This window comes from Miniopterus natalensis, chromosome 9, assembly GCF_054644295.1.
Source record: "Miniopterus natalensis isolate mMinNat1 chromosome 9, mMinNat1.hap1, whole genome shotgun sequence".
NCBI classification, from domain to species: Eukaryota; Metazoa; Chordata; class Mammalia; order Chiroptera; family Miniopteridae; genus Miniopterus; species Miniopterus natalensis.
The window spans coordinates 57,770,239-57,842,327 of NC_142089.1; the positions used below are offsets into that span (position 1 = coordinate 57,770,239).

The window sequence follows — 72,089 nt, forward strand, 5'->3', positions numbered from 1 at the left end:
GAGCGCCCAATGTCTCGTTTGACCACAGCGTGTCGGGATGTATTAAAACTGCAGCACCTGAGGCTTTTCTGTTCCTGAATTATCTTCTTTCCTGAAAATTGTGTAGGGTGGTTAATTTTATGGCTCACTTGGTTTTTTATTAAAGGATGATTCCCGGGTTTTGTTTCTGTAACCGCTTTCGGCCAGCCAAGGCCTCCGCAATGTAACCCAACCCCTTTGCGCAAGCGCCCGGCTGCGAAATTCGCCGCGCCCAGGGCTTCACATTGCGCATGAGCAACCAGAGGCGCCGAGGCAGGAAGTACTGCGCAGGCGCGTTTGGCAGACTCGCTAGGTGGTGCGCTCTGGGAGGCGGCGACCCAGGCATCTGGGGAGCCACGGAAGTCGCGTTCCCTTAAACTGTGAGTTTCCGACCGTTTGTTCCATGACGCGGGATTGTGAGGGATTACAAGCGAGTTCTGGATCGTCACTTCGGTCTTGTCGCAGCGCAGTACCCCCGACCCGTCCTGGGGTCCGGCTGGCCTGCGGCGGGAAGTCGTGCGCCTGCGCACTAAGCATCCCGTTCCGTCTCGGGGCCGCGGGAGGACGGTCCTTCCCGGCTGAGCTCGCGGTCCGCTCTCCGGGAGGGATCCCATTCATTCCCCTTCCCTTCCTCCTTCCGGCGCTCGTGCCCCGTGTGGTGTCAGCTCGCCACCAGCTTGCATGGGGCCTTGGACGAACTTCCTGGCGCTCCCTTTCAGTAGTCAAACGATTTCCTCCTCCTGTCCTCTTCCTCCTCCCGTCCTCTTCCTCCGGTGAAACCGCTCTACCCAGTAAGGCCTTCCCCCCACCCCGACCCCACCCCCACTCCCACCCTCTCCCCCGACCCCACCCCCACTCCCACCCTCTCCCCCGACCCCACCCCCACCCCCACCCCCACCCGCCCGAGGCCTGGTGCGGGGCGAGGGTGGTCCCGGGCCCGTGGCCTCAGCTTGCCCGCCACCCTACTAGAAACTTGTCTTTGGCTGGCCCCCTGCCGATTTTACTGAAAGGCGAAAGTGAAGCAAACGGAATCCTTAGAAATAGCCCACAGCTTTCTTCCTTTGGGGATTTTAACATATGGTTCATTTTTAAATGTTTGCCCCTTTGGGGCAGTGGTATTTTTTTAGTGCTTGGTTCAGCGAGTGATGTAAACTTGTCTTCTCCGGGATTCTAATTTTCACAGCTGCTTTGCTCCCCCTGTGGACATGATCCCTTAGCTGGCATTTTGCATCCCAGTTTTGTGATGGAGGCGCCTTTGGGGATTCAGGTGGATGAACCTATGGCTTTTTCTCCCCTGTGTGACCGGTTACAGGCGGATGGCTCCTTAAAAAAATATGAGCAGAATTTTAAACTACCAGGTATGTGTGTAATTTCAAAGATGTACAGGCAACAGTTTCTGTAATTTCAATTCTTTAAACACACAACTTCCTGAATCGTAAGGTGAGTTGTATGTATAAATAAAAACATTCTTACAGATCGGTAAAGCTTCCTAAGATCTAGATTTAGGACTGCAGTGCATATTAGAAGAAGGATTGTAGTCCAACGGTGTCATTTTGCACATGAAGTTGCATCTAAATATTAGTGATTGTCTAAGAACACAAAGCTTGTTCATACCCAAACTAGAAATTCTCTTCTCCTAGACCTATGTTCTTATTGTCTACACTCCATATTACATTAAGCTTGGATTTCAGAATTGACATAGAGGGATTTTCAGTAAAGTATTCAAAAGCAGTATTCAGTGACAACAAGAAATGAAATGTTTGTAGCAGTAATAAAGCACTATATCTCAGTGTATGTCATGAAACGTTATTTGACCCTAACCCAGACCTTGAAGTGAGGAGGAGTAACAATTCGTGATCTTATACAAATGTGGACCTCCATTCCAGCTCTAGTACAGTGCCTGGGCACAGTACATACTCTATTAATTAATATTTGTTAAATAGAGGAGTTCCAGTTAACTATTTTTTCCCCTAAATAGTAGCTAAATTTTCCTTTCCATCTTTGTCTTAAGCATATTTAGTGCTTGTCCAAAAGATAGTTTTGACTATTCATCCATGACATATACACTACAAAGTAGACTTTAACCCCATCCTAGAAAAGTATGACATCACATGCTTTAAAAAAAAAAAAAAAATCAAGAGATTTTGAAATAGGGCTATTAAAAATATTTTTGTTTATTGATTTTGAGAGAAGAGAGAGAGAAACATCGATTTGTTGTTTCACTTATTTATGCATTCACTGGTTGCTGCTTGTATGTGTCCTGACCAGAGGTCGAACCCACAATCTGGGCGTTTGGGACGACGCTCTAACCAACTAAGCTATTCTGCCAGGGCTGACATCACATGCTTTTGATTTCTGACCCAAACTAAATTACCCTGTCAAAATCAGTACCTTTCCTAATGTCCCTATTTTTGGTGATAAACGCCACTATTACCCTATTTATTCTTAAAACTTTAGAGTTGTCTTCAACTTATGCTTTATATTTGCTTCCCATATCCAGTCTCCCAACTTTATCTTACTTTTTTTTAATGTGTGACATTACCTCTTCTTCCCATGCCCACTTCCAACACATTAATTCATTCCCTTATATTTTACTTTTGGATTATGACAGTTTCTTACCTAAACTGCTTGCTTTTACTTTTTTCTATCCTCCAGTGTATCTTATACACTGCTAATAAAATAATCTTAAAATGCCACTTTTATCTAGTTCTATGGATGCTGTCCCTCTTTTTTTTCTTTTTCTTTTTCTTTTTTTTGTAATTACCTGTTTTTCATGGTCCAACTTTCCTTGATGTCATTGGACACATAATACAGTAATACAATCATTGTATTATTTTTCTTGTATTGTTTAGCACTCTGTGTATTTTGTCTCTTCAATTATACTATGAGCTCCTTGAAGGCAGTATCTCATATAGCTCCTAATATGTTGTACATCAGGCGGAATGTATAAATAAGTGAATCTGACTTGATTCTAGCATTATGTTCAGGTGAAAGCTACTATTTTAATATTCTTCTGAAAATCTGGGAAATAAAGAGGGGAACAAATTTTATTCTAAATTTCTAAAGTTTTGTGGCTTTTCTGTAACAGAACATTGAATATTATAAACAGTACCTTTGATAATTTATAGGACATGTTGAAATGTTTTTCATATGGTTCTTTTTTATATGACCCTGAATAAAAGCTAAGGTTATTTCAAAAACATAACTTCAGTAAGGAGAGTAAAGCTGATGGGGTCCAGGCACATAACTGTCTCATGATCTAATGTGATTTACTTTCCCTTGATGGAATTACTTTTGAATGATGGGACATTCTTTGTATGTTTATATTCCCAGAACCTAACAGTGTCCAGAACATAGTAGATGCTTGGAAATATTGAATAAATGGTTTAATGCAAGGATATAAAGTAAAATACTTAGTGTAATGGGTCAATAGCATGGTCCTTTATTTGGGGATATTTATCAGCTTATTTTTCAATTATAGTTGACGTACAATATTATCTTCGGTTCATCGTATAACAGTGATTAGATGTTTATGTAACTTATGAAGTGAATATCCCGGTGAGTCTAGTACCCATCTAATACCTTAATTCTGTATGCTGTACTTTACATTCCCGTGACTGTTTTCATAACTAGCAATTTGTACTTCTTAATCCCTTCGCCTTTTTCACCCAACCTCCAATGCCCCTCCCATCTGGCAACCATCAATTTGTTCTCTGGAGATACATTAAAAAAACAAAAAACTAAATTGGGATCATAGCAAACTTATTTTTAATCTCCATTTTTTACTTAGCAATGTATCTTGAACATTTTGTGTGTAACTAAATATTCTACAGCTTGATTTAAGATGATTGCGTAATGTTTCACTGCATGGTATGTTATAATTTATTTAATTGCGTTGTCTTATTGAACCACTGGATTTTTTTTCTAATTAGAAAAATGCTGCAATGAATAAAGTACCTGGCATAGTATTGGGCCAGTGTTTATTCTTTCTTTCTTTCAGCAAGCCTTAAAAAAATTTATTTTCCAAATTTAGCAAGTGATAAAGATCTATTCAGTGAAAGAATGAACTATAACATATATATATAGGGTGGGGCAAAAGGAGGTATACAGTTGTGAGTACACAAAACACAATTTATTCTTGTATTATTATTTACTAATTATTGTATTATTTTCTATACGAACAACTGTAAACCTACTTTCGCCCCACCGTGTGTGCGTGTGTGTGTGTGTGTGTGTGTGTATGTAATGTCTCCTTCATACTTTTGAACTGTACTGGAAGGCTTGCTTATATGGATGCTCTTAGCCTACAATTCTAAAATGGGTTATAGGTACCATCTAGGTTTGCCTGGGACAGATTTAGTTTATGCTGCTTGTTACAGTATTATTATCAGTTCCCGTCTTACTCTCAAGAGTGTCTCAGTTTGGTCTAAATTATATGATCTCCCTAGTTATAGAAAGTGTAAACCAGGCAGTACAGGAAGCCCCAGAATAAGCATGATAAAGATTCTTGGAGTGTCAATTTTTTCCATTTTAAGTAATTGAAAGCATTTCATTTATATGATGAATAATTATTAAATATCTGTTATGTGCAGGTACTTTTCTGGATACTAGGGATAAATTATGCATAAAACACAAAAACCAGTGCACTCAATCCAGTAGAAAGAGGTAGAAAATAAACAAAAGAAATAGAATGTTCAAAAGTGATTAGTGTTATGAAGAAAATATGGAAGGGAAGGGGAAATAGGAAGTATTGGGGAAAGAGATTGTGATTTTAATCAGTATGATAAGGCTTCAGTGGGGACATTTGAACTAAGACTTGAAGTTGGTGAAGGAGAGAGCTTTACAGTTATCTGGGGAAGAGCATTTCTGGCAGAGGAAGCAGCAAGCTGGAAGGCCCTCAGGTGGGAGTGTGCCTAGCATTTAGGAATAGCAAGGAGGTTATTGTGGCGAAGTGGGAGGGTGATTCGAAGTATGAGGAGGTAGTTCTTTGGGTTTTGTGTGGAGCAAGTATAGGCCAACAAGGGTGAAAGCAGGGAAAATAGTTAAGGAGGCTATTGCTATATTAAAGCCAACTTGACTATATTGTGAGGCAGAAAAACCAGAAGCCTAGACCTTCATTATAAAATATGGACGTTTAAATAATTTTTTTAGCTTGTGCACTTTTCAGGATCTTCCCCCAATCCTCAAAGTATATATATAATAAGGTCTCTGCCTTTATTAGTATTTTCTAGCATGACATGAATGTTTTCTTCTGCTGTCTGCTCTCATCTCCTTCAGAATTTGAGGATTTTGCATTCACTTTGGTTGTTGGAAAGTTTTACCGTTATTGAAAAATGTCAAAGTTGTTCTGTAGTGACAGGAAACCTTAATATAAACATATTTAGCATTTTGTAAAGGTAGGTAAGTACATAGTGAGCAGTGGTATGGAAGTACATTAAGCTTACATAGTCATTTACATGGCTTGTGCATTACAGTGTTTTCTTATTACATCTATTTTCTTTCTGGTGATTTCTAACTGCTGACCAACATTGCTACTACTAATTGCCAGCTCATGCTTATACAAGGGAAAATTCCAAAATGTGGAACTCATGGGAAACTGTAGACTATTATAGCTAGAAAGTAAAGTTCATCTAATCCAAACCCTTTGTTTCACAGGTTAAGTACTGAGCACTATGTGGTTTAATGACAGGAGTTAAATCCAGATCTTTAGATTCCAGACTTTCTTCTATATCAGCACTGCCCAATGGAACTTTCTGTGATAATGGAAATGTTTCTGTGTTGTCACATGCGGCTAGTGTGACTGAGGAAATTAATCTTTTAAATTAAACTAATTTAATAGCCACATGAAACTAATTAGTGGACAGTGGCAACTCTGTCATCCTACTACAAAGCTTTTGGTACTATTAATCATGTACACAATAACAAAACATGCACATAAGCACTTCAATACATTTAATAAAATGAATATTTCATCGTATCTAAACATTGAGTGTAAGATATACCATTTTATGCACTACTCAAATGCTGCCAGTTACACTATGATGCAATACTTTCTTATCACGTAGAATTTTTTCTTTTATACTTAGTGAAAGAGGTTTTTTAGATCTAATTAGACAAATAATTGTATATCTCTGGTATGTACTCAAAAAGGAAAATAAAGTTTTCAGATCTGTCTCTTGAGTCACTTTTTGTATACAGAGTTATTGATCCTCTATTTTCCCCCTCACCGTATTGTTCTCTATACATTACTGATACAGAATTTTTTTTGATGAATCCATTTTTTTAAAGCCATTGTTAAAATGGACCTTTAAGAGCCCAGTTATGTGGAGCTTGCCTACATTTGCTTTACCACCACCTCTCCTGCTCCTCCCTACCACCCACCATTTGGCACTCAAGGGTTAAAGATGAGTGCTTCTCTATGGTTTCTTGGATTTTCTTGGAGTCACTGACACTTATTTTGTTAGTTTTGATGCTAGCTGACAATTTAAGTTGCATCCCAGTTTCAGAGTTAAAATGTCTTAGAATCAAAGAAATGTCCTATCTAATGTCCTATCAAATTGAAAGACACCCATATGGTGCCTTTCCTGTGACACCAGTTTGGAACTGACACTCATTAGGAAAGATTCTAATGGACTGTGGCAACTATGACTGTTAAAAAACCCACTCCCCCTCCTCCCACCTTGGTTTGGTTTCTAGAGTCAAGTAGTGTAGTAGCTGACAGTGAGGTAGCTGCTACTGTCTTTGGTTTCGCTCTTGCAACTTCTAAACTTTAGTTTGTTTGTTTTTTACAACTACCTTTGAATGGCCTTAATGATGGTAATAATTCATTCACTGAACAAAAGTGCCAGGCACTGTGCTAAGAGCTGAGTGTGCTGTAGTTCCCTACAGACAGGGAGCTTGTATTGATGGAACTTATATTCTAGTGGGAGGAGGGAGACAGTGAACAAATAATAAACAGGATAATTTTATAGTAGATAGGTATTTCGAAGACTATAAATAGGATGGTGTGAATAATGGGAGGGGTGCTAATTTAAATAGGATGATAGCGGAGACTGTGGCAGTTGAGCCAGTCAGGGAGTTGTAAGAGAAGAGGATTTCAAGCAGAGGGAATAGAATAAGAGCAGAAGCCCTAAAGACATAATAACAATTGCAACAATAAGAATTACCACTGTCATCATTTAGTATTTCCTGTGTGCCAGGCAGTGTGTTAAAAGCTTCTCTTACATTATGTATGTTATTTTACTTAATCCTCACAGTATCTCAGTGACATGGGTACTGTTACTATCCCTTTTTTTATAGATGGGGAAACTAAGGCTCACAGAGATAAGCTGTGTGCTCAAGGAGGGTCATACCAGCTGGTAAATAGTGGGGCCAGGATTTTAACTTAGGCCTCCCATCTCCAAACTGGTATTCTTAATTACCGCCTCTTATATTGAACTGATGAAGCTTCTCCAGTCTACCCGTGAAGTAGATGGGAAGGTGATTTCCTTAAATGGGCTGATAGAGTGGGAAGAATACTGAACTAACCTCTTACTTATTCTCCAGCTCTTAATGTTCTTCCTCCCCCTCAAATTACCTACGTGTCAGCTTCCTCCTTAAAAACTGTGTGGCTTTCATTTGCATTCTCTGCCTTTCCCTTCACATTGAGTTTCGTTATGTCCCCCATCCTGCTCTCCCGCACAATAATCTATGCCTTTTTCCTTCTCCATGTCTTTGCATACATAGTTCCTTCTTCCACTCTTTCTACTTGATGAGTGCTTCAAAATACAGCTTAAACTTCCTGCCACCTTCAGAAGTATTCATTCCCCTCCTCCCTTCTACTTAGTAATATATACTCCTCTGTTGTTACAGTTATCGTCTTTTATTAAGATTGAGCTTTTAACATCTGTCTCTTCTACTAGATTAAGCTCTTAGAGAATGGGCTGCACCAAATTTGTTCGTTTTTTAAAATAAGGCTGTTGCTGAGCATTTTTAAAAATACCATGTTGAATGAGTCTAGAGACTTACCGGCAACACCTCTGTGAAACTGGGCATATGATTTAACTTCTCTGAATAGGGTTTCTTTATCTGAAAAATCAGGGTAATAATTCCTGTTCTGCCAATATCACAGTGCTTTTGTGAAGATCTGAAAAGATAATACATGTGAAATTGCTTTGACAGTGTCTTAAACTGTTACACACTATGTGGAGTATTATAACTTAAAAAGCAGCTGATGCTTGGCTAGGAATATTGGAATAAAATCTGATGACTCAAATATGTAGTTCTCTTTTGTATCCAGTAGTTTATCTCATTTTGTATTATTATTTTAACCATGTATATTTTTGTAAAGAGCTTGTTTTTTTGTGTGTTTTTTTAAGTAGCAATTTATCTGCTGTCAAGAGTAGAGGATACCTTTGGTAATGGGACTATTTAAAAAATACATTTTTTAACATTCCCAAGAGCCTTAGTAGACTTTCTCTCTGAGAAAATACTGTGAATATACACAATACACAAAACTTTCCCCAGCCTGTAAGATTTTATATCTTTAGGGGGAGGAAATAATTTTCAAGAAGATTGCACTGTGTCCTTGTCATGCCATCTAGTGATCATAGCACAAAGTATTTTTTAAATTTAGCTTCTTCGTTGTGTTGTACTGTAGGCAAAGCCAATGTGTCTGTTAGTATATAGTAATTCCAGAGTAGTAGAAATTCTGTGTGTGATTTTGGGACTTAACAGTTTCATCTGTTCAAGAGGTGTATGTGAGTTCAACCACTTGATAGGGTTTCAGTTATTCTTACCATGATTTAAGGCTTGTTATACTTACGTATTTGCAACTTAATTAATGGTTTAGAATTTGAGTTTTTTAACTTAAGATAGTGTAAAATATACTCTTAGTAATTGTAACTATAAATTGTTTTTTCCTTGATAGGTGTTAAAAGAGATATTGAGAAGCTTTATGAAGCTGTACCACAGCTCCGTAATGTGTTTAAGATAAAGGACAAAATTGGAGAAGGTAATTTGGGGATATATTTACTATCTTTTTAAGGTTTTTTATTTCTCCTTCTATTTTCCTTGTTTAATCTTGATGTTCATTATTATTATTGAAAAATATACTCTTTTTAAAATATTAAGACTATGTTTATATTACTATATTAGTAGTAGTAATATAATGGTAACAGCCTTTCTTTTTTCCCTGGAAAGAATGACAGAGTAAATATTTACAGTAAAATGAATATTCCTAGTTTAATCTTTATAAAACATTTATGCTATTAAAAGTATTGATATTTTAATAATATTAATGATAATTAATTACTAAAAATGCAAATTTAAGAGCAAATGGAGAGATTTGATAAAAGGAAGCCAAATCTTTATCCTCGTTCTCTACTGTAGTTAGGTAGAATTGTACATTGAGACATACGTGAAACCTAAGATGGCAAAGTGGAGAAAATACAGTGGCGCGGTATTCATAGGATGGTCAGTATTAACATAAATACCATTGAAAGACTGACCATTGCCCTGGCCAGTGTGGCCTGGTTGGTTGGAGCGTCAGCCTGCGCACCAAAGTGTTGAGAGCTCGATTTCCAGTCGGGGCACGAACCCAGGCTGTGGGTTTGACCCCCATTCGGGGCGTGTACAGGAGCCAGCCGACTGGTGTTTCTCACACATCAGTGTTCCCCTCTCTCTTTCTCCTTCCCTCCCTCCCTCTCTCTAGAATCAGTGAAAAACATCCTCAGGTGAAGATTAAATTAAAAAAAAGAAAGAAGGATGCCAATCATTTTGATTTAATGAAGGGCGAGTTGGCAGACAGGTGTGAAGGAAATGAGAAAATAAGAGATAGTGGAGTATGTAGAGAAATGCTTGATATTAAAAAAAACTTCTTATACTTCGTTGCTTTTCACAAGGAAGAATGTCGGGAGAGAAAAGCCAGTCAGTAGGGGCAGAGAAATTAGAAGATGAGATGAGTTGGGATGTAAGATCTTCACATCTTTTCCTTGTCTGTTTTGAACACTGGCTTAGTGTACAAAACTCTTTTCTGGAAAACCATGCTGTCCTTACAGATTAGACTGATAGCTTTCTACTAAATAAGTTTGGGAAATATAGTGTGTGTAGTTCCCTTTTGGTTATTCATGAAGAACACATTAAAGGCTCTGGAAAATTTTTTAGTAAAAAAAAAAAAAAATCTATTTGTTTTAACTCAGTGTTTCTCAAGTTTAACTGACCGATTTTTTCCCTCTCTAGTTTAATGCTAAATTTAAAAGCCGAGGTGTTTTTGTATTTTTTTCTCCCCAAGACTTATCATTTCGATTTCTAACAGACCAGTGTCCAAGTCTTAATAAACTAATTTCAAATGACAATATTATAGAAAAATACTTACCAGAATGGGTCATGGCATTATGCTAAACCAGTCAAACAGATTTACTATAGAGCTTTGGTTAAATTAATATAGTATCCTCTAAAAAACTGAGGACAGTTAAAAATTTATTAAAAATTGAAAATAAGTTGTATTCACAGATGTATTTGCTCTTTGTGTTCATTGGGACTAAAATATTAATGATTATTATAATTTTATGGGTTCTCAACAGTTTTGTGATCTATTTTAGCATTGTTTTATTAACATTTTTAAAAACCAGATATTGAAAAATCTAAAAAATTGTTTTACAGGCACTTTCAGCTCTGTTTATTTGGCCACAGCACAGTTACAAGTAGGACCGGAAGAGAAAATTGCTCTAAAACACTTAATTCCAACAAGTCATCCTATAAGAATTGCAGCTGAACTTCAATGCTTAACAGTGGCTGGGTAGGCAGTTTAAAGACATTTTAATTGAACTGGCTGTATAAATTTTTAAGATTTTTAAGTAGCTATCGAATGGGGATGGTGAGATTTTCCATTAATTAAACATATTCCTCAGTCAAGTGTTTGCAATTTGCTAGTACTTTTCCTCTAACCTTGAAATGGTTAGTTAAATTTATTCTAATTTTTGCAGTGGATTTCCCTTGAGGCTAAGCTTGACTTCAAGTTCTTTTACCACTTTTTTTCTCGTCTTCTTGCCAAATCATAAACCTTGGCATCCATGGTCTAGATATTTTTTTAAATGTGCGGAACTTACATTTTGTATTTCCCCTCCTATAGACAGCCTCATCTCATATTTTATTTTGAGCAACAGAATCAACTGGCATGTCTCTCATTGGCCTGTCTTTGCTAAGTCATTCTTATCAACATATGGAAATGATCTAGTATCTCTTATCCTCCCTGTACTGCCATCTTACTTCTAGCTGCTCCATCATTTCTTTGCTTCCCTTCACAGTCATACTTCTCAAAAATTATCTACATGTGCTGTTTTCACTTCTACACCTTCTTTCACTACACATAAAGTGTGGCAGCTCTTCTCTATGCTAAACTGAAACTCCTTTAGGTGGAATCACCCATGACTTCATTTTGCCAGTCCCTGATGCTTTTCACATGAACTCTAGGCAGTGTTTAACATAATTGATTTGAACCTATCTTCTGATTTCTATACTGCCACGTACTTCTTTTTTTCTTCCTGCTTTGTTTGGCCTTTCATTTTTAATATCCATTGCCAGCTCTTCCTCTTCTACCTGCCGCTAAATGTTGGAGTTACTCAGTGCTTGATTCTGGGCTTTATTTCTCTAGACTGTTCCTAGACTCTAGGATCATGTTCACATGACTAAATACATAGTAATGATTCTGATAAGTATATATCTAGCCTCAGACCTCTTAACTGCAGATTTATATATATTCACCTGCCTATTTGTCATTTTCTACTTGGGTACCTAATAAACATCTCAGGTGTAATATGCCAAAAACTAAATTTTAATCCATCTTTGCCTACCAAAAAAAAAAATCATATTGCCACAACTGGTTTTCATCTGCCCATCTCAGTGAATGGCACCACTTTCTCTATCCAGTTGGTTAAGCTGGAAACCTAGTACTCATCCTCGGTTTCTCCATTTTTGTTCTAAACCACATTCATCACCAAGTCTTGGCTATTTTACTTCCAAAATATATCTGAAAACTCATCCACGTCTTTCTATTTTCTCAACCAGCTCTTCAGTCCAAGCCTAGGTTACTGTAGTAGCCTGTTTTTCCTTCCCCCCCATAATCCCATGATTTCAAAACAGCCAGAGTGATTTTTAAAATATAAAAATAGGTATGTATATAATATAAATTGGATACTGTTACTTCAACCACTTAAAATCCTTCAGTGGTTTCCCAGGGTACATTGAAGAAGATCTATCCTTGTTTCATGCCTTGTTTCTTCCTACTTCCCTCACCGTGCTCCAGTTTTTTTAGTTCCTCAAATTTGTCTCAAGAGCTTTCTTACCTCAGGACCACTACCCATACTGTTTCTTCATTCAGGAAGAACCCCCACAGTGCTGACTCCTCATCTCAGCAAGAGTGACACCACTCCACCTGGCCAGCGTGGCTCAGGGGTTGAGTGTCGACCCATGAACAAGGAGTTCAAGGTTCGATTCCCAGTCAGGGCACATGTCTGGGTTGCGGCTCCGTCCCCAGCAGGGGGCGTGTAGGAGGCAGCTGGTCAATGACTCTCATCATTGATGTTTCTCTCCTGCTCTGAAATCAATAAAACATATTTAAAAAAAAGAGTAGGCCCGGCCAGGCGTGGCTCAGTGGTTGAGCAGCGACCTAGGATCCAGGCGATCAGGGTTTTGTTCCCGGTCAGGGCACATGCCCGAGTTTCCGGCTGCAGCCGATCAGTGACTCTCTCAACATTGATGTTTCTATCTCTCTCTCTTCCTCTCTCTGAAATCAATAAAGCTATATTTAAAAATAAATAAAAATAAATAAAATAAAATAAAATAAAATAAAATAAAATAAAATAAAATAAAATGAGTGGGACCACTTCAAAGAGGTCTACCCTGAGTTAAATTAGATTCTTCTATTTTTTATTGTCACAGCACTTTTGATCTCTAAAAACTCTTATAATCTGTCGTTATTTGTTAACCTTGTTTATTATCTGATAGTAAACTCCATGGCAGAAGTGGTGTTAATTTTAATTCATCATTTCATCCCTGATGTCTAACATAGTGTCTAGCAAGTACGAGTGCCCACTAAATATTTATAGAATGAATGAACAAACTTATTTTTTTGCTTTACCCTTCTATTATAGAAGACAAGTGGATGAGATGGCCTCTCTAAGGCATGTTACATACATTCTTGTCCCTTGAATGAGATCATTTCTTTTCCCACACTTTAAATATCTCTCTCTACCACTTTTTCTTTCCCTGTATGTCAAAACTGCACATTAAAAAAGTATGTGATCTTGCTTCCCATCTAGATTCCACATGGTTTTTCTTCTTTTCTTTGCCAGATATTTCAGGCAAATTGTCTTGATATTCTAATTCCACCTATTTTCCCTCCTTAAATCCTGTTTTACCTCTTCCTTTCCACTTAAATTGCTCTCTGAAAAATTACCAGTTAATTCCTTGTTGCCAAACTAAAAGCCTTCCCTCTGTTCTTATTCTCTCAGACCTCCATGCTGATCACTTCTTCTTTCAAAACTCCTCACTTTGGTGACATTTCTCTCTGGGCTTTCTGCCCCTTCCTCCTTATTTTGCCCTCCAACCTGAGACTTTCCCGAAGTTTAGTTTTTTCTGCTCTCTAATCATTTTCACTGCAGTACGAATCACTTCTTTGCAAATACTATCACTGACTTTTCACTTCAAATGTAGTCCTGTATCTAGGTATCTTTATCAACATGATGAGGTCTTGGTTTTGAAGCTTCTTTTCCTGATTTCTCTACGTATTTTATTGGTATCCATGTTGTTTAACTTACTTAGGCTCAAAGCCATGGAAATCAACTTTACCCTATTTTCCTCATCTTTTATGAGATGCAGTGTAGCATAGTGGTTAAGAGCATAGATCAGGAGCAGACTGGCTCCACGACATAGTTTAATGAGGACGTTCCTTAACCTCTCTGTGCCTTAACTTCCTTACCTGTAGAAAGGGGGAGGAAATATCACCGTTCTCAGAGGGTTGTGAACATTAAGTGAATTTGTTAATAGATGTGAAGTGTTTAGATCAGAGCTTGGCATATAGTGAATAAATATTGGCTATTTTTAAATTTATTTTTTTTAAGTAACTTATTTTTAATTTTACTATTACCATCTTACCTGCTACTAATCTTGTTAATTCATTCTTACTCATCTTTTCTCATTCTGTCACTTCTCCAATTAAAGCTATAATTATCTCGTATTTGAATTATTATTGTAACTTTATAACTGGTGCTATTTTTGTGTTTTTAAAAAACTTTATATTGTACAAGTCAGTTAAATGTGTATAGTGTCCTATATAATGATAGTTTTAAATTAGTCTTCTAGCATTATTTATGCATTGCTAAAATTGCATTTAAAAAAAATAGGCATAAAGTTGCAGTTTATTTGACCTTTCCTCTAAAGTTCACTGTGCATTTTTCCACTAGGGGGCAAGACAATGTCATGGGAGTTAAATACTGCTTTAGGAAAAATGATCATGTGGTTATTGCTATGCCATATCTGGAGCATGAGTCCTTTTTGGTAGGTTTTGATATTTCTTAAATTTTTATTAACTAAATATTTAATTTTTAAAAATTTATGACCTTATGTATAACTTTATTTTAGGATATCTTGAATTCTCTTTCCTTTCAAGAAGTACGGGAATATATGTTTAATCTTTTCAAAGCTTTGAAACGCATTCATCAGTTTGGTATTGTTCACCGTGATGTTAAGCCCAGCAATTTTTTATATAATAGGTGCCTGAAAAAGTAAGTATGGAAAGTTACCAGAAAATATTTACACTTGAATGAATTTGTGCTATGAGATCTATCTCCTAGACATAGAACAACCATGCACACAGATTTTGCCTGTTTCAGACTTTCATTGTGATCAGGGAACGGAAATACAGTGAAGAAGAAAAAATTACATTAATAAAGCAGTGTACATCATTAGATGTTCCATGGCTCTCAGCTCAAAAAAACTTAGAAAGGGTCTAGTCCTTTTTGACCTTACACATTTCTCTTTTATCTCTGGGCTTTATTTTTCTTTTCTAGTAAATGAAGGGATTGGACCACATGATAGCCAATTTCCTGCTTCAGCACTAAGTTTTGTGTTTGTTTATATTTTTATGCTGATTATATGTATATATAGAGGCATTGAAAACTTAAATATTGCTGTTCATTCAATGGATCATATTAAGTGTGATAATGAGAATAGAACTATAAATTTTTTCCTTGGGCCTTTCAACTGAGTTTTCTCTTTAATTTTCTGTAATTAAATCAGATTTTAAAACTCTGATTTTAATCTTTCTTTTAAACTTGTTTATTTAAAAATTACTTGCTATGTGACATCTCTGGCACCATCCGAGAAGAAAGGATTGTGTTATATCCTTCATTCCTTGTCAAGCCACTGGAAAAGGGGGATAAAGGGGTGTGTGTGTGTGAGAGTTATCTTTCCTTACTTTTCAATCCTAGTTAGCTATTAAATCCTTGTCTGTAAAACTTATTTTTCTTTTTTTCAAGAATGTTATAAATTCTTAATTGGTCACCAAAAAAATTAGTTTCTGTATGAATATAGTTTGAGCACACTATGATGTTACTAAGCTTTAATTGTTACAGAGAACTAAAAACTTAACTTTGTTTCTTAGGTACGCCTTGGTAGACTTTGGTTTGGCCCAAGGAACCCATGATACGAAAATAGAGCTTCTCAAATTTGTCCAGTCTGAAAATCAGCAGGAAAGTCGTTCACAAAATAAATCCCATGTAATGACTGGAAACAAGATTTCATTGAGTGGCCCAGCAGCACCTAGGGAGCTGGATCAGCAGCCCACCACAAAAACTTCTGTTAAAAGGCCCTACACACATACTCAAATTCAGATTAAAGAAGGAAAAGTTGGAAAGGTTCTACCTCTTTTATTTCTTTACTTGTTTAAAAATATGTGGTTTTTTTAAAAATTGATTTTAGAGAGGAGATGGGCAGGGTAGAGAGAGGAACTTCGATTGGCTGCCTCCTGCACACCCCTGCGGAACCCGCAACCATGGCAGGTGCCCTGACTGGGAATTGAACCAGCAACCTCTCAGTGCATGGGACGATGCTCAGTCAACTGAGCCACACTGGCCAGGGCTACCTCTTTTATTTCTTAAGTAATAACATGGTTTTAGAAATGTACTCCTTCATCCAACAGAGGGAAATATAATAGTAGGATAATACTTGTAATTTAAAATAATTTTTTGCATTTGTTACATATCCAATTGGTTAGATTTTTACTAAGATTTGTAATGGCTTGTTTTCCTATTTTAAAACTGAAGTTTACATGGTAGATTTATAATGTCGTTGCCATTACAATTACATTATATAACAAATAAAAAATAATAAGTTTTTCCTGCATGTTTTAAAATTCAGATTATTTTTTTTATAAGAAAGCTTAGTTACAGGGGGAAAATTCAGAAGTGTCTATCTCCATTTTAGCTGCACTGCCAAATGTAACATCCATGCAGGTGGTTTTGAATTTTTTTAGTTATATATATTTGTGTACTATGATAACATTGTACGGGTGTTAAGAGTTCTGTCTAGACTATTTTCTCCTTTCACAGAAGTGTTTTGGTGCCTGAGAATGACTTGGATGCAGCTGTTTTTATTTCATGTCACTTAAGTCTTTCAAAACTATGGCAGAGTACAGCTGGCAGAAAGTGTTACAGATATGATCCTTATTTTCCTTGTTTTTGTTGGTATTGTAGGATGGATCTGTAGGCCTTTCTGTCCAGCGCTCTGTTTTTGGAGAAAGAAATTTCAATATACACAGCTCCATTTCACATGAGAGCCCTGCAGTGAAAGTAAGTAATGTAGCTTATTAGTGCAATCAGATAGTCGTACACTGAAGATAATTTAGAGAATGGCTACATCAGCATTAATTATCAGGAAGTTTTTAAAAGTAGAGTTTTACTTTGGCAGAAGGTATTACTTGCTTTGTGTATCTAGTCAACACTTTTATTTTCTTCAGTTTTTTTCTGAACTTTCCTGGTGGAATTTTTCATTTGCTGACTGTTGCTCTTTCTCTAAAGCAACATGTGGATTATTAAGGCCTTTCCTTCACTGACTAGAATGTGAGCTCCCAACAGCTAACACATTTCTGACACAGTTGGTAGCATAAAGATGTTTGTAAAATTGTCACAAATGTTAAATGGTTTTAAATTGACTTAAGATATTCTGTCACAGCTAGCATGAGCAACAAATTAAAACTCTGAGTTTAGCCAGTATAATGGTGCAGTTTACAGTTCTGAAATGGAGTTAGACACTGGAACATACCTTTTATATTTTTGTAACATATCAGGAGAAGTTCAAATAAAGTAGAAGTCAGATATTTACCAAACTAGTACTAATCAGTAAATTTTAATAAGTTTATTCAACAGAAAAACCTAAAAGACCTTAAATGTTTTAATAGACAACTATTTGTGTATAATCCAATAGCACATTCAGCAGTTTGAAAAGTTACCCATTTTACCCATTGAAGGCATCAAGTTAAATATCATGAAAATAGAAAATGCAACTTTTCTTTTACAGCTTATGAAGCAGTCAAAGACTGTGGATGTACTTTGCAGAAAGTTAGCAACAAAAAAGAAGGCTGTTTCTACAAAAGTTCCAAATAGTGGTGTGATGAAGAAAATTCCCAGTTCTTGCCCAGCCAGCCTGACCTGTGACTGTTATGCAACAGATAAAGTTTGCAGTATTTGCCTTTCAAGGTAACGTGTTCTGACAGTGCTGTAAAATCACCAACATGGTGCTAGACAGGATTAGAAATTGCATCGTTTTTGTTAGACATTTGATTCAGTGAGTGAAAGAGAGCAGCGCAGATCTGTGAACTACGTGGGCACTGATGGAGAACAGTACCTTGAAGAGCAAATGATAACGATTGTCATGTGTTTCCTTCCTTCATTCCTGCTGATGTAGAATAACCAGAAACAAATACAAGAGCTCTTCCCTCACTCCCATCCCCAGCTCTTTGTCGCGTAAATTTTCCTTTTCCTTTGGGACTCGGCTTTTTTGAGCCTTCCCTGATTAACTGAATAAATGAATTAAGTGTATGAGTGAATAAGTGTATTACTCCAAGCAGAAATAAATATTCATACCTCTGAATTCCTTATTGAATTCTATTTTTTCTATTGTAGCTCTTACCGTCTACCTCTTTTTACCCTAAAACCTTTCTGCAGTAAGGCCTGGGAACTAGTAGAGATGGTGAAGGATCCATGGCAGCAAAATTTAGGATTTTCATCACATTAAATTATCATTTGCTTTATAACTTTTATTTATATAGATGTCAGTGTAGAATATACTTTGAGCTAAATTAATAAATGTTATTTTTTGGTCTTAAATAACTAAACTTTAACATAACTAGAAAACTCTTATTTCATTATCATAAGGCGGCAGCAGGTTGCACCTAGGGCAGGTACACCGGGATTCAGAGCACCAGAGGTCTTGACAAAGTGCCCCAATCAAACTACAGGTATGTTGCACTAAAAATACAGAACCTAATTAAAATCGGTTGCCCCAGGTATATTTTATTTTATGATCTTACGTATTTATGACTAATATTTGAGCTCTTCTGTTTTTAATTGAATTACATAAGTGGTTATAGCAGTTCGTTATTCCCATTTTTAAAGATATGACTATAATATCAGTTCTCCACCTTTTGGCTAAGATCAAGTTTAGTATCTGTTTTTATCAGTTTAAAGATAATACAATTTTTAAAAATTTATTTTTGTTATTAACACTCACCCTAGGATATTTTTTCCATTGGTTTTTAGAGAGGGAGGGGGAGGGAGGGAGAGAGAGAGAAAGAAAAACAGATGTTAGAGAGACACATCAATTGGTTGCTTCCCGCATGAGCCCCAACCGGGACCAGGGATCAAACCTGCAACCCGGGCACATTCCCTTGATGAAGAATCAAACCTGTGACCCTTCAGTGTGCGGGCTGATGCTCTAACCCTGTGCCACAACTCCCCAGGGCAAGATAATATTTACGAAGGTTTCTAATCTTAGTGTGTTTTTTTTTGTTGTTTTTTTTTTTAATATATCTTTATTGATTTCAGAGAGAGGAAAGGAGAGGGAGAGAGCGAGAGATAGAAACACCAATGATGAGTCATTGATCAAGCCCATAACTGGGGCATGTGCCCTGACCGGGAATCGAACCCTGATCCCCTGGATCCTAGGTCGACGCTCAGCTGCGGAGCCACCCACGCCTGGCTGGGCACTGTGTATTTTTTTTTTAAAAACTAATTTTTTAATAGCTCACATTTTGCTTATTTATTTACAAGATAATTTTACCAGGAGTTTTGTTACCGTCTTTGTGGGGAACTAAATTGTGTTTAGTAGCCTTTACTAACTTAGGACTTGCAGAATTTTACCTATTTGCCTGATATCTCGAAAGTTTTCTGTGATGCACATATGATTGTGTAGTTCATTAAAATTATATTTTATTGTGAAAACAATGAAATAGCATTAAAAAGATTTTTGACAAATAAGAAAGTTGTCATTGAACTGGAACCCAGAAACAGCTTATTGAACAGATGAATCCTACCATTTGCTTGGATTATGGACGTTAAAGAAAAGCGTCCATTCATTGTGTGTATTCTGTGCTTGCTAATGATATAAAAAAAGAATGAAACTATCTGCTTATGCTCTAGTCAGGACACACTCTCAAATAATTATAAAATAACCCAGTGAGTATGGTTATAAAACTTGATATAAGATATTTTAGGGATACCTGACTATCCTACCTGAAGGGATTTTGGAAGAAAGTTTATGAAGAGAGAACCCCTGAGGAGACATTGTAAATTGGGATGGGGGTTGGCCCTGAGGCATGAACAGAGGAACTCAACAAACAGCATGGTGTAGTCATACAGGAAACAAAAGTTTAGTGTAGTTAGAATGTAAGATGGAAGTTGAGGAATGGTGAGAAACCTGTGAAGAGGTAGACAAGGTCAGATCACACTTGTTAAATGGCTTGGACTGCATCCTTTAGGTGTTAGAAAGTTATGAAGGGAATGAGATGGTAATAATTTTTTTAGGTGGATTTTCTGTCATGTGTGCAGAGAGGATAGATTTTGGAGAGTGGGGGCCTGCCGTGGTCCAGGTGAGAGACTGAAAGCCTGAATGAGGGCATTAGTAATAGGAATGAAAAGAAAAGTGCAGGAGGGGAGAGGCAGAGCTTGGTGAACAAATGGATGTGGGATTTGGGTGTGGGAGGTGCGGGGAAAGGCATTCAGGATGTTTATCATTCCTAGCCTGGGAGACTTGGAATAGTGCTAGTAACCGAGTGACGAATAAAGAGGAAGTGGCTGATTTACACGGGAAAATAAGGTTGGGGTGTTAATTGGTTTGAGATATTTTTAGGACATTCAGATAGAGATGTCCAACAGAATAAAAGTAAGTATTAAGCTCAGGAAGCCTGGTTTGGAAATTCCGTTGAATGTCATCGTTGTATAAATGGTAGTTGAAGCCATGAAATGGATGGGCCAATAAGGGAAAGTGGAAGGGGGAAGAGGCTGGAGCTCTGGGGAACCTCAGTACTTAAGGCTTGGAGAAAACTCTGACGGAGCAGGCAGAGGTACCAAGGGAACCAAGAAAAGCAGATAGTACAGCAGCCAAGGGAACAGAGAGCTAATTTGGTGATACTTGGAGGTCAACAATTAGGAGAGAAGATGTCCCTAAAAGATGTTTCTGAACATGAGGCTGAGCAGTTCTTAATTTTAACTGCCAGAATTCTGGAGAATCAAGTTTCTGTAGTGAAAGTTAGGGTTAGCACCTGGCTGAAGAAGAGCTACTACTGTTCAGTACTTTTCACTAAAATGAACCACTTTTACTACTATGGTGTATAATTTTTGAGGAGCATCTAGATTTCCCCCCACATACCTATTTTTGGATTTCTTTTGGCCTTCTAAAATGTGCATTTACTTAGTGTTTTCTAATGATGAAATTCCTTTTAAATTTACCAAGAATGTTGCTAAAGAAAAACACACACATTATATTGTGCATTAAAGATATTAGATGAGAGATTCTCAATCTTGAAATTACATTAAAAGCATCTGGAGAACTTTTAAAAAATATATTGATGCCTGAGCCCTATTCCAGAACAGTTAAATCAGAGTCTCAGAGGGATTGGGCCTGGGCATCAGAATTTTTAAAGCTCTCAAGATGATTTGAATGTATTTGGTTGAGAACTGATGTAGATGATAAAATTATAGATTTGGAAATTTTTTAAAAGTTTGTTTTCTGTTACAGCAATTGACATGTGGTCTGCAGGTGTCATATTTCTTTCTTTGCTCAGTGGACGATACCCATTTTATAAAGCAAGTGATGATTTAACTGCCTTGGCTCAAATTATGACAATTCGTGGATCCAGAGAAACTATCCAGGCTGCTAAAACTTTTGGTAAGCAGTTTTATATTATTGAACAAAACATATGCCTTTGATTTTCTTCTACAAATTACTTAATAAGTTATTATGAAATTCCCATTAAAAATAAACATTTTGTATTCATAAAGTTCTTGTTAGATAGAAAATTTCTCAGGTGCTTAAAAATTATTGCATTGTGTAGGAAAATTTTTCATCTCTTCTAATATTTAATCTTATTAAGCACAAAGTGCTACACTTTTCCAATATTTAAAGTTTAACTCTATCAACTTAAATAAAAGAATAAGGGAAATCTTAAGTCCCTGTAGTTGTGGTTTGACTTTATTACATAAATATTTTTAATAATATTTTTAAAGTGTGTTTATTGTGCATTTATTAAGCAGGTGCTTTGGGACCTGCCTTAAATGATCTATACTAATGATCTAGACTAAATGGTCTATACTAATAAGTAAAAGTTAATTATAATAGTGTAATAAGGACAACAGAAAGGACAATAGTAGAATGTGTGTTAGTTGTCAGGTGTCTTAAGGTTAGTGTAGCAGAGAAGAAAATGAACACAACACCTTTACTGATGTATTATTGTAAGCACATATTGGACATGGGATATCATTCGTTAGCTACACAAAGTTCTTGGAGTTTCAGACTGGGAGATACAGTGTACATCACAGGGCACCTGAGAATTATCTCAGCCTTGCTCTAGGCAAACATTTGAACTCTGATGCCCACCTTGTGTTTACTCTCCACACACATTATGTTAATACTTTCCAAAGTGAATGGGTGTGATTAAGTCAGCATGTTACCATACAATATAAAACACCCCTTCGGGACAATTTCAGTCAACCCACTTCAAGAGTCAGTTGGCTGCCCTGTGCCCAGCCTGAGGATCAATGGGTCTTTTGTGTGTGTGTTTTTGGGGGGGGGCGGCATTTTTGGACATTCAAATTCATTCAGCTTTATTAAGGAAAATAATAGTTCAGACATAGCCTAAATGAAGCATGATAAACCCACTGTGTGAACATTTGTCAAAATACACATGACACATTCAAGAAGTGTTCCTGTTCCTCTCCCTTGCACTCTCTGAAAAGCAATGGAAAAAATTTCCTCAGCTGAGGATTAAAATTATATATATATTGCTATGTAGCACTTGTCACAGTTTTGTTAGTATGCCTTCTATAGTTATATCAAATGTAGTCAAATCTTACTGTAACTTTTGAATACAGAACTCAAAACTTTAGCCTCCACAACTGTGTTATTCTTTATGATTCAAAGAAATGACTTGCCTAAGATTAGCAGTGAGAATCCTTCTAATTCTCTTGTGTGTAACCTGCCCCACTGTCCTCAGCCATTAGACTGGGCCCCATGATAGATTGTCATTTAAGTGCCTGTTGAGTTGTGTCGAATAAATTCAAAAGACAAAATATTTTTTATTGACTGGCTGTATCAGTTTAAATTGTTTTCCCTGATTAATAAGTCATCTCTTTGCATATATATATAAAAATAATTTAGGCATATTGTATAACTTGGGGAGGTGCTGTAACACACAGCATTATTTCATGACTTCAGAGTAGCCTATAAATTAAGGAATAAAACTATATGACTATTCTCCTCTGGCTATACTTTTCTAGAGAGAACAGGAATGATAAAATAGAATTAAAAGTAAAACAGGCTCTGCCGGCATGGCTCAGCAGTTGAGCATCGGCCTAGGGTCCAGGAGATCGAGGTTCGATTCCCGGTCAGGGCACATGCCCAGGTTGCGGGCTCAGTCCCCAGTAAGGGGCATGCAGGAGGCAGCCAGTCAATGATGACTCTTTCATCATTGGTGTTTTTCTATCTCTCTCCCTCTCCTTTCCTCTCTGAAATCAATAAAGATATATATATATTTTTAAAAGTAAAAAAGGATTGGCATGTTGTATCCTCAACCAACTTAGTTTTTGGTAATTTGTTTCCTTTGTCTCCTCTCTGCCTGCCATGCCACCCCTCCTTTTTTCCCTACCTTAGTACACCAGTCCTGTAGTTAGAATGTGTAAAAATAATTTTGTATTATCCAGAGCTAGGTTAATTAATTGCTTTAACAATCCACATTGTTAACAAATACCACAGAAAGGAATCCATATGCTATGCTACTCATTTTTTAGAGCCACATTTCTGTTTAATAAGGAAATATAAGGCCAAAAAAACCCACACCATTTTGTATTCATTCATTCAGAAACATTTATTGGGACTTTATGTATGCCAGCTATTATTGTTGGATCTCTGTTCTCATAGAGTTTAAATTCTAGAGGGGGAGGACAAAATAAATATGCACTGTCATATAGATCAGTAGTATTAAGAAAGATAAAAGGGGAAAGGGAGTGAAGGGGGCTCGGCTATTTTGGATAGGTTGGTCGAGGACAGCATCTATAAGAAGGTAATATTTGAACAGTGACATGAGAAGCTGAATAATGCCTTTTGGTCCAATCCAACAGGCATTAGTTGAGAATCTGGTATATACCAAACATTGTCTAGGTTTGGGGGAATCAAAAATAAGTGAGATAGTCCTATTTTCAAAGAGCTCATAGTCTAGTAAGCGAGATAGACATATATTTATCAGTTACAACACAAGATAGCAAAGTAATAGGAAATTTTCACAGGATTCAACAGAAGTTTAGAATGATCAACTCTCTGAGAGTGTCAGGCCTCGCAGAGGTTACCCTGGGCACATGGGGGAGGGCAGGGCATCCTGGCCAAGATAGGAACCATGTAGTCAAAGTCATATAGAAGCTGCAGTTGATTAAAGATTACAGAAGGATATGATGAAGCTGGAGAAGTTAGCAGTCCTTACTAAGTCCTTAGTAAGTCACTGCTTACTACTTACTATCTCCCACTTTATGATTTGACCTTCAGCTCTGTAGTGCAAAACACATCTTAAAATAGCATGTGGTGTTCTGTCTCATACTGTGTGTAAATATATCCTCAAAGCAGTGGTTGGACTTGCATGTCTCTTGTGAGAGAAGCTTCTGGTTTATTCAAATAATATAAAATATATGTGATTTTTCTCTTTCAGGCAAGTCAATATTGTGTAGCAAAGAAGTCCCAGCACAAGACTTGAGAAAACTCTGTGAGAAGCTCAAAGGCATAGATGCTAACACTTCCAAATTAGCAAGTGATATACAAGGGCCTACTTCTCATGACCCAACTTTTCCAGAGAAGACTGACCATAAAGCTCCTTACCTCATACAGACACCTCAAGCACAGCACTCAGGGAATTCATTGTATAAAGGGAACAGAAATGGCTGTGGGGGCTGTTTTGATGCATACACTACCAACCTAGAAGGCTGGGACAACGTCCCTGATGAAGCTTACGACCTGCTTGATAGACTTCTGGATCTAAATCCAGCTTCAAGAATAACAGCAGAAGCAGCTTTGTTGCACCCTTTTTTTAAAGATATGAATTTGTGATTATTTAGTTCTTCATTTAATATTTCCTGTTGGGTATTGTGAGGTGGGGTAAGAGAGTTCTTTGTAGAGCCATAAGTTCTTGGTTAGAGACCAGGACAGGATGAATAATTTATTTAAAAATTTTAGTATTTGCTCTCGGCAGATTATAAAATATGGATTAAGATTATTTAAATTGCCTGCGTTAGTTTTTGTACTAACAGCATGATCTTTGACTTAGATCTACCCAAGGAGAATCAGCTTTTTAGTTTCCCTAATTACTTGTCATTGCCATGTACATAAAAAGGAGCAGTTTTAGCCTTGTACCTTGGGGTTCAGGGTACAAGTCTTAAAATTAATGGATGTGTTAGGGATTAAATGAGTCAAAAGACTTAATTGGTTTCTTCAGACTGTGAGCTGTGTGTACTTTTGGGAAACTCAACCTGGTGCTGGTGCTCTAACCGTTCTGTGGGTTAAGACACTTTCCTCTGCTAGAGGCATATAGTATACCTTTTGTGAACACTAAAACAATTAATGAGAAAATGTTTAGGTGGGATATCACTTAACATTGAATTTATCCATTTAAAAAAGTATTCTGTGAAAGCATTTATTGTGTGAATCGTCATTTTTTAAAAATAGTTTCTCTCTTGATTTTTTTGCCACCTCTACCCCCACTTCACACATTCTCCTTGGAAATTATATGGTGCTTTCCAGAAAGGTTCTGGGCGCTTTGTTAAATATTGTATATGTTTACAGTTGGAAACTTAAAATAATGCATATGCTGGTTGATACAGGGAAGCCACAGGACCAAAGTGAATATTGATAGTCCAAAATTCTTTTTCTCTCAATGTGTGTGCCTTTTTTTAACACCATCTTAAGTATAATTAGGTGGCTGCTAAAAGGAAAAGTGAACACAGAATTGAGAATATTACCAGAGGTTGTTCATCTGCCTAGAGCCGTCCAGATCTCTCTATTCTGTGTTCACTAAGTTGCTCCTGCTAAGAGAAGGTTGATTACTGAGTCTTGACTGGGGTGGGAAGAGAGAGAATGAAGTAGGCAAAGTAGAGAAGAACCAGAGAGAGGTTTATGTTCGACTATATAATGTACTATCAGTGGCAGCGTAAGGACTCTGGGAAGTGAGTCGGGATGTGGATTTATCGAGAAGTTTCCCATTGCTAGAAGTCACAGTATAGAACCAGCTTAGGGACATACAACTTTCACTGTATTTTGAACATTGGAGTCAGTACGTCTACCTGCACTATTTGGTAAGTATAGTGTGTGTGTGTGTGTGTGTGTGTGTGTGTGTGTGTGTGTGTGTGTGTGTGTGTGTATACCATTACCATTGATCGCTCTGTTTTATGCTGTCATCTTTAAAAGAAAAAACTTGAATTTTTTTGAATTTGTATGTTTAATAAAGTTATCCTTTTATATATTTTATGTCAGTCTACTGATTTGAAAAATACCTTAAAAAAAAAAAAGAATGACCACTGGGAGTATTTTTCCTTTGAGATGGATGAATGCTCTCCAGCAAATAGTAGGTAGTAGATTAAAAAAAAACAAAACGTTCCCTGGCTTAAGTAATACTATATGAAAGAAGTAGATTTTTTTTTTATTAGAAAAGTGCTCATTGACTTCACTTACAGGATATTTTTCACAAATAGTAAAGTGTTTCAGTAACTAAAATGAAGTCTTAGCTAAAAAAAATTTATTAATGTGACTCAGTCAAGTGAACATATTCTCAGAAAATTAACAGGAAGAAAAATTTACCAGAAGTACAGGAAGGAGACATTCTCTAAGAAAGTTTAATATCCAGGGCTTTCAACTTTCCATTAATGTCAGTTTTAGCATAGAACTTGGCTCATGTGCAGGGGGAAGTTAGGGAGCTAGTGCTTTAAAAGATACCCAGTGCTACAAATTGGTTGTCAGGGAATTTCAGTCCCAGTAGAGAAGGTCGCTTCAGCTTGGGGTGCTATGTAGATAGAAGCTTCCATATGCATATTCTTAAGGTTTTTCCAGCCCATTGAACACCATTTTATAATGGCAGAGATCTCCCTAAAAGATTTTAATTAGGCAAAATAGCCATTTTTAGGGAAAGATTAAGAAGTAGTGCCATTTCCTGTTATGGAAGTTACCAGAATATTCAGCTATTTTTCACTTGCAGTTTTTTAGTAATCTTATTGCTCAAACTCTTGAGATAAAATGGTTAAGGGTGTTTTCATTTTAAAAGCCTTAGACATTTGCCCGGCCTGGCGTGGCTCAGCGGTTGAGCATTGGCCTAGGATCCAGGAGATCACGGTTCGATGCCCAGTCAGGGCACATGCCGGGGTTGTGGGCTCGATCCCCAGTTGGGCGCGTGCAGGAGGCAGCTGATCAATGACTCATCATCGATGTTTCTCTCTCTCGCCCTCTCCTCCTTTCCTCTCTGAAATCAATAAAGATACATTTTTTTAAAAAAGTCTTAGACATTGAGAACTATTACTATAACGAGCTACAAATACTGGTTTTCAAAACGGGCTACAGCTCTCTAGCTTTCCCCCCCACTTATTATTATTTACTGGCTTCAGATATACAGCTGAATGGTTAGACAATCATACTTTACGTAGTGTTCCCCTCAATATTTCCAGTTCCCTATCTTGCATTTTTAATGAAATGTTTCCTTTTAAGGAAATGATTGTAGTTGTCTTAGTGACCTGAATAAAAATGTGGCTCAAGAATGGTTATTCCAAAGAATTAAACTTAGTTTATTTCGAAATCAGAACAAAAGTCATCAAGTGATGTTAATCTCTTACATTTCTGGCATCTGCATTTTGGGAATAAAATCCTGTTACAGATGTCAGAATATTGATTGCATAAAGTCTTGAAACCCACAAAACTCGCAGGTTCATATCTTAGTAATTTCTGCTGTTTATGTAATTTCAGCCCTACTAGTCACCAAAAAGTTATTTATCATAAACTGTGGCCAAATTTGGCTGGTAATGCTGTCTGCCTGTGTCTGCAGATATATTGTTTCCGCCTACACTTGTGTGTGCTGTCCGTGGTCTAAAAAACACTACCACCAGGCAGAAACGTCATCTCTTCAGATTTTTTCCTATGTTCTTAGAACTGATGTTGCTGCATCCTAATTTTGTCAAACTGTGTTTGAACTGTTTGTCTTTCTTGAAAGGTGGTTATTATCACCCATGTACTAGATAAGTAATCAGAAGTAGTTAATCCTGTGTCAAATTACAGAAAGATTTTTCAACAGAGTAACCACAGAGGTCAGTGCTAAGGCAAGTATTTAGTAAATAATTACATTTTAGATATCTAAAGTGAAAAGGCATGATCTTAGGAAAGCAATTGGGCGAGAAAATTATAAAGAAGTTTAGAAAAGCGATTGCAAAATAGTTTGAACTCAGTTTGAAATACTAATTTTTTTCTCACTAGAACAAAGTGAACTAAAAGAATACATTGTCCTTGATGTCTGTTTTGAAAGCTTTAAAAATTTAACAAAATAATAGACGGAAAAGAATTCAAAAGGTATAAGCAAAAACTTATTTGGCAAGTGTGTACATAGCTTTCATACAGCGAGAAAGATGACTAGAAAACAGATGTCATTGGTTTAGAATTTCGATTTAAGCATGCACCATGCAGGAAATGTCCTTTTAAATCGAACACGATATGCTGTCCGAGCCCTGAAGCAGATTCCATCTTGTACTCCACCGAAGCAAATCTTTGAGGAGAGTAACAGTTTTAGCACAAGAAAATTTAATGCCATCTTATGAAGGCAAATTGAGAATAAATAGCTTCTAGATTCATCTCTAGTTCTAGATTTAGAGGAGGCCAGTATTACTCACTCTAGTCAGGAACCAGAGGTGAGTCAGGGATGGGCTTTGACTGGGGGCTGGGGGGGGGGGGGTAGTAAAAAATTAAAAGCCATCTGGCCATTTCTTTCTAATCAGAATTTTTGCATATGTTCCTTATCTACATTCTATGGTTTTTTATGTGTTTATTTAATTATGTTTTTACCTTTTGTGTAAATTCCTTCGGTAACTTCTCTGACGATTGTAGCATATGATCTACAAATGACTCCAACTAGGACAAGAGCAAGACAGTAAATCAGAAACAGATGTGTGGCTCTGTAGCCTCACGGTGCTTTTTTAGCTCTACCCATAAGCAAAGGGAGCGAGAGGCTGGGGAATCCAGCCACTTCTGAGTTTTTCTAGACACTCATCTTAATGTTTTACCCAGTAGACGTTTATTTCTTCTGGCATGTTGCTGGTCTTCCTACACTCAAATGTTCTGATTGAAAACAAAACCAGTCCCTCTGTATTTGTGTGTACATAAGTAATCTTTAGACAAGTATGAGCAGTGCTCCTTTACACTTTTCCTTGAGGTTTCTGATCTGAATGCCTGGTATTCTGTGTGTCCTTTATGTCATTTTAAGTTCTTCTTTTAAAACTCCATAGATAAATGTCCATATCAAATGTGGTCTCCTCATAAAAAAGGAAACATCACTTTTTTTTTTTTAGGAGAATAGTTTATTGATTTTTAGAGAGAGAGGAAGGGAGAGGGAGAGAGAGTGGAACATCTGTCAGCTACCTCCTGCACGCCTACCAGAGACTAAATCCGAAATCTGGGCTTGTGTCTTGATCTGGAATCGAACCAGCAACCTTTCTGCCCAACCAAATGAGCCACACGTGTGGGGCTCGTTAATCACTTTTATGTGTAAAAATAAACACTAGTGTCTTCCATCTCTGTTGTGTATTATAAGGAAGCCTCTTTCATGGTTGTTCCTATACAGTGTGACTAGACTAGTGCCTGGAGTTTATTGAGTGGGTGTTCAAAGAATATTCATTGATTGAATTCACTTAAGTCACATTTAATTAATTTACTTTCTCGGCAAGATATTAAGCCAAAAACTCTTAATAAGGGTGCCTATTTTCCTACGTCTGATACAATTTATTTGGTAGGGAGTGACACTAAATGTTAAGAAAAATGAAATGATTCATACCTTTTTACACAATCTCTTTCCTGTAGACAGTCTCCTTCCTCCCTCAACCCGCCCCCCATCCCTGCCCAATAAATACGTAATTTAAATGAAGGCAAGATTTTGATGCCAGGCTTTAGATTCAGAATAGCCCTAACGAGGTCTTTCTTTGGACTTTTAGTTGCCATTACCTACAATGCCTTTCCCTCCAATCTGTGTATCCCTGATCACTGCAGTCCAAATAATCATTTCCTTGATTTCCTATACCCAGATTATAAAATTCTAGAAGGTAGAGACTTTTATGCACAGACCTCACCCCCCAACCCCAACACACACACATTTCCTATCTCCACATGAGAAACAAGTGCTTAGTTAAAACCACTTTGACCACGAATCTGACACCAGAGGAAATTTCCAAACCTCATCAGAATAATCCCAGCCTAAGGACAGCCCCCTTTTAAACATCTACAGGATTATACGATTTTCCCTGGGTAGTCTTGTTTTAAGATTTCCCAGATCCCCACCTCCATCCCAGCCATATCAGTTCTAGTTTCTCTCCACTTCAGTTTGCTGGTTCTCCGTTCCCATTGCTTTGACTCTGGAAACAAAACAGCTGGTGAACATTTCGTCTGTAATAACCCTTAATATCCTTGTATAAGAGGCAAGTGAGCAAAAATTTCATAATTATTATAATCATGCTTTTAGCTCCTACTATGTGCTAAGCATCATAAAAATCAAATCCATTTGTTTTAAGGATTTATAAGTATGTTAAAATACTATGGGAAAGCATTATATACATACTCTATTATGCTTTGCTACTCGGATTCATTTTCATACATGCATTCATTTTCACCTATTCATCTTGGATTTTTCTGAGACAGCTTCAGTTCCACAAATGTCAGTCCTCATCAATGTGTTCTGAGAATTTCAACATTTCTGCACCCAAATTGTGTTTCTAAGAATGCCTCAACCAGAAGTAGTGTGAAATTGTTAGAAATGTGTTCCAGATTTTTAGCTTTGAGAATATGTCCATTTAGCATGTGGCACTTAAGGATCTCTCTGCTTTGAGAACCAGCTAATGTGTTCCCAAACATCGAGTAAAGTGGAGAGTCTTGCAATGTCTTTTGAGCTGCATGGAGCCGTAAGTATTTTCACTGAGGTCCTCACATTTAAAAATATAGAAGTAACAACTGAGGAACTAATGCCCCTTACCCTTTGTTGGTTACAAATAAATCCTGACTACAGGCAGCACAAAAGTCAGCTAAGTCTAGCTCTTCCCTTTACTGTGCATTTTGGTTTCTTCAGCTGTAAAATGAGGTTTGTATGCCTATCTCATTGTTTGGAGGAATAAGTGAGAGCATGCTCCCTAATTATAATGTAGACACAGTACATAATTATTTTTCTTCTTTCTTCCTCCAGTTTCCCTTTATTTACCCCCTCCAGGGAGCATTGCCTGAGAATATTCTTACATATCTTCCTGAATCTTTTTTTTTTTTAGCACATCACATTAGGGCTTTTAAACCACTGAGTGGAAAATTCCATAATCTAGGATGCCGTGATCCTGACACGAGCAGCGCTGCTTCTACACAGGGTGCTGTTCTGTCTGTCCACCAGATGGCAGGGGTGCCTTTGGCATGTCCCGTCAGCCGGCTAGGCAAGTTTGGACGGCCGGTACCAGGAAGGCTACTCACACAGACAAGAAGGCACGCGACACTCCTGGCCCTCACACAAGCCTCACAATTTTACCAGGCAGAGGGGGGCTGGTGCTCTCCTGCCACACCCTGGTCTTTTCCAGCCACAAGCCCGCGCTCTGCTCCGCCTCCCTGAGCCGTCGCCTATCCTGCCCCCGCTGGGGAGGACGCTTCGTCACAGGCCGGGCCTCTGCCGCCCCGACTGTCCCCTCATCCTTCAGGGCTTGGTTCAGACGTCGCTGCCTTCAGGACGGCTTCTTTGACCTCTCACTTTGAGCCCAGTGCACCACACCCCTTCTCCCCGACCCCTGTATCTTCAGTGTCTGGCACACCGTCGGGCCTTAAATATTTGTTTAAAATTAGCACACATGATAATATACCCAGCATGACTACGGTAAAGCAAATAATTTTGTTTCTTTTGTTGTTTTTGAGGAGCTCAGTGAAGCAAAGGAGGAACGGTAGCAGGGACTTAGACTCAGCTTGTTGTTGTTGTTGTTGCTCCAACAGCATCTGTGCGCTCAGAGTTAGCTGACTCCGAGCTAGTGGGCTTGTGATAGCAGCCGCACTGAATACGTATGTTGTATGTTGGCCTGAATTTTTGAATGAATTAAGAATTAATGGCCAACTTTAACTGTAGGCGATTAAACATAGTTTTCAGAGCAAAAGTTTGGGAGGCCACAGCAGATTCGAAGAGACAGAGTAGATACTGGTTAGCAGTCACCTGATGACCAAACAGATACTGTGCATAAATATATGCAACAGGAGAACCAGGTGGATTTAGGCAGTTAGCTCTGAGAAACAAGCCTGAGGTGTAACATTCAGAAAAAGGAAAAGATGCACTTGAACATGAGAAGCACTTCTAAGGACATGCTCTGGGTCTTGAGCAGCACATGATGTTCATGTACACGTGTGTCAGAGGCCTCCCCTGTGAGGGTCCCAAGATAAAGGTAGAATCCAGCTTTAGCCAGTCAAGAAGGACCCAGGGCACTTCCATTTTTTTAAAGATCCCAACGTATTATTTGAAAAAGAATGACAAGATAACAAAAGTTTACAAAAATGATAATTCTTAAAAATTTCATCTAATGAATTAATACCTTTAGCATATATATAATTTATAATGTATAAGCCACATACCAAGTTAAGCCACATGAAATTGTCAGTATTCGTTCACTTTTTTTCACCTAGAAAAACAATTGTTTCGTAAAGCTCAGCCTAATACAACCTCACCTGGAAATAAATGTTAGAAGTCTAAATGAGGCCCTGCCCTTCCTTGTCATAACTATGAGGACTAACCTAACCTAAGTGCCCCTCTGCCCACTTCCGCTCCCCTAATACTGGCTATGGCCTTAGGGTTGAGGGTGTCTCATCTGTGTGTGAGAGTTGTGAACTCTCAACCTCCAAACAAAAGCATTCCAAGCTCTCAGACCCAAGGGTGGAGGCTGGATACCTGGCTTAAAGAAAGCTACATTCTAGAGATAAAGCCTACGTAGGTATTAAGAGTGCAGAGGGAGATGTCTGCTATATCTTTATAAGTCTCCAAGTACAAATACTGGAGGCTTCTCTGTTTCTAAGTTTCCAAGTCAAAGAAAATGCAGCAATGCCCGACTCATAGTGGGTCTACAGAAATATTGATTGATTGGTTCATTTTCCCCATCAACTGATCACTTCCTTGCTCTCTACTGCTAAGAGTGAGACTGATTCTGTTTTGCTTAGTCCCTCCCACTCCAATAGTGAAAACAATGCTAAGCAACTCCAGTCTTTCCCTTTCCCCTTGTCCCCCAACATATGAACCCTCCTAACCTCCCTGTTCCCTGCTTCCGTCCCTTCCTCTGGATCCCCTTTGCCCTGCTTTCTCCTGTAACCACTCACCCACTAAAAACAAGCCAAAAGGACTGGTAGTACATGAAGAAGGCATTGCACTCCCCACCCCTATATCAGATCCTAAACTTGTCTTCCCTGGCCCGGAATTATCACGAGGAGCACCTGGTGCTCTCAAAAAAACAGGGTTGTTTTGAGAATCCCAATGGGACCAAGATGTTTAAACTCTTCTCACTCTCACCACTACAATGTGAGATGGAGCCAAATCTGTTGCGACACCACAGCCTTGGGCCTGCAGCTCTTGAGTTAGGAAATGTTGCCGCAAACTCCCCTTGTACATCAGTGTTATCAGCAAAGGGCTCTGTCCTTAACCCTCTCACTGAGACTTCTAGAGGGCTCTCCTTCTGTGCTCACAGATGTTCAGAAGTGCCTCCCCGAGGGAGCAGGCCTCTGAAGTCTTCCCCGGCCTGCAGGCAGGACTCCGCTGACCATTCCCTTTGTCCTCCCCAGATGCCATGTTTACACAGTCCATCTAAGTGGGGGCTTGGCAGGGGCACATGAGCCCCCCGAACCCGACGCATCCCTAAATGCACATTTATGGGGTGCAGATGTTTGACTTGGCAGCTGGGCTGCAGTAGGTGGAAATAAGAACACTGTGTTCCTCTCCACGTGGAGTCATGTGTGGCTTCTCTAGCAGATGATGAAGTGACAATAAGGAGGGAAATCTGGACTTTAGTTTTTTGTTTCCCTCAAGATATACATTTTAGGGAATCTCTCCATGCTGTAAGGCCTCATAGCACTCTTCCTCTTCTGGAGCATTGCTTCCTTTACCCTGTCTTGCACTGTCATGATTTACATGCCTCTCTTTTCCTGAGCAAGGTCGTATTGATTTTCACATCCAGCCTCATCCCCTGCCCTGCCCAGCATCTAGCATAGTACTTTGCACAGACTATGAGTTCAGTGACTCTTTGTTAAAATGTTAAAGTTGCTTTGGAGCTGTTTTCACCCAACCTTTCATTCCCCAATTTTATTTGGGGAACTTAGTATTTAAAATATTAGAAAGATGGCTACAGGAGACTCAAGCAGGGGTGTATGCCCAGATCTCAACAGCTTCTTTTTTCTGTGGGAAACTCTCTAATATGCAGGGTCACATCAGTGTTCTGCTATCCTGCCCCCTCTCAAACATACCCCACAAAAGCCAACTGATCCAGGGTTTACACTTAACCAGGCGGGGCTCTCGAATTTTCACTTCCAGGTATTTGCAATTTAAGGGAGTGAGCTTGAACTGAGTCCTTGAGCTGAGGGAAGGTTCAACAACATATCACTGGAGTTATTCTTGTTCCCATTTCACCTGGGGTCTGGTCCTTCAGTTCCTCCAACCAGGTGAGCTGCCTCGCATCCTTGCAGAAAATCCTTTTTTGTGTTCACGTTGGTGAGGGCCAGTTTCTGCTGCATATATTCGAAGGACCTGAGCCAATACAAGGATTCAAAGGGCACAAGGAAAGCCTACTGGGCTTTGAGGCCTGACACTGCCTTCCACTTGCTGTGTGATATGCTACAAGTCACAAACCACTCTGAACCTCGCACGTTCACCTTGAAATCACCAGTGATTCAAGTCAGTGCTGGTAAGAGTACATTGAAGGATGGATATCACTGTAAGATGCAGAAATGGCAGAGGGAGTTCATTCTGAGAGTGAGGAATAGCATGAGCAAAGGCATGGGTACAGGAAATCAGGGGCCTGTTTGGGAAACAGATCTCCTCTGGAGCATGAGGTTCCTTGTGTTAAGGTATAGGTTTTATTATCACTTAGGTACGGCAAGGCCAACAGATTAGGAGAGGACTGCCACAGAAAAGATAGTTACACTCACAGACCCAGGAGAAGGGGGCAGGCCCTGACCCAGGGGGCTGCATGGGGAAGCATCAGAGTTGGTCAGGAAACAGAAGGAGCTGGGAAAACGTGGGCAGGAGCCTTTTTTTGTGGTTTTAATGGGACAGAACAGACAAGACAGAGTCAGTAGGTTTAGAGTTGGCTAGTTTGGACAATTTCAGCTGGCTCAGGGGTATACGGGTTGCCCCTAATTGTCTGATCCTTGGCCCTGGGGTGTTTCAAGCAGGGGGAGAGTGGCCCTGTGTGTAAGAGCCCAATAGAGGAGGTAGGTGGGGGTGTGGGCTCTGGACCGGTTGGCTTGCCTTTGAGAGGAGCATTCAAGGGCCAGTTGCTTACAATCTCTAGGAATTGGCTGCCCTGGGAGGGGCAGTCCCTCCAGGGTCAGCAAGGCCCTGGATGTCAAAAAAAACCAAAATACATAAAATAAAAGACATGGTTGATATATTCCTGTAGGAGAGTAGCAGGACCTGAGAGAGGAAGTGGAAGCTGGGACTAGATCATGAGGGAGCACAGATATTAAGCTAAGAAGCTTCATTCTACAAATTCTTCTGCAGCACCCTGAAGGGTTTTGAGCAGTCGAATGCTGTAAGAGCTGTATATTGGGAATATTACCCTGGTGTCTTTGGACAGGATGAGGTAAAATTTAAGGATTTGATCAACAAGACCTAGTGATTAACTAGATGTAGAGGTGAGGGACAGATGGGAATAAAAACTAGCTCTAATATTTCAAGCCATTGTGATTGAAGGATATTATTAATATTAATAGATACAGGCATCTGAGAAGGCACCTCCAGGAGGAAACTTAGGAAAAAAGTGGGCAGGAATGACGAGATGGATCTCAGAGATGTCGAGAGGGAGCTGGCACCAGCACATTTACGTGACTGTGACCTAAGGTTAGTTCCCACGTGTTGTCCCTTCGTGTGACTATATGGCATTGTGTGTGTCTCAGCTGCCCAACTATGTCAGAAGAACCCTAAAGGACTTACTGTCTTTGCCCCTCCCCAATACGTAGCACAGAGCCCTAATCTCTTGGTTCTAGTCCTTTGGGACGTTACCCAAGAGTATTTCTCAGAGGGCATGTCCACCAGGATTTGTCCACATAAAAAAATGAACCAATCAGGGCCCTCTCACTACCTAGCAGAGGTCTAAAGGTGTCACCAAATTACAGATAAGATACTTAATTCCAGTGAACTTTGGTTTCCTCGTCTGCAAGTGAAGGAGCTTTCTAAATGTTCCCTAAAGTCGCCCTGGTTCAGTTGGTTGGAGAGTCGTCTCATACACTGAAAGGTTTTGGGTTTGATTCCTGGTCAGGGCACAATATACCTAGGTTGTGGGTTCCATCCTTGGTTTGGGCAGGTATGGGAGGCAACAGATAGATATTTCTCTCTCATATCGATACCTCTCTCTCTTTCTCCCTTTCTCTTTCTCTAAAATCAATAAAAACATATCCTTGGGTGAAGAAGATTTTTTTAAAAAGCATAAGCCTTTCAATAAAATATATTTAAAAAAATAAATGTTCTCTAAGGCCTTTTCTGGTGCTAACATTCTGTAAATCATTTTTGAGACTTTGTGATGCTAGAAAGGTATCTAATGGCCCTAGCCTGTTTTGCTCAGTGGTTAGAGCGTTGGCCCACAGACTGAAGCTTCCCGGGTTTGGTTCCAGCCAAGGGCAAGTGCCTCAGTTGCAGGCTAGATCCCTGACCTGGTCGGGGGTTGTGAGGGAAGCAACCAATGGATGTGTCTCTCTTACATGGATTTTTCTCTCTCTCTACCTTCCCCTCTCTTTGAAAAGCAATGGAAAAAATATCCTTGGGTGAAAATTTTTTTTAAAAAGTTACCTAATGAATCAGGGAAGTTGCTTGCTTTTGTGTTGTCAGTATCAACATAGGCAAGTCTCTTCCCCCTTGATCCCTACCAGACCTTGTTAGCCTGAGAAGCAGTCAATTTTAAAGGTATTAGTGTCTTCCTATTCTCTCCCCATACTCTTAATCTTGGCCTCCCTTTATGCCTGGGTAAGGCCCTTTCCCCCCACCAAGTTGGCCCATCTGTTAGAGTGAGAAGCTTCCAACTTCTGCTTCAGACACAATAGGCAGATGTTCAGTCACTGAATCAAATCAGGGCGTCTTTGGAGTGCCTTAATTCTACTCTAAGTACATGGTGACAAAGGTACTATTGTTATCGTAATTAGCTGGTTGTTAATAATAGGAAGAAAGCAAAGGGAAGTCAGGCATTGTAAGCATTCTCACCTGGGAAGCTTCCCCAGGAAGCTACAGCTTCACACAGCCTTGTTCCCCCAAGGGGATTAACATCCTTCCCCATCGGGTACTGGACTGTTGAGGGGAAAGGGGGAGATGGGCACACGCTCAGTAGAAGTCGGGTGGCTTTGGCGAGATGCTTAGCTGTCAGCCTAGCCTGGGAAACAGTAGATTGGCTAGAGGGGTGGACCCCATCAGAAGTGCATGAAATCTAGGAAAGTTAGTACGTTAGTATGAAGAAGGTCCTGGTTAAAATCCCCAGGTAAAGAGTTCCCTCAAGCTTGCTCTCTCTTGCTCCGAGACCCTCACTCACCCGTGTGCTCCAATGTTCTCTCTCCATAGCCATGTGACCTTAAGCAGCCACGTGGCCGAGGGCCAGGAGGACCCTACATGCAATGGACAGCAGCTGGGAGCAGAAGCTAAGCTGGCCAGATGTGGGGCTGGATTGTACTTAATATGGAGCAGAAATTGTGGGCAGGGCCACATGGTTGGACTTCTTCCATGGCAAGATGGATGGAGATGGGACCTTGGAGGGGAGCCCCCTTAATTTTACATCATCAATAAAGCTTTTCACTAAACCCCATTCTCCCATGGGGGCCTCAGGAAATTCTTTTCCTTGGGAACCCCAAGAACTCCACTTCTGCTGATAACACCATGAGGAAGAAAACAGCTAGGAGAAAGAGCAGAAAGAGGAATTAACATTTATTAAGGGCCTTCCGTAGGGATCCCTTGGCTGGATTCCTCAGATCCCTTTATTAACCACTCCCATAGTGCCTTGAACTATTATAACATCGTCAGACTTATAACTGTATGTTCAGTGTCTCTCTTTCCATTAGTTTGTATGCCCTATCATGACAGGGATGTACCGTGTCTGTCTTGTTCACTTCTCTGTTTTGGTTCCTCATGGAGCACCAAGAAAGTGGTGGCTGCTGGGTAAATATCAAATGAACGAATGAATTCTACTAGTTCTGCAAAGTAAGAGTGTTTCCATTTTACTGAAGAGGTTGAGGCTCAGAGTGACTTACCTACCTGTCTGTGGTCACGTGGTTCGAAAGTTTAGGAGTCAGATTATTGAAGGTGGGCTCTTTCTACTCCCACAGCATCTATGAAAACTGCCTCAGAAAGAGTGCCACAGCCATGTTCCCTGTCTGTTCTTTGAAACAGAAATAGACCACACTAACTTAAGCAAAACAGGATTTATTGGAATGATATCAGGGGTTTACAAAATATAAGAGTTGAGAAACTGGGGCAGAAGAGATGGTATGCAGAGCAGAGCTGAGATTCAGGCAGCGGGTGTAAATTGTTGAGGAAAAAAGGGGCCATGTACTAAACCTGACAGGCTCATAGGAGGCCTGCATGGTGGCCTTGCAAACGCAGAGACCGAATGTAACCACATGGGATGGTTTGAAATTAAAACTTTCTAGCTGAAAGCAGGTGATGGCAGGTAGTCAAGTCCTAGGCCCCTAGGCCCCTAAGCCCCTAGGCCCATATCTTCCCTGACAAAGGTCAATCTTTACCTTAATCGAGCCTGTCTATTGTCTTCTGGCATCTAAGATAACATAGCTTTGGAATGTCAGGGTAATTCCCCCTCCCTCTCCCCCCAGCACAACCTGAGCAGAGACCACAAATCCCCTCATTGTTACTGTTATCTTGTTAATGTTGACTGTTAACTAAATCCACCCAAGTAAAAGAAGTATATGTCTGTTCATTTGACTTTTATCCAATCCCAGAGATTTCCCTGCTTTGCTTCCTCCTGCCTCCCCCTAGGCTCCTCCTTTGACTGTAATTATAAAATAACCTGCAAAACTGCCATTCCCTGAAGCATTTTCTCAATCTGTTGAGATTTTGCTTCCTGGCAATTGCTGTGAGTTTGGCTCAAATAAACTCATAAAAATTCTTACAGGTTTGGATATTTCTTATGTTGACATCATAAAAATTCCCTACAGGTTTGGACATTTCTTATATCGACAGATAGATGAAAGTGTTCTAAAGCTGGATTATTATGATAATTGTGATGATTGTACAACTATATAAAGTTACTTAAATGATCAAATTGTACATATATGATGGGTGAATTTGACAGCATGTCAATTATATGTCAACAAAGCTGCTAAAACAAAGAACAGGGAGAGTCTTAGAGAGGTCCTTAGGGGTAGAGGGAGAGATTGTGTATAGTTGTCACTGGAAGAGAGAAAGTACTTATGGGAGACAGTTATAAATTTAAGTGCAGTGGAACAACTCAAGGCTCTGGAGTCAGGCTGCTGGGTCTGAATCTTGGTTCTAGCACTTACTATCTGTATGAACTTGAGACAAATTACTTAACTGCTTTGAGCTTCTGTGAGGTTGGGCTAACAATAAATACCAAGGCAATTGTGAACATTGTAGATAATGTATATCAAGGGCTTAGCCCAGAGCTTGACAAAATAGTAAGTACTTTCTAAGGGAGAATTCTGGACCAATTACTTCTATAGAAAATGCAGGGCTTTGTTGTAAATATAGAACTACGGGGTCTCTGGGTGTATTGTAACTGAACTGCAAACCTCTCACTGATCTGATTTAGCATTTTTATTAATCAAGACATCTGGGACCATGTACCAAAAGCTTTGGTTTCCAAAACTGGTTCTACCAGTCACACCATATGACTATGCTGGGGTTCCTTAAACCTCTCTGGGTTCCTAAGATATGCCCCACCTCCCAAAAGGGGTTGCTGGGATGTTCAGAAGTCAGAGCTCATGCCAACATTGAATGTGTCCTGTGTAGGTAATAATGGCACCAAACACAGACTGAGGATGGGGCCCAATGTGAGAGGAATATAATCTGGCCAAGGTCACTATGCCTGTGGGCTGGGATATGTAAACATCAGCCCAGCAGGAGGCCATGGAAATTTTCACAAACCAAAATTGGCATTTGGAGCTGAACTGGAAAGCTGTGAACACAGGATGTTGCTGAAAATGGTGCCGGTAGGGCTGCTACCTGAGGTTTTGGCAGGCTTCACCCCCTGCCAGTTGATTGCAGAAGGATGTTGGATCATCAGGAAATGGGGATTTGAAATGATCCCACAGGAAGGTGTGAAAAACAACAGAAGCAACAAACAAAGCCAGCCAGGCCAGGACTGATGGGGGGGGGGGTGGACTGGACTGGGAGACAAGGGAATTCTCACTTTCTTCAACACTGCAGTAACTCCTAAGGGGGAGACCAGCTGGCATTCAAAGGTGGCTTTGTGATAGATTTCTCCACCCTCCTCTCACCTCCTCCATTAATACCTCCTGGAGGAGCAGAGGGAAACGTAACAGTTTAATGGGACAACTCATTTCTGCCTCAGGATGCTGGCAGTCCTCCACGGAACAACTTGTAGTGGACACTTGCTATATTTTTGGATGCCCAGCACATGCTCCTACTTTTTCCTGGTAAGATCACTTGGAATCTTGCAGGGAGGAGGGATTTCCTCTCCCAGTTATGTACAGTCTTGGTGGGGCTGCCAATATAGGTACACTGTCCTCCTCTGGCCTGGTGAACTCTCCCTCCTGGACTCTGAGTTGAGCTGAGTGATGAATAAGAATGGGCAAAATAATGTTGGAAATGACCTGACTCCACGGCCCTCACTCAACCTTTATTTTGTTAACATAAGAAATGTCCAAACTTGTAAGAATTTTTATGAGTTTATTTGAGCCAAACTGACGACAATTACCGGGAAGCAAAATCTCAATGTAAGACTTAGATGCAAAAAGACAATAGACAGGCTCAGTTAAGGTAAAGATTGACCTTCGTCAGGGAAGATATTGGCCTAGGGGTTAGTATGTGGTCTTTTTTCCCTCCACAATGAGTTTATTTGAGCCCAACTGACAATTGCCAGGAAGCAAAATCTCAACAGATTGAAAAAATGCTTCAAAGAATGCAGTTTTACAGCTTATTTTATACATTAGAATAAAAGGAGGAGATATAAGGAGGGTTACATGAAATCCACTGGTGGTAGATTAAGGGGGCAGGAGAAAGCAAAATGGGGAAATCTCTGGGATTGGATAAAAAGGCAAAACAGAGAAACAGCCTTCTTTTACATTGGTGGGTACATGATAGTTAATAATCAACGTCAACACCACATAGAGATGATGTTTGAGGAACAAGATAAGAACAAGGGGTTCTGTGATCTCCTGCTCTGGTGCGCAGTTGTATCCTGAGAGTCTGGAAAAGGTTACTAGGAAATTTCAAAAGTATGTTATCTTAGATACAAAAAGGCGATAGACAGGCCCTGGTCAGGTAGCTCAGTTGGTTAGAGCATCATCCCAATAGGCCAAGGTTTTGGGTTTGATCCTTGGTCAGGGCACATACAAGAATCAAACAATGAATGTATAAGTAAGTAGAAGAACAAATTGATGTTTCTTTCTCTCTCTCTCTCTCTCTCTCTCTCTCTCCCCTTCTCTTTCTGTCAAATCAATTAAAAAAAAAAACCAAAAAAACATAGACAGATTCACGTAGGTAAAGATTGAGCTTTGTCAAGGAAGCTACAGGCCATGACCTGCTTTTAGTTAGGAATTTTTATGTTCAGACCACCCTATGTGGTTATTTTCACTCTGAGTTTGTATAAGGCCCATCATGCAGGCCTCCCTTGAGCTTGTCAGGTTTAGTATGTGACCCTTTTTTTGTCCACATATCCCACCAAAAAGTTCTCTCCTATTCGTGTGCAGACAATCTCCATTTCCACCTCCACTCCTCTGATCTGCTTTCTGTCTCTATACTTTGCCTCTTCTAAAAATTTCGTACAAACAAAATTATACAAAATGTTGTCTTCTGTGTCTCACTTTTCTACTTTGCATGTTTTTGAAGTTCATTCACATTGTTGCATGTATCAGTGGTTTGCTCCTTTTTTTGTTGCTGAGTAATAGTCCTTTGTATGGGTATCCCAGATTTTGTTTATCTATATACCAGTTGAAGACCTTTGTATTATTTCCAGTTTGGGATGTAGGGGAGGAAAAATTATTTTACCTCTATTCTTCGGAGTTCTTAGCTGAGACTCCTGTAATAACAGACGAACAAGAGAAAAACAACCAAGTTTATTGACATATATACATGGAAGATAACCCAGGGGAAAATGTGTAACTCCCTGAGGTGGCCTAAGCCACTGGCTTAAATGCCATTTTCAGCTATAGAAATAACACATTTTTGCCCAGCCGGGCGTGGCTCAGCGGTTGAGCGTTGACCTGGGGTCCAGGCGAACGGGGTTCGATTCCCGGTCAGGGCACATGCCCGGGTTGTGCGCTTGATCAATGACTCTCTCATCATTGATGTTTCTATCTCTCTCTCTCCCTCTCCTTTCCTCTCTCTGAAATCAATAAAGATATATTTAAAAAAAAAAAGAAAGAAAGAAAGAACACATTTTTGTGTGTGTATTGTGGAGGGTGGTGGAGGGTGCAGTGGGGGAGTGGTGTGTGTGTGTACTTATAAGAGATTACCAGGAAAGCATGATAAATAAAGGTAAGGTTTATTAGACAGCTTTAAATCAATGTTTTCTCCATTGATAAGATTTTCTTGTGACCCCGGCCGGATGTGGCTCAGCGGTTGCACAATGACCTAGGATCCAGGAGATCGCAGTTTGATTCCCGGTCAGGGTACATGCCCGGGTTGTGGGCTCGATCTCCAGTTGGGGGCTTGCAGGAGGGAGCCGATCAATGACTCTCTCATCATTGATGTTTCTGTCTCTCCCTCCCTCTCCCTTACTATCTCTGAAATCAATAAAGATATATTTAAAAAAGAAAAAGATTCTCTTGTGATTTAGAGTCATCTTCCTCTTCCTGGTGAAGAAAGGGAGACACCCTCACAAATGGAGATTTCCTTTATAAATGTAAATTTCCCTTACAAAAGGCTAACTTCTACTCTGTTTTCAGAGCTTCACCTGTGTCTTCTGTTTCCCAAAGTAATCCATGTGTTCGGATAGTATATTCTGCTATCCTCCATGGCTATTACGAATAATGCAGTTGTGAACATTTGCATGTGAGTGTTTATGTAGATATATGTCTTCATTTCTCTTGGGTAAATACTTAGGAGTGAAATGGATGGGTCACATGGAAATTTATATTTAATATTTTGAGAAACTACCAAACCATTATCCAAATTAGCTATACCACTTATATATTCCAAATGGCAATGTATGTGAGTTCAAATTTCTCCACATCCTTGCCAATACTTGATATTGTCAGTCTGTTATTATAGTCATTCTGGTTGGTGGGTAGTAGTAGTTCATTGTAGTTTTAATTTGTATTTCTTTATGACTAATGATGTTGAGTATCTTTCATATGCTTATTGACCATGTGTATCTACTTTAGTGAAATGCTTATTAAAATATTTTGCTCATTGGCCCTGGCTGGGTAGCTCAGTTGGTTAGAGCAACGTCTCGACATACCAAGGTTGAAGGTTCAATCCCTGGTCAGGGCACATACAAGAATCAACTAATGAATGCATAAATAAGTGGAACAACAAATCAATGTCTCTCTCTCTCTCTCCCTCTCTCTTTCTAAAATCAATTTTAAAAATCTTTTTGCTCATTAAAAACAATTTATTTATATCCTTATGAGTTATAAGAGTTCTTTACATATTTTGGATACAAGTCCTTTATCAGATATATAATTTGCAAATATTTTCTCCCAGTCTGTGGCTTGGCTTTTCATTTTTTCAATGATATCTTCTGAAAAGCAAAAGTTTTTCATTTTTATGAAGTCCAATTTATCAATGTTTTTCTTAGTCATGTTTTTGGTGACATACCTAAGAAATCTGTGCCTAATTCATGTTCACAAAGCCTTTCTCCTATGTTTTCCTCTAAAAGTTTTATACTTTTAGCTCTTAAATTTAGGTAACTGATTTATTTTGAGTCAATGATGTGAGGGAAAGATGTTCTTCTTTTTTTTTTTCGCATATGGATATCCAATTGTTCCAGCACCACTTATTGAAAAGATATTGAATTGCCTTTGCACCTTTGTCAAAAATCAATTGACCATACATGTAAAGGTTTATTACTGGAGTTTATTCTGTCCCATTGATCTATATGCATACCTTTAGGTCAATACACTGTCTTGGTTACTATAGCTTTATAATAAAGACTCCAATTTTGTTTTTCTTTTTCAAAATTATTTTTAATTTCTCTAAGCTCTTGCATTTTTATATAAATTTTAGGATTAGCTTGTCAAGTCCTACAAAACAACAAAAGAAGCCTGCTGAGATTTTGATACGGATTACATTAAAATGATAGATCAATTTGGGGACAATTTGTTTTCACAATATTGAATTTTCGAATCCATGAACATGGAATTTCTCCATTTGTTTAGATCTTCTTTAATCTATCTCAGCAATGTTTTGAAGTTTCAGTATATAGGTCTTATACATTTTTTGTTAAAATTATTCCTAAGTATTTTTTTATGCTATTGTGAATGGAATTGTTTCCTTAATTTCATTTTTTGATTGTTTGTTAATAGTGTGTATCCTGCAGTAATTCTACTAAACTTGTTTATTGGGTCTAGTAGACTTTTGTACATTCCCTAGGCTTTGCTACCTACAAGGTCATGCTAGCTTCAACTAAGGACAGTTTTACTCCTACCTCTCCAATCCACACGTCTTTAATGCGCTTTTCTTGCCCGGTTGTACTGGCTAGGACCTCCTGTATAATGTTGAATACAAGTGGTGTGAGCAAACATTCTTGCCTACTTCTGACCTGTTCTTTTGGCAGATCCTGGATGCTCCCTTTTCAGAAGGAGCCTGATGCATCTCCCAGAAAAGGAGAAGGCATTGCGGGTACCCAGGATCTCACAGTACAGCAACTTTCCAGCAGGGGCCTGATACTCTCTTGTGATCTCTCTTCTCCCCAACCCACACTCCCTGTCTCAAAACCCAGTTTCCTGCCTCCACAGCCAGTCCCGTGCCCAAAGCCTTTCTGCTTCTTTAGGGTATCCTTTCAGTATCTCCTCCTGCTTTCTTGACTCCAAGCTTAAAAGACTCAAAGCTCATAAGAAACCTATATTTCTCTCTCGAAGCTCCCTCTGGACAGTCTCATCCCCTCAGCCCCGGAGTTTAAGAGCCTTAGAGGAGTAGCACATACGTCTCTGCCCCCCTTCCATGGGGATTCATGAAGGGAACTGGAAACCAACGAAAGTGCTTGGGACTCTGATGAGCGCTCTCTCTAAACCCCCAAAGGAGCTGAGGCCGAGTCTCAAGAGAAGACCCCGACAGCTGAGGCCCTCCTAGGCCCTGTGGGTTCCCGCAGCGAGCTCCTCTCTACACTCCAGCTGCCTGTGCTCTCTCCGGTCCCCTGCTCTTCAGTGCACCTGCTAAGTCCCAGACCGCCTGATGCCCCGAGGCCCCTTACACTCACATGCTCACCTTAGGGCCCTTGGTTATGCCGCCGCCTCCCGCCCGGAACGCCTTCCGGCTTGACTCCGCCCGTTCCTGGCCTGCCCATGCATCAGCACCCAGCTCGTCTCCCCTCTTCCACAGAGCTGCCTGACCGCTCTGGCCCTTAGAGGTCTCTCCACGGCTGCACTCAGCTGCCCCCCAATTTAGCACACGATCGCAGCCGGTTTATACCATGGAATTAGTACGGATTTCCCCAGACCACTTGGATGTAAGAAACATTCCGTTTCTTTGTTCTAAACCATAATCTCTGGCTTGGCTCCGCCCATCAACCCTGAAGAGAAGTCGAACGTGGGTCATGAACGGGGATGTCTCCACCTCTCTGAGGTTCGCATGGCCGCTGCAGGAGCAAGTCTGCAGTGCACCCCAACTCTGCGAAGTTATCCACCCTCTGTGCTCTAAAGCCCACTAGGCTGTGCGAGCCAAATTCGGCCACCCTGCTGAGCTCAGAGCAACCCCCCGGTGAAGCCCTGTTGACCAGCGGACACGTGGGGCGCGCCGGTTCCCTCCTGCCGGCTGCGCCTTCCCTCGCGCAGAGCCGGCGCCCAGCCTGGACATTCCCGAGGGCCCTCCGTGCCCGCCCCGGATTGGCTAACAGCCTCACGTGATCACGGAAGTGGGCGGAGCCGGCGCTGTCCTTTTTAGCCCACTGGGGGCGCTGCCAAAGCGGTAGATCCCCAGGCCTGCGGGGAGCCGGGCCCCTCCCCCAGCAGTCCCAGGCTCCCCAAGGCTGCCCCGGGGCATTGGGGAGCCCCATCCTTGACCCCGGAGCCCGAGGCGGTCTCGCGGTTCGGTGCGCGCTCTTTCTGCCCGCAGAGTGTACGCCCGTCTCACGGCCTCGCCGGCGTTTCTGCAGCGCGCACGCAGGGGCCGCGAATGACCAGCGCTGCTGTTCTCCGGGCGATTCCAGCCCGCCAGGCGGGGGTCCCTCATTCTCCTTTGTCAACCAGGCAAAGACGCAGTTGTTCACCCAGCTTTGTCTTGACGCGAACGAGCGCTTTCCCTGCCCTCCCTCCCTCCCCCAGAAGCCCTGATTGTGCCGTTCCCTTGACCCTGCCCTGAAGTGCGTGGAAAACCGGCCTTTTGCCCTCCTTTGGCATCTGGCGCTCGGGGAGAGCTGGTAGGAAGGACGGGGAGGGGCGAAGGAGGTTGGACCGGTTTGCAATCGACAGCTCCTCGTTGGGTGCTATTTTACTGCTGGGCAAGAAGATTCACAGTAACACCTGTGGGAGGTCTCCAGCAGCCCGGGCACAGCGCGTGGGGGCCCATCCTGGGGCTTCAGGGCAGGGTGTGGTCTGGGCGCTGTCCCGGGTCTCAGCAGCCCAGCTGCTACTGGGAGTGCCCTGTGGGTCCTCCACAAATTGAGGTATTTCTCTCCGATTTTGAAAATCCCATGGCTTTTAAGAGACGCCCCTCCTAGAGCTTGTTCCTTCCCCCCAGGACCTCCACCTTTCAGTCCCTCAATCAGCCACCTCCTCCAGTCACTTCCACTAATCCCTCTGGATTATCTCCTGCAAAACCAGTGTGAGATTCACTCCTACCTGACTCTCCCTTTTAATCCCTCGCAGTTCAGTTCCCTGCGTTTTCTTTTCAGCACCCAGGGGTTCTGTTTGACTTTTTCTTTTTGTTTTGCATGTTTTTAGTTGAGGACTTTGAAAGGATCTGAAATCTTATCCCTTAATTTAAATTTCCCTAAAGCCAAAGGTTGCTTCTTCCCACCTCTTTTCCCTACTTCCACAGTGCCCCCTTCAGTTTCGTGGCCCACAGTATACAGGCAGACCCCATTTTATTTGTGCTTCACTTTATTGTGCTTCACAGATGTTGCATTTTTTAAAAAATATATCTTTATTGATTTCAGAGAGAGGAAAGGAGAGGGGGAGAGAGAGACAGAAATATCAATGATGAGAGAGTCACTGATTGAGCCCACAACCCCGGGCATGTGCCCTGACCGGGAATCGAACCCCGATCCCCTGGATCCTAGGTCGACGCTCAACCACTGAGCCATGCCAGCCGGGCAATGTTGCATTTTTTATACGTTGAAGGCAAGACCCTCCACCAGCAAAAAGGTTACAACTCAATTTATTGCAATGTTCAGGAACTGAACCCATGATATCTCCAAGGTTGGCCTGTATTGACCAACTCCCACCAAACCTCACGTTTGCCTCACAACTAAACCCTTGGATGTGTGAAGGAAAAACTCAGGAGTGGCTCCTTGGACCCAGAAGAGCTGCTATCCCTCCCAATACCCCCAATCTTGAAACTCCCAGGTCCCCTGATGCCTCCTCCTCTGTGTAGACCAAGGTGTGTGTTCAGTGAGGTTAATGGGTTGATTTTCTGCTTGTACTCTCTTAACCCAAAGAAAAGGTTTGATGGAAAAGGCAAATCAAAATTCCTGAAGTGGAGCTATTCCAGAGCAAGACTTTCTGAGCCCTTGAGCACACCAGATAGGTGACTGAGGCCTCTGAGTCCGTAATTTAAACAAGCAACCAAGGTGACACTGAGATATAGTTATGTTTGAGAACCAATGGTAGATCTTTGCTACTGGAAGTGTGGTCCTCTCGGACAAATAGCAACAGTCTCACCTGAGAGTTTTTAAGCAATGCAGACTCTTAGGTCCCATCCAGACCTACTGAATCATAATCTGCATTTTAACAAGATCTCCAGGTGATTGGCGTGTACACTAAAGTATAAGGACTCATACTCTGTTGATTGCATTGGAGCACAAGCTTAAGCTCGGGCAACCTGGACTTGTGGCCACCCTACCTATCAGGAGATGGTGGGTGGGGGTGGAAGGGGTGGAAGGGAAGTTTGAGCAGCCACAGCTCTGGTTTAGTAATATGATCCTGAGAGTCTGTCTTTCTGCCCCCAGCTCTTGCAATACGCAACTATCTAAGAACCAGTTTGTTCTGCTAGTTAGTTGTGTTTGTTCTTATTATAATCAGTAATGGTTGCTAGAAAAGTGGCAGAATGTGTTTGTGGGAGCAAGGAGTATTAATAGCCTATGGGGCTGGTTTGAGAGGGAGACCCCAGTATCTGTCACAAGCCTTCATTCCATGCTCACTCATACATTCTCCATCTCCTGCAGAGGCCTTCCCTTTGGTAACCTTAGCTCTTATGAATGTCCTACATCCTGTTTCTGCTTTTTCTAGTTTTTAACATTTTGACTTTTTCCCCCCTGTTCCAGACCCCTAGCTTCTTCCTGGCCTCTGACTCCTCCATTAATGTTCAGCCTTCAACAGAGAATTCTTTTTATTTTTAATGTTTTTATTCATTTCAGAGAGAGGAAGGGAGAAGGAGAGATAAATAGAAACATCAATGATGAAAGAAAGTCATTGATTGACTGCCTCCTGCACGCCCTCTACTGGGGATCGAACCTGCAATCCAGGCAAATGCCCTGACCAGGAATCAAACCGCGATCTCCTGGATCCTAGGTCGATGCTCAACCTCTGAGCCACACCAGCGAGGCAACAGATAATTCTTTTGCACATTATGTGTACTCTGATAAGCACTGAGGATTCAAAGTGAATCCAAGGCAAAACTCCTACTTCGTTGCGCTTACAGCTTTGGTGGATGACCTCACTGTGAGTCAGGGACTGTGCTAAAGGCTTCACCTATCTAATCTAACTCTATTTTCCCAGTCATAACTCTGAGGTTTCTAGTTGAAGCTGGGCTCAAAGAGTCAAGTAGCTTCCCCAGGGTCACAGCTTATTAGTGACATTGGCAGGATTTAAGCCCAAGTCTGATTGCTTTAAAAATCCGCCTTAAACAGAACTATAAAAGACTCTTTTATTTATTCTTTTTAATCCCTGAATCTCCAGTGCTCAGGACGATGCCTGGGCTTGTGTCACATAATCAACATTTGTGGGAGGAAGAAAGAGTGTTCTTTTGAAACATTTCTTGGGCTCTACCCTTTCAACCATGAAGTCTCCTCAAGCCCAGCCCTGAGGTCCCTCAGCACCTCTGGGCATCCTGGTCTCCCCCATCCACAGACCCAGCCTGTGGTCTGGGGCTGCCGGCCCCTGATTTACCTCTACCCCTCAGGGGCAGGCAGCCAGGCCAAGACTTCCCTCTGTCTTTCCTGAGGATGGAGTTAGTGCAAGGTTTCTGCCTAGAAAACACCAAAGAAATATTATCCTGAAGCTTTATAATTTATATAGTAGATAATAAAAATGTTGAAGGAATTTTAAGTAGCACAACTGTGCTCCCCTGGCATTTTATAGGCTGCCACACTATGCCAGCTCCTCCGACAACGGCTGTGAGGTGAGGACCTGGTGTCCACCTTTCTTCTCAGCGACCTCATGCTGCTTCCTCAGCATGGATTACAAGATTTTTCCTTCTTCTCTTTCTCTAAAGGGAGAAAGTACAATATAGACACAGAGAACAATTTAGGTTTCCTGAAATGCAGATGAGATTTTGATTGTATTGTCATTATATTGTGGCCTTTCTTTTTTCTGTGTACCTAGCAGGCCGTGAAGAAAGTACTGGAAGCTAAAGTAGATTGAAACTGTTTAGCCAACCTAAATTAGAATCTTTCCCTTGTTAGGCCTTTCACAAAGTGTTTTCAGGACTGGGAAATATAGGGCAGGGATTAGTACCATATTATAGACTGGAAACTGAGATAGAGAGAGATGAGTGAGGAACCATATTAATGGTTATTATGCAGAAATGAGGCAGATGCAGAGGCTTTGACATGCTTTACTCTTTCCACTACACCGCACAGACACCTGTATTGAACATTTCTATCGTCATTATTATAAGAAGATGCAAATAAAATATATCTATATCTATGTTTTTGTGTCGTATGTGGGGTTTTTTGTTTTGTTTTTTGCCACTCTAGAAGCATTACTGTTTTTCATGACATTCAGAATAAATGTTAAGGTTGGTAGGCTGTGGTTAAAACCTTAAATTTTAAAGTCAGGAAAAGCTGTCTGTACTTGGGCAAGTTAATTAACCTCAGTTTCCTGGCCTGTAGATTGAGATTACTAATCCCTCCCTTACTAGCATATGTCATGAGTAATTAAGTGAAAAGATGCATTTAAAGCACTTGGCAGAGTGCCTGGCACATGGTAAGCACTAAATAAGTGTTAGTTGTAACTGTTACTGAAGCTACTATTATGTGAGCCCAGCTTGACCTCAGATGAGCCCACTCATGGGGCTTCCAGAGGAGTCCTCCTTATTTGGGGAATCAGCAAATGTAGGCCTGTAGGGCCCAGTTCCATGCAGTTTGTGTCTGTCAGTTTTTTTCTTGACAATTTCCTGACTGTAATTTGTAGTTCCAAGATTGCTACCACATCCCTTTAGTCTTTATACTCATTTCATACATGACTTTCAAAACCGAGTTTTTACTTGATTGTTTGAGGACAATGCTAGGTCATAGAACAGTCATGTTCTTATGATTTACTGATAACTCTGGTCTGAAATGCCCATGCCTCAGGGTCCAGAGCAGTTAGGTCAGGTAGAGGAGGCCCAGACCCCAGAATTCACATCCCTTTGAAGGAGAGATCTTGCTTTCTTCAACCTCTATTGAAAAAATTGGATGTTAGGAATCAAATGATCTGAAACATGTTGTAATAAAGGGATTTAATGTATATGAATTACATTAAATTCAAAACTATTTATATCTCTGGGACTTTGTCAAGTCTAAAGAAGGAATTCTCCAGGAAAAGACGTGCTCTAGTGTGTCATTTCATATAATTTTATTTCAAAAGAAGCAAGAAATTGATGCCAACTGACATTGGCTTTTCTCTTATGCAGAATGATAAATATGGCCCCTTCACAGTTCTCATTTGAGGCACATACCAGTTTGGCCATTCAGCATAGACATCCCTACATTTATCCCTATAGGCATACCCCGTTTTATTTTGTTTCAGTTAATTGTGCTTCACAGGTGTACTTTTTACAAATTGAAGGCAAAACTCTCCACCAGCAAAAAGATTACGACTTGCTTTATTGCGATACTCACTTTATTATGGTGGTCTGGAACCAAACTTGCAATACCTCGAGGTATGCCTATATTAGTTAGAGAAAGCAAGGCCAGGTTATAACAAATAAGTTCTACACCACAGTCCTTCTGTGGCTCTCCTCCAAGTGGTGACTCAGGGATCCACATTCATTTCATCGTATATTGCTGCCATCTGGATTCATTGCAGAAGGGAAAATGAGAACCTGGACAATTGCAGAAGGAATTTTATGGCCAACTCTGAGAGTAACATACATCATTTGTTCCCTGTCCTTTAACGTAGAATACAGCCATGTGACCACAACTTAATATGGGTTCCCAAGGGTGTCTGGGAAATGTAGTTTCACTGTGAGCTTGGGAAAGAGATAAACAACATGAGATTTGGTGAACTCTGGGTTAGGTTTCCTTCTTTGTGTGTAGCACAAAGTATGTTTGTTGGTTGGATGGAAGGAAGGATGGATGGATTTTAACCTAAGGTCTCACAGCTGGTAAAAGAGTGAACTAGAATGAAAATGTGTTGAATTGATTAGCTGATTAATAGAAAATCCCATATTAATTGACAGGATGCCCTAGAGTCATAGGAAGAAACCAAAACTACACTGTTCAAAAATAGACTAGATTGGGGATCCCTAGGAGATTCTTTTTGTTATTTTATATTGTTTCAACGTACAACCTTACTAGACACAGTCACTCCAGCACCCTCTGGCAATCACTCAGTAGTTGTTTCAAAGATTGGGAAATCATTCTGAAGGCAGCATGACCTGTAGATGTCATTGACTTTGGCTCCCCTCACCATCCCTCTCAGTATTGCCATAAGCCTGCTTTTAAGGCCCTGAAGTTGGCTGCCCTTGAAATGAAATGGGAAAACCTGAGTTTGTGGGCCAGTTTGGTCCGCAGCCCAGTTCTCCAGCCACAGAGAGTGAACAATCCTGCATTTGTGCCACCCTGAGCTTGCAGTGACCTTCTGGGCTAGGATGCCCGAGGGAGCACAAATTCTCTGAAATGACAGTAAAGGAAGAACCAACCCATTGCCCAATGACTGATGAATGGGCCCCTCTTTTCCCCTGAGACAGCCTCAGCAAGGCCTGATGTAGAGCTTAACTCTTTTCTAACTTGAGATCTATACCTAGAGTCTCATCTATCCCATCTCTTAGCTGAAAATTAATCAGCCTGAAACCAGATAATGATTAGTCCTCAGTGCTAGCTACAGTTCTTTACTTACTCGAGTGATTATTTGATTAACGTAATTCTTCACCTCTACCACAGGGGGTGAGATACATCTGCCAAATCATTTTATTCTCCAGTACTTAGCACAGTACATGGCAAAGAGCAGGTACTATGGAAACATTTATTAACTGCAGAATGACTATGGGCAAACTTTGTCTCAAAGCTTAGATTTTCTTTTTTTTCTTGATTTCAGAGAGAGGAAAGGAGAGGGAGAGAGAGAGATAGAAACATCAATGATGAGAGAGTCATTGATCGGCTGCAGCCCACAACCAGGGCATGTGCCCTGACCGGGAATCGAACCCTGATTGCCTGGATCCTAGGTCGACGCTTAACCACTGAGTCACGCCCGGCCGGGCAAAGCTTAGATTTTCATTTTGCTTTGTTTTAGTACCATCTTCCCCAAGAGTGGCTACTTTTTCCTTCTCATTATAAACACAAAATATATGTCAAGTGGCTTCTGCTTTTTGTTTTTGACTCAGTGAATATCAGAACCATCAAGACGGAAGCTTGGGGTCAGCCCCTTCACCAACTTCCAATTTTGGACAGGTGGGTAAAACTTCTGGTTTTCACTTGTTTGTGTATACACATATCCTGGATTCAATAACCAGTAGGACTGCTCCACAAACCCAGAGGACAAATACTGTCATATTTAGTTCTTTCACACAAAATGAGTGGCTTAAATCCCATGGCTTAACAGACTTTGGATTAGCAGAAAGTCCAGCATTTCTGTCTTGGGGTTGTCACCATCCCTGTGACTTGTCCAAAATCTCAAATGCTTACATAACCCAAAAAGAGTGGTCAGCCTGACTTCCAAAGCCCAGGGGAGAAGCACTGCTGCTCACTGCCACATCGCTGTGAACAAGGCCCCGCCTGAGCCTTCAGATGCTGCTCCCATGGCTCACACTGGCTGCTGAAGGCCTGCGAGGGGCAAATGACCTTTGACCTTGTGCTCAGCTCAGCCTAGACTGTTCCCAGAATTGCAGCTCTTAGTGCCAATCTTCACTCCTTCATGCGACCTTTCCCCAAAGACCCAGTCACCCAAGAGGGCTGTATAAGATTTTATTAGGCTGTCTAGCCCTGCAGATCCCAAATTTCTGTATATTTTTTCTTTTCAGGGACCATGTCACTGTGGGTCTGGCAACTTTTTGTTCTCAACCCTTGAAACACCAAAGGTCCTCATTATGCCTCATTTTCAGCAAATAAGACTACATATCACTTCTTAAGATTGGTCACTCCAATGGTCTCTAAAGAGCCCTATTGCCTTCAGGAGGAGGGAACTACTGCAATGACTCCAGACAATTCAAGCCCTTCCCAAACTTTCTGATAGAACCTGTTGATGTTCTTGGTGGAACAGAGAAGCAGGAGGAGATGGAGAAGAAAAAGCGTGAGAACACTATCAAAGAAGCTAAAGCTCAGCAGATCATTCCACTACCCAGTTATTCACACATCAGCTGCATAGGCAAATTCCCTGCTTCTCTTGAACAGAAGGCAGGCTTTCTTCTCTAAATTGCACATATTCTAAAATTTAGAATACAAATTTACAATCAGGAAGAAAACTCAGAGGTCATCCTGTTGAGTTTTCTAGCTTCAAGGTGCTGAATCTTTGCTGGATATTGTAGTAAAATAACTGAAATTTTTATGCAAAATAATATTTCAGGTGATGGATGGGACAGGTTCCTGGGATGGAGTAACAGTGTACTTGGGGAGGTTGGGTGTCAATTTTTTTCCTTAGGCTAAGAATCAGTTTTAGGGGTGGTGAACACACAATACAGTATATATATAATATATTACAGAATTGTATGCCTGAAACCTATATAATTTTTTCCCCTTACTTGAGGATATTGTTTCCATTGCTTTTCAGAGAGAGTGGAAGGGGGAGAGAGAGAGAGAAACATCAATGTGAGAGAGACACATCGATTGGTTGCCTCCCACACGTGCCCCGACCAGGGCCAGGGATCGAGCCTGCAACCAAAGCATCTGCCCTTGGTCAGAATCGAACTCAGGACCCTTTGGTCTGAGGGCTGATGCTCTAACCACTGAGCAAAACCAACTAAGACTGAAACCTATATAATTCTATTAACCAATATCACCTCAATAAATTCAGTTAAGAAAAAGAGTCAGTTTGATTTTGGTGGAGCAAGACAACTCCTCCACAGACACCATGGCATGTCTGTCCCTTGGGTCTGATTCATGGCTCCTTTTCAGGGCCTGTGGCATGTCCTCCAGGCACTGCTGCACTGTCCGCCTGTTACCTAATCATTGTTATTAGCATCTGGCTGCAGGAGGGGAGTCACAAGCACTGACTCAGAGAGCCTGATTCAAAACACTGTGACTGACCATCAGTAGTCAATTTGAAAGAAAAACATCAAACAATGTGGAGGTGGGAGTAGTGTCACAAGTTGTTAATTCATGAGACAAAACTTGAAGACCAATAAAAATATCCAAAAACTGGCTGCCCTCTATGAGGCTGCTCTGAGAAGTGAAGAAATCAAGCATAGAAGCCTTTAGATGTCACAGACACGGGCCCCCCTAGTGCCTCCGACCCTAAGACATCAGAGCATGGAGGCCCCTGGGAGGGAGTGTGGCTCAGTTTCCGGGATTAAGAGCCTATAAGTAAAACCGACCTGCATTTCCCCCAGGAATGTGCCTCCCTGCTGAGTCATGCCTGTGAGTTATGTTTTTGGTTTTTTTCTTGCATGGTTTGGTTCTATAACAATCATTTCAGAAGTTAAACAACTACTACCTGCTTCCTCTTTTAATCCTGCGCTTTGACAGACAGGCAAAGAGCAGGAGCCACCAGCCTCCCTGAGGATTTGCAATTAGAATCAGACTGTGCGGGAGCGGTGGTCAGCCCCCTTCAGTTGGTTCAAGGGATTTGACTCCAGAGCAGAAACTGAGCATCCAGGGTGTGCAGACACTAGGCACTGCTGGGGAAGACAGGGCAAGGAGGACGCTGCCTCCCCCCAGGTGGGGTACAATCCTACAGCAGGGGCCCCAGAAATGCAGACAAATAACCACACCACCGAACAGAGGAGGGAGTGATACATTTTGTCCTGGGTGAGTCAGGGAAATCTGTAGAGGTGATGTTGGATCTGGGTCTGGAAGGATGAACTGGCCTTGTGAGCAAGACAAGAAAGCGCCGATAAGCTGAGAGAGCATTAGCAAAGCCACAGCCACTTCAAAGTGCGTGGGGTCTAAAGGGCGCCAGGGTGTTGGCAGGTGGGGGCGAGGCAGGTGCTAGGACAGTGGTGTTAGAAAGGGGAGGGAGGTTCCAAGGTCCTGGATGGGGCTAGGGGGTCTTGGATTCTTGATCAGGACAAGCTCACCAGTACAGGCCCAAATCAGGTTGCCCTCCAACACAACTCCCAAGACGCCCGCCTCTCACAGGAGCTGGTTCAGGATGGAAGCTCCTTCCTAGAGACCTTGCCCCTGGTGCCAGAAATCCCCAGCATTCCACTTGCTCCTCGGAGGCCTCCTGGAAGTGAGAGTGCATGTTTGCTAAAGTGGGTAACACATTAATGACCCGACCTCCCACTTGCATTTCTGGAACTCACAGATAGGCTCTGGAGCTAGGCTGCCTGGGTCACAGCCCAGCTCTGTCCCTTGCAGCTATGGAACCTGGGGCAAGATACTTAACCAGGGAGAACAAGTGTCAGTGAGGCACCCCAAGAGCAGAGGGTGGTAGAGTGCAGGGGACATCTCCCAGCTGCATGCCTTTGCCCTGGGGCCCCATGCACCCTCACCACCCACTTCCTAGCAGACTGCTCTACACAGCGTTTCCAGCAGAAATATAATGTGAGCCACATTTGTAATTTAAAATGTTTCAAGTAACTCAATTACAAAAGTAAAAGGAAACAGTGAAAGTTAATTTTAATAATATATTTATTTAACCAACTATATTCAAAAATATTATGTTAATTCATGTAAAAAATTATTAGTGAGATTTTTACATATTTTTGGTACTAAGTTTTTAAAACCCAGTGTGTATTTTACTCTTACAGCACACCTCAATTTGGACTAGCCACATTTTAAGTGACCACATGTGGCTTAGTGGTCACATGTGGCTAGTAGCTACATATTGGATAGCACAGCTTTAGAACAATGGTCCACACAACTGGGCAGAAGTAATATCAATAGCTAATGTTTCTTGATTACCAGCTGAGACACCTGGGTCCAATGATTAAACCTAGGCCTGCTTCCTCCTCTGTAAGAGAATTAATGAAACCTGACATATATCACTGAACCTCAACTTAAGACATTATCTGAAGCCTACGTATAGTTTCCTCAGCCTAGAATGCCCTCTCTTCCCCATTTGGAAATCCTTATTCAATCATTAAGATCTTGTTCAAATGTCACCTCCTCTGTGAATCCTGCCCACCTTGCCTCTTAGGTAGCATCCTGGTGCTCCTGGCTCTGGGTCAACCTAGCACATGTTCAGACCTCTCTAATGGTGCTTCCCATGTTGCTTTATGATTGTTTCCCTACCTGTCTTCTGGGTGAATCTGGCAGGGATTGCTGCATCCACTGATTCTAAGATGCAGATTTTCAACTCTTTAGCATCTCTGGAATCAGGATTTATTTATATTACAATAGGCAGTGTTTTTTCTTTTCTTGGTGAGACAAACACATTTAAAAAGAGTAATGACGTGATTGCAATATATGGCATAGATTTGATAAATTTTAGTATTTGCCTTTGTGTCCCCAGGCACTGGGCTCAGTAAATGCAATAAATGTGTCGAATGTACTGACAACACTAATAAAAGTTTACAGCCATTACCACACGTGTAAATTATTTGGCTGGCTGCCTCTCCTCCACTCTGGATGGTAAGCTCTCCAAGGGCAGAGACTGGGGGCTCTTTCATAGTAAGGGGACTCTGCATCTAGTAAGAGGCCAAAATGTGATACCTGGTTTTCGAGGAAAATGTGCCCTTGAGTCACATGCAAGGAAAGAAATCCCACCTTTCTCATTACAGCATAATTAGGCTTTAAAATTTCCTTCACCAAAATATCTGATTACTGCATCAGGAAGCAGAGCGATCCAGCTCGAGGGTCGGGGGAAATGTGCGCTTGTGGGACCAGGGGAGAGAGCATTTCCCCTCAAAGCTGCACGTTTCCTCAGAAACCCCAAAGGGCCCTAAACAGATTATCTTTCAAAGGACTCATTACAAGGCAAGAGCTTTAAAATTCCAAGTGTTTTAACAAAATCTTTTATATCTAGAAGCTCCACTGTCAAATCATGCTGTCTCTCCCCAATTCATAATATGATATGCAAATAGAGAAAAACATGCCCAAAACCCTCTTCTCTTTAGAGGGTTAAAAAATATGCTTTGTGGGAAAAAAAAGGTGGGGCTGCGGATAGGGAAGTAGGGACCTTTTGATGAGTGGTGATCCTCAAGCTCTACCCCATTAGGCCCAAGTATAAAATGTCTGGAATGTACATAGAGGTCCTATGGGCAAATATTGACTTTTAAGAATTCGAGGTTATTGCAAAGTTGTTGTTTAAAGGTACACCTGGATTTCTCTTTAATGAAAGGATTAGAGTTCCTATCAGATAACAAGAGAACTCAGTCTATGTGGGGGTTTTATCCAATTCAATACACACAACCACCATCCCCCCCCAACTCCCACCATTCTTCCTTGGGGGAAATCATGCCTGTTCTATCTTTGGCAAGCAGTGCAAACACTTGAATTGAGCTAAGGGTGTGTGGTTTTACTTTTTTTTGCCTGAAAAGAAAACATGGCTTTACAAATGCAGTTAAAGTAAATTGCTCCCTGCCTTACCAAACTCTCAGGCTGGCTCGGGATGTAGAGTCTCAGGCCTGGGCCTGGCTGGATTCAGGCTGCGGGTGTTCCTGGGAGCACGGCCAAACCGAGCCCCTTTGACAGCTCCTGCATCCTGGATTTAAAAGGGAACCAATCACAAATTCTTTCTTTCTTTTCTTCTTCTTCTTTTTTTAAGTATGAGTACTTTATTTCAATATGAATTATACTTTTATAAAGTTGTAAAAATATAACTCTACATTGAACAAAATCTATATATCCCACTCTTTTTTTTTTTTTTTTTTAATTGATTCCAGAGAGAGGAAGGGAAAGGGAGAGAGAGAAACATCGATGGGCTGCCTCCCTCATGTGCCCCAAACGGGGACCAAACAGCAACCTAGGTATGTGCCCTGACCGAGAATCCAACCAGCAACCTTTCAGTCTATGGGATGATGCCCCAACCAACTGAGCCACACCAGCCAGGGCATGTCTCCCTCTTTTTAGAAAATACATTTGGGAACACTGTATCGACCCCACCACCTTGCTCCTTACGCCTTCTGGCGGTCAGTCTTGCCTCGGTGGAAGCCAACGTTGGTGGGAAATGACAGACATTTCCACCCAGGTCAACAGGAATACTGACTTGGCCGCAAAAGCAAAAACCCTGGATGCAGATCTTCACTTTTACTGACTTCGTGCTCCTATCTCACAGGAATGGCCTTGAGAAGAGAATCACGGAGAGAGTACAGGAATCCACAAAGCTGTACAGGGGAGGCTGGAAGTAAGCTTCCCTGAGCACACGGGGGTAGTGGCTGATACACACCGTGGGGACCTACCAGGCAGTAGAGGTAAAATGCCTCCAGCCATGGAAACTGGCAAGGGACATCAATCCGGCAAGAGACCTGGGCAGGTGAGTAAGTACAGCAAGCACACGCTTTAACATAACTGAAACTTCTGAGGGGCCTCCCCGCTGTGAACATTCCTATAAAATTCAACTCAGATGGAGGGTTCCACAGTTACCTTCAGTGTCATTACACTGAACAAGACAATAGCACATTCCCTAAAAATCTAAGCATTTACATAGTGTCAACTGTCCAATATCAAGAGGGCATAGATTTATGGCTAAACTATTTCTCACATTCACTCTTTGCTTAAAACCTTTCTCCAATGTGAACTCTCTGATGATTAACAGAGGACAGGGCTAGTGGTAAAAGATTCCCCACATTTATGGCACACAAAGCACTATCTTCCGGTCCTGAACAAGCGCTGGTTGTGGCCAGTGGTGTAATGATTTTTAATTCTTTGAAAAGTCACCCCACACTTAGAGATTGCATTTGGTCTGTCCCTGGTGTGAGTGGCCTTAGCTGGAGATGGCCTGAGATAATCAGAAGGTTTTTCCCAATCTTCCTGCAGGTAAAAAGCTTCTGTGACGCACAGAAATTGCAGCTCTTCGCAAGTGAGAACCTGTCCATAGGGCTTATGACTGGTTTCTCTCCCGTGTGCTGTTCCTGGTGCTGGTGCAAATTTGCAATGAAATAAAATCGTTTTGCACATGCCCTACACCTCAACAGCTTCTGGCTGAGTTGTGTTCCCTGCTGCTCAACCATGTCTCTCAAGACTGGCCCACAACTCTCACAGGGGTGGGTCTTCTGGGAAGACAAAGCCGTCTTGGGATGCTTTGCCTGTGACACTCTGACAGACACTGTTCAGTGGGAGTCGCCACATCCTCTGCTCCACAGCAGTAACCATGCGAGGATATAAGTGCAAAGTTCTCCAGCTTCACATCGAGGGATAGGTATCTCTGAGCCTCATCAAGGAGGCACCATTCCTCCGGGGAGAAGTACATGGCTACGTCCTCAAAGGTCACACCAACCTGAGCCGGGCCCCTCAGAGGGCCTCCACCACCAGACTCCATGGGTGGAGTGAAGCCAGAGAGGACTCCCCCCTCCGGCATCCCAGCGTGGCAGTCCCTGTCTCAGGCCCTGGCACAGGTCCCAGGGGGTCTCGACCCAAACCCAGCACTCCAGAGCCTCTGACCAGATGAGCCAGTCTTGACAGAAGCCAATCACAAATTCCCTAGCTGCTTATTTTTCCTTTTCTTCCTCTGCTCAAGTTCAGTTTAAATGAAATTACTCTGGCTAATGAACCTAAAGAGATCATCAAGTAGATGGGTCGCCACGTCCTTCCTGTGACTATTCCCACCCTCTCCTTTCCCCTCCCGTATCCATGTGTGCCTTAGAAAGCTTCTTTCTGGAGATTCCTGCTGTCTGACCGAAGCCCTCCCACGGCTGCTGGTGGGTTAGGCAGCTTAGAGCCATATTAATACGATGCTGTTCAGCACATGCCATTTCAGGCGCTTGGCTCTGCTAAGGCTTTATGGTCCCCATTCAGGAGGCAGGCACCCACAGGCCCATGGGAAAGAGAGACACTGACTTCCAGCAACGTGGGGCCTATAGCAGGGTCCTTCACAGGAGGAAGGAGGAGCTCACAACTGTCTGCATAGTAGCTACGCGTCCAGTGCTTGCTGTGTGCAGGCATCGTCCATCCATTCCTTCCCTGCGTCTTTACTTAAGGGCCAGTGGCCAATTTTGACTCCAGAGGAAGGTCGACTCACCATACCTGGTACGCTCTCTTGACAAGCGGTCTCGACCAATCCCTTTCCCCTTAGTTCAGCTGAAACAAAGCCGAGATTTTTTTTTTCTTCTCCCCACAGATAACCTTACTGGAACTAAGGAGGAAACCAAGAAGGGACAGTACAAAACACAGACGCAGATGAGTTTACAGAGTCCCCGATTTCTTATCTGGCAGAGCTTCCTGGGGAATCGGCTTCCTTTCCCCCTCCCACACCCTCCGCGCAGAGGCCCCGATCGTTTGTGTATAGTAAGATAAACACATTTCCAAACGTTGGGCCCCTCTCTTGGAGGGGGCCATGCCTTTCCTTTCATCCTGCTCCACCCTCTCCTCCAAGGTCCGACACTAATTAAGGAGAACATGATCGACATTAATCCAATGCATCTTAAAAAAAAAAAAAATCTAGTAATGCTATGAACCCAAACTGAGGAACATACAACGAAATAACAGACGTGTAATCATCAAACATATTGAGGTCATGGAAGTTAAGGAAAGAGAGAACTGTTCCAAAATGAGAAACTAAAGAGTTGAGACACCAACATGCAGTGTGTGATTCCAGACTGGATCCTTTCTCTTTAAAGGATGTTATCGGGGAAGGTTGAATGGAGTCCAAGGGTTGGATGATAGGATTAGACAAGTGTTACTTTCCTGATTTTGGTAGTTGTATTGTTGTTATGTGGGTAAATGTCTTTGTTTATAGGAAAAACATAGTAAAGTATTCACTGGTGATGGGACGTATCATGTCAGCAACTTACTCTCAAGTGGTGCAGGGAAAAAAAATGTTCTTTGTACTTTACTTGCAACTTTGCTTTAAGTTTGAGATTGTTAAAAAGACTTATTTGAACTACTATGTATCCAGCAATCTTACTTTTAGGAATCCATTCCAAAGCTATATAGTTGAAAAGAGAGAGAGAACCAGACTGTTACTATTTTTGTCAACAAAGATGAAACAGCTCAAATACCCAACATTAAGGGACTGGTTGTGTAAACTAAACAAGTCTAAAAAAGGAATAAAAACTATCTCTATATACTATTATGGAGTGATCTCCAAGATACAGTAAGAAAAAAAATTAGAGAAAATTGTGCACATATATACATATATATCTGTAAAAAGAATATATGCATCTGTGTATGCATAATATTTTAAAAACAACAGAAAGATAAATCATGAAATTTAGAAATAAATGATTGCCTATAAGATATAAGAGGAAATAGGGTAAAGGAGATATGAAATAGAAACTAGACTACTTTAAATATATTTTGTTTTATAGATTTGACCTTGGAGCCATGTATTTTATAACATTACTTTAAAAAAAAGTTAATCCTGGAAGATAAAATGAAACAAATGATCCTAAATGCGAATGCAGTTTGCATAACCACTCAGAGTGGAACTACTCCATGGGACTTGAAAATTTCAGCATGACTGCAAGTCCCTAGGGGGATATACCCTGGGGATAATAGGAACTAAAACAAAAACAAAACCCACTTAAATTCTTTTCGGGAATCCTGTTGTTGGTGGAAGTGTTGGTAGCTTTTCTGAGATGCATGTGTGCTGTATGACTAAACAAATTCATAATTTTGTTATAATGTATCATTTTCAGTGTCTTTGAAAGCCATGATTCTCATCTTCAGGAGAAAGAAAACATAGAATTAAAGATGTTAAGCAAAATCCCTATAATCCTAAATTTGAATTGGAAGTATTAGTATGAACTCATGATGTATTTATCTTAAGAAATAAACATATTTCTTGGCTCTGTTTAATAAAAAGGCCTAGAAACAATGAGTAACCAGTTAGCAGAGCACTCCCTGCTACCAGAGTGAGCTCCAGAAACACCCTTTCCCACTAAAAGAAACAAGGCTCTTTGGAGAAACAGCTGATTCCATATTTAGAGCAGGAAATGCACAAGATGTGCCTGGAACATCTTGTCATACCAGATAAAAAAAAAGTTATCAAAGACTACGAGGATTGCATCAAAGGACTAGAGAGCCAGCTTTAAGAGGTTCCCACTGGCCAAAGACGGACCGTTTGAAAACCAATGATGGTCGCAACTGCAATAGATCAAAATACATCAAATATGTTTAAATTCACGTGTTCCTATTGATTCTAAAAGATAATAATTGGTCACACTTAGAGGAATATGGTGAATCATTTTTTAATTTTTTCTTTATCCTGACTCTCCTACATGAACGATTACATTGGTTAACCAAGCAGAAGTTTCTCTTCTCTTTATAGAAATGGTACAGCTAATAAATGAAGAAGTAATGGTAGAATAAGACTATCACCATCACCATTTCACAACTCTTGAGTGAGCTAATGGATCTGGAAATTAATCATCAATAGCTGCTAGTATCATAAAAAGAGCGACCAGATGTTACATGTTTCCTGATGGAAGAATACAACATCTATGAAGCAGTCCTACCAAAAAAAAAAAAAAAAATCAGACTTCAAGCTGATCAAACCCAAGATCCAACTGCCAATTTACAGGAAAACCAGAGGATGAAGAAATACGTAGAATGAGACCACTGGGGGTTCTAAAAGTCTAGACTGCTAGAAACTCGACATAGCTAACAGCTCAGCTTTTGCAAAGGAGAGAGAGAGATGGAAAGAGGGTGAGAGAATATGGGAGGTAGAGGGGGAAACTATAGATGAAAAGAAACATCATTAACCATAGCAATCATTCATAACGTGTGGACCTTATTCAGATTCTGAGTCAAATAAAGAAACTTTAAAAATTATGATATTTATGAGATGATTTAAAATTGAACACTGGCTAGATATTTGATGACATTAAAGACTTATTGCTGTTTTTTTAAGATGTGATAATGATATTGTAGCTATGTTTTTTTTCTTTTATTTAAAGAGTCCTGTTTTAGAGGTTCATACAGAACTGTTTATGGAAGAAATTCAATGATGTCTGGAATTTGCTTCAAAATAATGCAGATGGGATGGAGGAGTCGAATGGGGCTGTATATACGACAGTACAGGGTGGGGTAAAATAGGTTTACAGTTGTTCATATGGAAAATGATACAATAAATAATAATACAAGAATAAACTCTGTTTTGCATACTCGCAACTGTAAACCTACTTTTGCCCCACCCTGTATTTGCCATGAGTTCATAAGTGTTAAAACTGAGTGATAGGTACCTTTTTATGTGCCTAACATCTTCTTGTATATTCTGTTTTTGTACATACTTGGAACTTTTCATAATAAAAAGTTAGAAAATAACACCTACTATGTACCAGGGACTAGGCCGGCATTGACGCACCTAAGCTATAAATTGACGTGACAGAAAAACAGTCAGAACTTTTCCTTCACGACTTGCACATGTGGGAAGAGAGAAAAATTTGGTGGCAACGCCCTTAGCTCTCCCCTCATTTGATGAGATGAATATGCAGCTTGCTTTGCCAAATTGGAAATTGAGAGCAGAATGCGACCCTGTCTAAACAGCTCCTCCGAGGAGCTTGCTGAAGGCCGGAACCATTACTCAGGGCCCAGCTGCACAGCATTCTCACCCACCCAGAAACACATGCGGAGACTTGCGGATCCGAATAGGCCCACATGTGGGTTTCAACAAAGAGCAACCAGACAAAAGCCCCACAGATGCATCTGACCTCTCCCTTGGCCTCTGGGCCTTCCATGGAAATGTGAACTTTCCTTTGACACTCATATGACACCCTCTGGCTGTTAACAACAGTCCTATAGAGAGTGGGCAGTGCCCTTTGGCTGCTTCAGGGGCAGGGGGCCCAGTGATGGCATTCATACCACAATCTCCTCTTCTTTCTAGACCCCACCCTTTTTTCAGTTTAGCTGCATGATCCTTGAGGTTAGAAACATAAATTCAGCTGGACAGTCAGAGTGGTGACTTTTATCGTACATGCCTGGGATATTTTCCCAAGGAATCTGAGAGAAATGGCTTCATCGGAGAGAGACATGCAGTGCCGCAGAAATGCACAGCGGAGGAGTGGGCCTGGCCACAGTTCTCCCTGGGCTTGCACCAGGCCTGCATTTGGCTTGCAGTGAGAGAGTATTCCTGTGGGATCCACATGGCTATCTATTAATTCAAGCACTTACTGAGCCTGAGCATTAGACACTCAGGAAGACATAAAGAAGAAAAAGGCAGTCTTTGCATGAAAAGCTGTCAGACAACTTCAGTGTAGGTCAGGGTGTGATCAGACCATAACTAGGAGTTCAGAGGGGAAAGAGACAATTTCCAACTACATTGTGAAGTCACAAGGGCTGACGTCGACCTTAAAAGATGGATAAAAGTTCCAATTTCAATAGTCAAGAGACTGAGGGGAGGGCGCAAGGATGACAGAGCAGAATTCCTGGTGGAGGAGATGTCTTGAACTAAGTCATGCAAATAGAATTTTATAAAATCTGCAAGAAAAATGAGTAAAACCATTGGCGATGGGGCACCGCCATAGATGCAAGGAGTGCTGCAGAAGGTCAGGAACCAACATGGCCTGTTTTATGTCCTTGTTGCTATTCACTAGTCTTGCAGAATGCCGATGATTTCCTCTGCAAAGAAAGATAAAAAGCAGAGGGGTCAAAGTATATTGCTGGATAATACATGCAACAGATCAGCCAGTCCTGAAAGCAGAATTTGAGAATTGGGTCACAACGAGGTGGGGCTCAGCTCCACTTATCCAAACCAAAGAGGCTGTTTGCTAACCTCTTGAATCCAGCTCTTTCCATTCTCACGTTGGAACAAATGGCTTACCAACTTCTTGGTACACAATGGAAGATGCACATGGTTTGGTTTCTAGGAACGTCAGCACTATTAACATTTTGGACTGGATAATTCTGTCCTGCACATTGTAGGATTCTTAGAAGCATCCCAGGCCTCTACCCACTAGATGCCAGGAGCACTCATTCTCCCAGTGTGACAACCAACACTGTCTCCAGACATTTCCAAATGTACTTTGCGAGGAGAGGCATGGAGTTGCCCCCGTTGAGAACCACTATACTATACGAAGAAACGAAAATCATATTTAAAAGCTTACATTTACTGGGTGTTTATTATTCAGGGTTTTCATGCATTAGTCTATTTAATCCTCACAATACCCTGATGAAGTATACATACGAGTATTATTCACACTTGATAGATGTAGACATAGGGAGCAAGAAGGGTTCATCAACTTACCCAAACTCACACTCCTTATGAGTAGCAGATTCAGGATCTGACCCAGGCACTCCAGCACCCACCTCTTACCACCAACTATATCATACTATCCCCTGGAGTCCTCAGACCTTTCTCACTGGGGAAACTAAGTGGTGTGGGCACCAACAATACAGAAGTCCCTTCCAACAGCTCCACTGTAATTGGTGGGAAGCAGACTCAGCAGGCCCCTGGGATGCCAGCCAGACACATTGCCTGGGACAGTTCTGGGAGCCCTCCTCACTGCCACACGTCTTTACTCTCCTCCCTGTCACTCCCTGAGGACCAAGTGGTTGCCTGTATCTCACATTGACAACATACTTTCTGGAACAGTTAGTGCCCCATGATCATACCCCTTTGCTTATCACCATGTTGACCCTTTCTTTCTTTCTTTTAAAATTTTTATTAAATTTATTGGGGTGACATTGGTTAATAAAATGATATTGGTGTCAAGCGTACAATCCTATTATACATCATCTGTATATCGCATTGTGTGTTCACCGCCCAAAGTCAAGTCTCCTTCCATCACCATTTATCCCCCTTCACCCTCTTCTACCTCCCCCTACCCCTTTCCCTCTGGAATCACCATACTATTGTCTGTGTCCACGAGTTTCCTATTTTTTTAATTTTTTTTTTTGCTTAATCCCTTCACCTTTTTCACCCAGCTCCCCAACCCCCTTCCCAACAGCTGTCAGCCTGTTCTCTGTATCTATGAGTCTGTTTCTATTTTGTTTGTTAATTTATTTTACGCATTAGATTCCACGTATAAGTGAAATCATATGGTATTTGTTTTTCTCTGACTGGCTTATTTCACTCAGCCTCACACTCTCCAGGTCCACCCATGTTGTGGCAAAAGGTAAGATTTCCTTCTTTTTAATGGCTGAGTAGTATTCCATGGTGTACATGTACCACTGATTTTTTATCCACTCATCTACTGCTGGGCACTGGGGCTGCTTCCAAATCTTGGCTATTGTCAATAATGCTGCAGTGAACACAGGGAACATACCATACACTCTTTCAAATTAGTGTTTTGAATTTCTTTGGGTTTATTCCCAGAAGTGGAATCACTGGGTCATAAGGCAGTTCCATTTTTAATTTTTTAGGAAGCTCCATACTGTTTTCCACAATGGCTGCACCATGTTGACCTTTTTTTTGATGGAGTACTAGTCATCTCTTGGCTTCAGCATGGAGGCGGAAGGAATTTACCAAGAAAGGCTAAAAAGTGTCCTTGAAGGCACAAGACAAGAAGGTTGGCTCCAGAGTCTCCTGTGACCGCTATGCTTGTCCTCCAACATCAGTTTCCTCTCCCTTAGTAACTACCCTGATGGCCATTCAGGTATCCACTTCACCCCCACGCAGCCTTGATTTTTGGCAATATGTGGGTAAATGTTCTAAAAACATTCACAGACACATCTGAGTTCACATCCTGGTTCCACCATGTACTAGATGTGTGGCCTTGCCCAAATTAATTTCCTGTTTGAACCTCAATTGTTTCATCTATGTAATAGCATAAAGAAAAACATACCATATAGAATTGTCATATAGATTAGAAATAATATATTCTGTAAAATCCCTGGTACACAAAAAGTGTTTTTGAGTGCTGTTATTTTTATTACCAGTCATTAATCCCTTCACAGGGATTGGTTTGCCAGATTGCTTCTTAATGTGATTTACAGTCAGCTGAGAGCAACGGAATGCAGAGAGGAATATTCTGATGGTTGAGGGGGCTGGAAAGAGACACAGGGCACAGTGCCAGGGGGCAGCCTGGCCTTAAGGGTGGCAGGTATCAAAACTTTAGGTGGTGACCATTTTGCAATACATACAAATATTTAATCATTATGTTGTACACCTGAAACAAATATAATTTTACAGGCAATTATATCTCATTAAGAAAAAAAAAAAAAGAAACTTTAGAGGTACTAAAAGGGTGCCTGGAAGTGTCCTGCTTTGACATTACTGGCAACAAGGTGCTATGATCATAAAGTGGCCACCAACTGCTGGAGAAACGCTTCAGGGCAGGGTAGGAATTTTAGTGTCCCCCTAGGTCAGATTGTGGATAGTCCACTGACAGAACATCCTGGAACCCTCCTCCTGTATGCACAGCACCCACAAGCTCAGCTATCTGAGATGCCCAACTATTTCTTATTTTAACCCTAGTGCATCAATTTGGCTCCCAATGAATGAACTTCAGTGGGTTAGTCTTTACTGGGTTATGAGCCAAGACCAAACCAAAATGGTCTTGGAGTTAAACCTCTCATTGCTTTATGCCAATTTCGGAAATACTGATTTACTTATTTCCTACTAGTCTGTATCCATCAGAAACCAGATGATATAACTCATTCCTGGGTATTTCCTTCTTAAAGCCCCAAATCATGCAAATACCAATATGTACCACTTAGTGGGAACCTAATGTATAGATTTGAAAATCTCATGTTTCCCTTGCAAGGTTCTTATCTCCATGATGCCTCTGAGGAAGAAACAGAAGCACAGAGAGATTAGGTCACTTGCCCAAGTCCTCCCACCTACTAAGTGTCTAGACCAGGATTCAAAGCTGGAACCGTCTAACTTCTATTCTATGATGCTGAGCTACTGCTCTCTCCCGTTACCCCTTTGGTGTGTGTTATGTGTGTGTGTGTACACGGGACTGAGGTGGGGGATTCCTCGGGGCCCAGAACAGCCGGCAGAATCCTCTTTTACTTCACAGACTGGTCATGGAGCTAATTAATGATTGAAGGAGCGAAATCAAGAGTAGGAGTTGGGAATGCACTTGGAAAGGAGAGCCACAGGGTGGAAGGAAGAAAAGTAAGAAGGGCGGGAGGGAGAGAGAGGGGAAGAAAAAGAGGGAAGGAGGGGGAAGGAAGGCAGGGAGGAAAGGAAGGAAGGAAACCGCTTTCTCCTGCTTCCTTAATTGTGATTTCAGAGGGTTATTTCCAGCTGGCTTGTCAGCAAAGGGGGTGGGGACCGTGAGGGCCGGTGGAGCTCATCAGTATCACTCGAAGAACATGTGCTTTCGGAGGAGGGGTGTTGACAGCTCCATTTCCACCTCAGAGGGAGGGGCACACATGAGGGGCGCTTGCTAAGGACTGTGTTACAGACTCAGCGGAGAAGCTGCTGACCCGCCGGGGGAGTCACTCCAAAGTGCTGTGGAGAAAACGGGACCAAGATGTTGTCTCAGACACTCCCAGGAGGCTACCAGAGATAAACCCGAGTCCCCAGTTCTGACCCACCTCCTGTGTACCCCAAGCTCTAAATCACAAAGGCTGTAATTAGAAAGCAGAGAAGTTTTACAATTGGCACATTTCTGTAAACATAGATTTAATTCCAATTTTACAGCTCAACTACTCCCTGTAACACACAGTCCATAAAGGATTTACAATGTGGTTTGAAATCTATTAATAGTTACATTCCCTGACCTCCATGCAGGTAAGATGGATCTAAGGACTTGGCCAGAGTTCCAAGGAAAAACTAGGATTAAACAGAAACCACAAAAACTACAGCAATAACAAGAACCCCAAATGGGATGTGAAGAGAATGGGAAACCTCAAACACAAGTCCCCCAAATGAAGAGGGTCTGGGTTACATGGAGGCAGGCTCAGGGAGACAGGACTCGGGAGGCCCTACCTTACGGCCTACACTTAATGTAAACTTGTTTCTTCAGTACTCCATCTAAAAACACCTTCCTTTGGTATTCAGCCAAGGATGTAAATGTCTACTGCTTTGTGTCATCCAAATGTCTCCAGCAGTAGCCTGCTCCCTGGGACCTTTCTCCTCTCCCAACACTGCCCTTCGTCAGTGCCCTGGGTCCTGTTGATATGGAAACTGCACCCAAAGAGGTGTCACAGCTCAGCCTCCTGAGCCCCTCAGGGCAGGCTGCCTGGAGGAGCCCAGAGGTGGCAGGATCCCTTAGCTGGCCCTGGAATGAGTTCCAGGGTAGGCTCAAGTTTGGTGAGGTCTCAAACTCCTATAATTTCTGGTTCTTTAAAAGAAAAAGAAACCAAATTGCAAATACAAAAATCAGATACAGGGCCTTGGGAGGGGCTTGTACAAGAAAAGATCCTCAAAGCTTAGGCCTACCTTTGAAGTAAGCCCACTTCTGCCCTCTCTGTGCTCTGGCACCTGAGAAGTTCTTTGATGGCTTCTGTCTGGTGGAAGGAAGGCAGGCTTGACCTAATTTCCTTGGCACACGCAGATACCTAATGTTGATTTTCAAGTTCAGGTAGAAATTAGAAAAATCAGAGTATAAAAAGAAACTCGACAAAGCTCAGGACTACTAATAGATGGAAGCACTGGATTAATCAATTCAAGAGTAATCATTTTAAAAGGTCATTTCGAAGCTGTTACTGCACAGAATATTTACTGCTTTAAATAAACTTACGAGATATTGTTTACCAGTGTACAGCATTTTACACTTATAGATTTTTGTTGTTGCTGCTGTTACTCTTCAATTCCATAAATCCCTGGAGACACAGGTGCCCCATTGCCTTGGGACCCAACACCTGAGACACTGAGCTATTACTAAGCTACACCCCAGCACTGTACCCAATTTTGCCTTTTGCATGAGAGATGGCTTGCCTGCCACTGGGGCAAATCTAAGGCAGGAAACACATCTCATCTGCTGTTTAGATTTAATCCCTTGGCTACTGAAGCGGCTGTGATATGATAAACTGAAGAAGGAAACATCTCAGAATCTAAAGTGAATTAGGCCGCTGGGCCAGGCAGCCATACCCAGCAGGGACAGCAGGGGGTGGAATCTATGCCTGTGAAAGTGTAAGCAGCGCCTTAGGCCAGAGTAGGTCATGCAAACAAGGGCTTCAGCCCAGATTCCCAAACAGCCTGCACTTGTGCTCAGCATCGCCAGGCTGGGGGGCTGCACATCAGGCTCAGCTGAAAGGACCCCGCCCCTGCAGTGAGACCTGGATCAAAGACCTGTCTTCTTGATGCCACAGCCTTTGTTATTGGAAACCTTGGGTCAGAGAGAGAAATGAAACTGCTAATTAGGGGCACAGGAAACCAAAGTGTGGCCCTAGGAGGGGAAGAGTAAGGTTCCGGTTGGGAGGAAACTCAAGCCCATAAGTGGAGAGCAGCAGAGAAGGCAGAACACACCCAAGGGAAGGAAGGGACCAAGACAGAGCCAGCCGGCTGCCCTTGGCTCCAGGTCCTGAGGAGTGAGTGTCGCTTCGTTGGCCAAGAACAGTTCTCCAAGGGCTGGAGCTGAACTGCCATCCAGCTTCAACCACATCCTTCTGACTTCAGTTGATCAGAAGGGAACAAAAGTGTTCTAGGTCTCTTTTCATATCAAATCTTCTCACTTTGGAGACTTCTCGCTGGCATTTCTTGGTTGTATCTCTCTCCTTGCACCAGATTGTAAGATCCCTGGGAGAATATGCTTATCTTAATAATAATAGCTTCTTCCTGTTCAGCTCTTACTGTGTACCAGGAATTGTTCCAGGTATTTTACCTTAACTGTCTCACTTAACCCTCCCAACCCATTTTATACCTCAGGAGCCCAA

The 72,089-nt window shown here is 41.3% G+C and overlaps 2 protein-coding genes and 1 pseudogene across 2 annotated transcripts; 2 read left to right on the plus strand and 1 right to left on the minus strand.

Moving 5' to 3' along the window:
- Positions 1-319: 319 nt before the first annotated feature.
- On the plus strand, positions 320-26,271 carry CDC7 (cell division cycle 7). Its single transcript, XM_016197198.2, has 12 exons — positions 320-398; positions 1,202-1,376; positions 8,927-9,010; positions 10,660-10,795; positions 14,460-14,553; positions 14,638-14,780; positions 15,659-15,911; positions 16,749-16,844; positions 17,572-17,750; positions 18,429-18,511; positions 21,289-21,438; positions 24,464-26,271. The coding sequence occupies exons 2-12, from the start codon at positions 1,262-1,264 to the stop codon at positions 24,856-24,858; spliced, it is 1,728 nt and encodes a 575-aa protein (XP_016052684.2). The 5' UTR covers positions 320-398; positions 1,202-1,261; the 3' UTR covers positions 24,859-26,271.
- LOC148092472 (U2 spliceosomal RNA) lies at positions 18,682-18,788 on the plus strand (annotated as a pseudogene).
- Positions 26,272-60,029: 33,758 nt separating the features above from the next.
- Positions 60,030-60,741, minus strand: LOC148092473 (zinc finger protein 211-like). Its single transcript, XM_087820720.1, is given in 3 exon segments — positions 60,030-60,151; positions 60,154-60,492; positions 60,495-60,741. Coding segments are annotated over 3 exon segments (708 nt in total).
- Between the last annotated feature and the right edge of the window lie 11,348 nt (positions 60,742-72,089).

What these genes read in the sequence shown, in the direction of transcription:
- CDC7 (XM_016197198.2), top strand. Translation starts at nt 1,262, where the DNA reads ATGGAGGCGCCTTTGGGGATTCAGGTGGATGAACCTATGGCTTTTTCT. An exon ending in ATGAGAGCCCTGCAGTGAAA is followed by an intron (nt 16,845 to 17,571) that starts GTAAGTAATGTA and finishes TTTCTTTTACAG; the next exon opens with CTTATGAAGCAGTCAAAGAC. An exon ending in GTGCCCCAATCAAACTACAG is followed by an intron (nt 18,512 to 21,288) that starts GTATGTTGCACT and finishes TTTCTGTTACAG; the next exon opens with CAATTGACATGTGGTCTGCA.